Source organism: Homalodisca vitripennis, unplaced genomic scaffold, assembly GCF_021130785.1.
Source record: "Homalodisca vitripennis isolate AUS2020 unplaced genomic scaffold, UT_GWSS_2.1 ScUCBcl_928;HRSCAF=3893, whole genome shotgun sequence".
Taxonomy (NCBI): domain Eukaryota; kingdom Metazoa; phylum Arthropoda; class Insecta; order Hemiptera; family Cicadellidae; genus Homalodisca; species Homalodisca vitripennis.
The window spans coordinates 137,367-198,314 of NW_025777113.1; the positions used below are offsets into that span (position 1 = coordinate 137,367).

Genomic DNA, 60,948 nt, shown 5'->3' on the forward strand with positions numbered 1-60,948 from the left:
ACAGTCACCTCACATGCTACAAGACAGTTTTACTATTCTTTTAAAATCTAAGTTTAAAACAGTTTCCTCTAACTTTCATCATTTTTTCCAAGTACACCAATAATATAATATCTCCTTGCATTGTTGGTTTTTATTTCCTTTTTATTTACCTGAAATTGATTAGTGCACATACTGCAAGTAATTTATGTAACTTTTAATTAAGTTCACTCTGATTTTCACTATACGCAAAGTCCACATTATGTTATGATTTTATTTACATTTCCCATAAAACATTTATTTTCTCACCCATCTTCCTTTTTATAGTATACTTTATTATTGGATTATTTATACTCCCTGGCAATCCACTACTTGTATACTTTCTTTATTATACATGATAAATCATATTCCTCTTTTATTTATTTGGTAAACTTCCGGGTATCTATAATCAATCATAAACTAAACACAACAGTACAACCTTTTGTTACAAACGGTACAGGTACACCAGTGTACCACTCGCTGTAGGACTCTTAGAGCACAAAACTCACCTACTTGGCACTTTTAGGATTGATCGGAAGTACTTACCCCCAGAGGTGTCAACCAAACTGAAGAAAGAAAGGTGATTCTGTTATAAGAGAAACAGCAGAAGGCATTGTATTTTTGAAATGGAAGGACAAACGGGATATACCCCTTATATCTACTGTGCATACCAATGATTATCTAGAAGTTACTTCATAAAGAGGAAAAATTATATAAAAACCAAAAGATGTTATGCTCTACAATGAAGGAAAGTTTTCTATAGACATGAGTGACCAAATGGCTACTTACGGCACTGCATTGCATCGAGGAACAATGTGGTACAGAAAAACTAGCTGTCGAAATTGTGTGGGGAATGGTTGTAATAAATGCACATTTTCTTTATGTAGAAAATTCAGGTACCAAAATGCCGATCAAGAAATTTAGATAAAGTATTATTTTGTCTTTGCTAAAGTACGAGGTGGAGACACCTAGAAGGTCGGTTGGTTGGTCTATTCATCGTTTGATCGATTGCTTGAGAGGGGATCCTCAAAAAAAAAAAAACGAGGGGGAGGTGCCGAAGCAGCTACGAGGTCAAAGGAAGATCAGGTGTACAGGGCCCTGATGGGAAAATATGAAACGCAAAGCAGGTCTTTACGATTTGTGATACCTATGAAGGTAGACCATTTATGTGCCGGACTTGCTGGGGGGGTCGGCCTCAAATTGGGTTAAAAAATTAAATTTTTTTGTATTTTTTTTTATTCAAAATTTTGTTAGCTTTAAGAACATACTTCACTTTTTAATTTCTGTCAATTATTAAACACGTTATGAATATTTTTCAAAACGCATGTCATCGCATTTTTTCGTCCCAGGAGAGCATGAGGCGTTCATTTATTTGTTATAGTACTGTTATGCTGATAATCTTACTGGCTGACCAGTTTATTTTGTTTTGCTCATTGGCAGCACTGCTCCCAGCTGTCTGGTAATAGTTTTCTGCTGATTTAGTGTGATTTTGTTATTGTTTGATGTTATTCTAACCTTATGAAAGTGGTGTAGTGTAGTGATTGTGATTTTGTTTTGGTGTGTTTTGTGTCTTAGATAAAATGCCTAGAGCTCCAACAAAAGTTTTTAAGAAGAGAAAACGTATCTTCAATGGATCCCTATCGAAAATTAACAAAGTGTCTGGTAGTTTTAGTCCATTGGAAACCAACAATGAACCTATCCCAAGCACAAGTTTGGTATCAATTGACCCTCCTGTAAATAGCCCTGAAAATGTTGATACTATAGGTAAACCTAGTGCTTCAAAAAAGAAACTAAGTAACTTAGACTATTATAGTAAGTATGAAACTGATAATGATAACTCCAATGACATTATAAATTTACATAACCTAGAATCACTGTTGTCTGACATCGCAGTGTGCGTACAATGTAATAGCTCTCTTTCAATTCACAGTAAAAACAGATTAGGCTTACTACTAACAGTATGTATAAAGTGTAATAATTGTGGCTATGAAGTTTCCTCAAAGAACTGTCAGCAATTGGCTAATGGTAGGTATGAACTAAATGTTCGAACGGTCTATGCTTTTAGATCCATAGGGAAAGGCGAGCAAGCCGCAAGAACTTGGTGTGCTGTCATGAAACTTACCTAGGCCCGTAACTTTTAAGAGGTACAACAAACTGCTATGTGATGCTACCAAAAAGGTGTCTGAAGACTAAATGAAAGAAGCAGCTAAAGAATGTGTACAGAAAATGATGGTGATAGGGAAGTAACAGCAATTTTTGACGGTACTTAGCAGCGCCGTGGACACTCTTCGCTGAATGGTGCGTTTGACTGTTATAGCAGAAAATACTGGAAAAGTGGTTGATGTTAGAGTTTACAGTAAGTTCTGTAGATGTAAGACAAGGTTGGATGATAACCATGACTTGAATAAATGTGAAGCAAATTACCATGGTGTTAGTGGTGGGATGGAGGTGGCCGGAGTAGTTGACATGTTTTATTCATCTGAATATACAAGATCTGCGGTATAAATATTATTTGGGGGACGGTGATAGCGCAGCTTTTCCGACTATATTGAAAGAAAAGCCCTATGGTGATGAATGTATTCCAGAAAAATTAGAATGTGTTGCTCATGTTAGAAAAAGGATGGGGACTAGATTGAGGAAACTCAAAGACAAAATAGGTAAAAAAGAATTATCGGATGGTAAATCTATTGGTGGCCGAGGGCGACTGACGAATGTTATTATTGATGAAATACAAACCTACTATGAACTGGCTATAATTAGGAATACTGACAGTCTTAAGAAAATGAAAGATGCTGTGTGGGCAACTTATTTCCATTTGTTGTCTTCTAATGAGTCTCCATCACATGGCCTGTGCCCTAAAGGTAGTGAATCTTGGTGTAAATACCAGAAATCTATTGCTGAAGGGAAACCTTATAACCATAAGGCCCATACTCACCTACCAGTGTCTGTTATGGGTGAAATAAAACCCATTTTCAGAAACTTGTCTAATGAAGAACTCGTTAGGAAATGCCTTCATGGTGGGACACAGAATTCTAGCGAATCGCTAAATAGTGTGATATGGTCGAGAGTACCAAAAACAACTTTTGTAATGAAAAGTACCTTGGAACTAGGTGTGCATGAGGCTGTGGGCAACTTTTAACAGGGACAACATAGTGAAGTGTCAAGTGTTGGAAAAAGTTTGGTATTAATCCTGGCTCTAGATGTGTGCAAGAGATGAAACAGCAAGATCTACGCCGAATTCAAAAAGCTGAAAAAGCGCAACAAGAAATAGAGATAAGGTGCAGAAAACAACTTTCTATTGCAAAGAAAAGGATAGAGGATAGATATGAAGAGTTAGAGGACCCAGACAACCCCACTTATGGGGCAGGAATGCACTAGAGGTAGGCCTAATTTTAATTATCATATATTTTTTGCTTTAAAACACGTTTTTCCGAAAATCAAGTTGTTTAACACAAAGGTACATTTATCTAAAAAAACTATTGAAGATATCTGAACAATTTTTTTTGTTTATTAGGTCTTCCTTTACATTTTGTATGAAGCAAATTCTTTATTTTTAAATCCTAAAAATTAAAAAAAAAAAATACACTTTATACAAAAAATTCCTGGAAAAAATTAGTTTGGAAAAAAATTTTTAATATCCAAAATATATATATTTTTTGAAGTTATCCATACAAACTATGCAAAAATGTCCAAAATTACTAGTAACACAAAAATTATGTACCTATCTTTTATACTTTTTGAGAAAAATGTACCTTAAGTAGAGGAATTTAACATGGGCTAGATAGGCCCGGCCGACCCCCCTTAACAATCATGTGTAAGAACTTATATAGAAACCACATAAAAAACGACAATTTAGTTCATTTTATTTTATAGTATTGTTTTGACATATTTAGTAACATTATACAATCTGTATAGCCAGTAAATTTAGATTGTAGTAATAAAGTTTATACATGACAAAATATTCTTCAAGTTTATTTACAGCCTAAAAATGTAGTACTTTTTTAGCTTCTTTTAGCTCAAATTATGCGGCTGGGGCCGAAATTCAAAGATTTTTGTGTTGGTTTTTAAACAGGCCACAACAATGTGTTTTTAATGCACTGGAACATTGCGTACAAACCGCAAGCACTTACCAGACGCAGTGAAAGAAGCCAAACTGGGGAAAGGGGAGACGGTTGAGCGATATGCTGATGGAGTGATGGTAGCAAAGTCGCGGCACAAGCGCACAGTAACTTACATGTCAACTGAGTTTGAGAATGTACTGGTCACCTCCAACAACAGACACAATGTCGCTCGCGTGAACCGCTACCTATTGCCCAATACAATGCCCATATGAAGGGTGTTGATCGGCACGACCAAATGTTCGCCTACTACCCTTGTGAATATAAAAGCCTGAGGCGGTATAAAAAGATATTTGTTCATGTTATACAAATGATGTTGATCGATGCTTTGAAGCTGCATCAGTTGGCCAACCCCAGGTCCAAGAAAACCCCTTTACAACTTCAGACTTGAAGATTTGGACATACTTCTTCCTCCAAAACTGGGTCCATCTCCTAAGCGACCCAGACAAAACAACAATGTCGTTCATGTCTTGTCAAAAACCACAAAACTAGCTCCAGATGGGAAACGTATATCCCGGCGAAGATGCCAACAGCGCTCTAAAAAAAAGAAATAATTTTCTATCTACTTCTGTGATCAATGCCCTGGAAAACCTGCGTTGTGTGCTCTCGGGTGCTTTGTAAATATTGTATATAGTTTTTTTTCAAGATTAGTGCTAGCAAACATGGTTACTTTTAGTGCTAAAACACTACAATAATTGTTGTGCTACATCAGCACTGCAGGTCTTTGGGATTCTTGAGTCCACTACTAAGGTAAAGCCACTTATACATTAAAATAAAATGTATATTAGGACTATTTTTGTTTTTTTTTTACATATGGCTATATAATGTTACAAAATGTTTCCTTCAATTATGAATAATAAAAACACTTTTATAATACCCGTATAATCCGTTCATAGGTTGACTACCCTGATTCTTTACTAAGCCAAACTGTTTAATTCAGCTGTCACTGTAGATGAGTAAAAACCTAACCTCAAAGTGCTTGTTAGTGTTGTTACGTTTTACTAAAGTTCTGTTGTGTGTTTCAAGTTTTATTTTATAAAGAGAGAATGGAGGGTTTGTGTGTTGAAGATGGGACTAATAGTTATCTAAGTGTACAAAAAGTGAAAAAAGACCTAAACATGGCAAAATGTCGGACGCAAACAAGCTTATGAAGCTGCAGCTACATGAAACTGGACAAGACTGTAAGTGTAGGAATAATTGTTTTCAGAAGGTTAGCGATGAAGAACGTAAACAAGTAATGAAACGTATGAAAAGTTTTAAGTCTCATGATTAAATCAACATTTATTTGTCTGGCCTTATCTCGATTTGTCAAGTGGAGCGTAGGAGACCGAGGAAGGATGAAACAGAGGCGGTCTTTAAGGACGTAACAAACAGATTTATAGTTCGTGTTAAGAAAAATGATGAAGTCCTAGACATAACAGTGTGCAAGAAAGGATTTCTCGGTTTAGGGAAACTTAATCACCTACTGCAGAAACTTAAAGCTAACCCAGACCCCCCACGAGATGGCAGGGGCCACCATGACAACCGTCCACATAAGACAGACACAGAAACGCTTAAAATTTACACAACCATATAAATTCATTCAAAAGTCGCAATAGCCACTACAGTTTAAAAAAAAAACAAAGTATACCTTTCTGAAGAATTAAATGTAAACAAAATGCACGAAATGCTTTTACTAAAGCACCCTGAGGAGGATACAAACGTTTCTTATGAAACTTACCGTACAGTTCTAAACAGAGATTTCAACATTAGTTTTGGCTACCCTCGTTCAGACACCTGTAGTTACTGCGACGCATTTGAAGCCAAGCAAAAGTGTCTATCTCAAGAAATAGCTAAATCTAATGACGACGAGGCAAAAAGAAATTTACTTAAGGACTTGGCAAAAACAGAAATGGAACATGCAGTTCATTTGCGTAAGCAAAAAGCCTTCTATGATAGAAAAAGGGAAGAAAAAAAAACTGCACAACAGTCTAACTTTAAAGAAGCAATATGTATGGACTTCAGCAAAAACTTTGCTTGCCCCAACATCCAGACAAATGATGTTTATTATAAACGTCAATTGTCCCCGTATATTTTTAACATTCATGTGTTGTCAGATAGCTCAAGTTACATGTACATGTGCCCTGAAACCGTAGCTAAAAAGGGTAGTGACGAAGTGTGTTCTTGTTCGATTTTGTAAATTAGTGTGAGTTTAAATGTGGTGTATAACTAAGAAATTTCACAATACTGCCAGAGATGAAGGAATTATATATTATTTAACACATTCAGTGCGGGCGGCACGGATCCGTGCCGCGCCCGTTCCACGCCAGGGGCGCTTGGCGCGGAACCGTGCCGCCATGCGGCCCAGAACAAATCACTTCAGTGCAAGCCTAGCTTGCGTCGTAAGTGGTAGGATTGTTTTGCGCTCTGTTGTAGTATCACACATAACCTCACTAGTGCGTTGGTTTGTTCCTGGCGCGTGGCACGGTTTCGGTACGGTACTTATTGCAAGCAGCGTGTTGAATATACGTCGGCGCCTCGCATGCGTGACATTGTGGTGTGTGTTACTGTTGTGTTCTTTTAGTTTATTTAAAAAATGGCTAACGCGAATGATGAGTACAATAGTGACGATCCACTCAGTGATGACGATTCAACTGATAATACCGACATTGACTCTTCTGATGCCGAAGATGACTTTGATTTTGATCCTGCTGCTTGGAGTAATGTATCTGCAGCTGGAATGAGGGATATTCCTTATACAGGGGATAACAAACTATTGATACCTGTTCCAGGCAATAACGAACCGATTGATTGGTTCAATTTTTTTCATTGATCTTGTTTTCTTGGAAAATATCTGCAGATTCACCAATGACTACGCTTTAGAAGTTTTCTTTGGCCCTACAATCATGCCAGGATCTCGCATCCACAGGTGGAAACCGCTGACAGTTCCAGAATTGAGGATTTTCATTGGCATACTAATTCACATGGGAACGATTCGGATAAACAGGATCCAGGACTACTGGAAGACCGACAGAAAATACAATCTCCAATTCTTCCGTGAATACATGAGTAGGGATAGATTTCAATTAATTTTGAGATGTTTGTGTTTCCGTCGCGTACATCCAGATGCTGAGGCTCCTGCTGATCGGCTTTACAAAATTCGGTCCATCATTCAGTTGTTCAATGATAAAATGAGGTCTATTTATTATCCGTCTAAAGAAATGTCCCTTGACGAAGCCATGATTTTGTGGAGGGGACGACTGCAGTTCAGGCAATACGTGAAAGGCAAGAGACATAAGTATGGAGTCAAATTGTACTCCCTTTGTGAACCTGAGGGTTTAATTGTTAGATTTATGGTGTACTCGGGTAAGATGGACGATTTGGGAGGGAAAGGACATGCAGGAAATGTTGTTCTACACTTGATGAGAGACTTTTTGAACAAAGGCCATGCACTTTACATGGACAACTTTTATAACAGCGTGACACTAGCAAGCAAACTCCTTGCCAACAAAACATATTGCACGGGTACCCTTCGAGTTGATCGGAAGTTCAACCCACGAACTGTCGTAGCAGCAAAATTGAAAAAAAGGGCGAAACCACCTGCCAATACGGAAATGGCATTCTTGTGGGGAAATGGAGGGATGAACGAGATGTTCTATACATCTCAACCCAATTTGAAAATGAAATGGTGACCATGGAAAATAGAAGAGGCATCGAAAAACAGAAGCCTAAACCTGTAGTCCACTACAATGCTCATATGAAGGGGGTGGACAGAGCAGACCAACTAATGTCGTACTACCCAATAGAACGGAAGACCATTAGATGGTATAAAAAAATATTTGTTCACTTCCTTCAAATGGCTATGGTAAATTGCATGTTCTTTGTGAACATGAATTCCGGTGCAAGAAAGATGCCATTTTTGGAATTCAGAGATAAATTAGTAGATTCTCTTTTGCCCCCAAAGCCAGCACAACCTCCCCGAACTCTTCCGAGGAACCCTCTGCACCGCCTCGTTCAAAACGAAGAACGTGACCTGAAGGGAGACAGGAAACGAAAAAGGTGCAGAGTATGTGCAAAAGAGGGATTGAATAAGCGCACCTCCTATCTCTGCAGTGGGTGCCCAGGGCAGCCTGCATTTTGCCCAATTCGTTGCTTTGACGAATTTCACAAGAACTAAGAAATCATCAGTTTTTGGGAGGGTTGTAAATATATTATAATTAGTGCTGCATATAAATTTATTATACATTAGAATAAATTATTTAGAGGTTATGTAAACTGTAAACTAACATTAGAATGAGCAAGAGCGTAACTACTGTGACAGTGGTGTGAACTAGTGTTGTGCTCCTGGCGCGCGGCACGGAACCGTGCCGCCAACTGTGACGTCACTATACGGAGCTATTTCTGACCGGAAACCAGTTTTAACATCATTGATGATCCAAAGGAGTCATATGGGTAAGTTATCGCTCACTTTAATTTTTAGCCATTTCTATTGTCAATTATATTTTTTTCAGCAGTGAATGTGTTAAAAATGTTTTACAGTAGAGTCCCGATAGTTCGAGTCTCGATAGTCCGAGGTTCCGTTAAATCCGAGCCAATACATTTAAAAAAATAAAATGTGATATTGGCATATTTGTACAACACACCCGAGCGCATGTCTGTAAACTGAGTGCTAGGCTACTTGGAGAAGCCGGCAGCCTGACTCATCAGTGCCACTTCATTTGTACCGCCCCACCCCCACCATATTGTCAAGGCCACGGAACATCGCGCCCCGTATTGTCTAAAAAAAATCAGTCCGTTGCTCATCACGTTCGACTGCGGTACGGTTGTTCTAGATTACGATCGCGCGATAAAATCGAAAAGTTTGCATCAGAAAAGTGCTCGGAAAAGTGTACTAATGAGCGGAAGTCTATGAAGAAAGCAGAGTATGAAAAAACTAGCGAGGCCATATTTTTATGGTTTTTGTCAACAAAGAAACAAAGGTTGTCCTATTTCCGGACCTATTTTACAGGAAAAGGCATTGTACTTTCGCAATGAAATCAATGAAGGTGAGGAAGATTTTACGGCAAGTGTAGGATGGCTTGACCGTTGGAAAAAACGTTATGGCGTGAGGCAGTTAGAAAATTTGTGGGGAGAAACTCTCGGCGGATTCCGAGGCAGTTGTTCAGTTCTGTGAAAAGTGAAAAACTATTATTAAAAGTGAAAATTTAACACCTGAACAGATTTACAACTGTGATGAAACTGGTTTGAAATTTAAAACTTTGCCATCAAAATCTCTAGCTTCACGGGAGGAAAAAGCTGCTCCGGGTCACAAAAAAAGCAAAGAGAGACTGACTGTGCTAGCCGCTTCAAACGCGTCGGGAAGCCATAAATTAAAACTAACTGTCATTGGCAAGTCTGCTAAGCCTCGTGCGTTTAAAAACATGTCTATTTCAACGCTTCCAGCAACTTATACAAACCAAAAAAAACGCATGGATGGACAAACAAATTTTTAAAAACTGGTTTTTTTAGTTAATTTGTTCCTGAAAACCAAAAAGTTTTTTGAAGAAAAGCAACCTACCTCTAAAGCCATCTTAACACTTGATAACGCAGGATCACACCCAGATGAAGGGGAACTGCAATGCGATGGCATACGCACGATGTTTTTGCCACCGAACGTGACCAGCCTATGGACCAAGGCGTACTTGAAACTTTGAAAAACAAAAGTACAGACGCCGTTTGTTGCAATCAATGCTTCAAACAATTGAAGGAGAGGCAACCATACAAGATTTCCTGAAAAGAGTCACAATCAAGAATGTAATTTATTGGATCGCTGAAGCTTGGAGCGAAATTAAACCAGAAACAATCCAGAAATCATGGAATAAAATCGGAGTGTGTAAAATTGAAAATGATGATGAAGATGACGATCTACCGTTAATAAATTTAATAAACAGACTTCCTGGTTGCAATGGGACAAATAAAACTGATATTGGAGAGTGGATGAGTAGGGACGAACAGTTAGAGACAACAGACGACACCATAGTTGAGATGGTCACAGACATGACAGCTGGCGGGAGTGAGGAAGAAGAAAGTGTGCAGGAGACAGACCCGGCAATGACTCACAGCGACGGCTACGCGGCACTGGATGCGGCCCTGCGCTACGTAGAGCAGCAAGCAGAGGCGACAGCGGCAGAAACCTTATTGCTTCGGCGGTGGAGAGACATGGCTGCCCGCAAACGCTGCAGTTTGGTGAAACAAAAAACTCTAGACAGTTTTTTTTAAGTAAACATTGCATCTTTGGACCTCTGTAAGTAATTTCTTGATGCTGGTATTTGTAATAAAAGCATATTTCTTTTGTATGCCTTTAGTTCTAATTATAACCCAATTTTTCTCAAAGTGTTCCGTATAATTCGAGTTCTTCACAATTCGAGGTACATTCGGTCCCATTCACCTCGGATTACCGAGACTCTACTGTACTTTTCCCCACACGCACTTTTGTGGTGCATTAGGACTGTCAACTATCCTGTCTTATTATGACCGAATAATGTTTTTTTTGTGACTTGTGACTAGTTAAACGCAATCCTCATATCATAGCAAGGTACTGTATAGCCTAGATATCCTGGTTTAGTTCAGAAAGAAGTCAAGTGGCAGCGCTTGACTGGTTTCTGCTCTAAACTGCGGGAAATTCGATGGCGTGTCGTATGAGAGTTGGTAATACTGATAGGTTTTTCCAGCTGCCATTCAGCCTTGCATTGTTCAGTGGCGTGGTTGCTTGTGTATGACAACGTGCTGTTTGTGTTGTGGTGTGTTCGAGTGATTGTTTACACTATTTATTTTGTCTTGTTTCCCTTTAATAATACAATCGTGATTACAATACAGTAGTGAAAATGTCTAGTTCTGACGAAGAACCTGTTCCTAAGAAAGACGTGGAGTTGTCAACAAACGAAATGTTGTTAGAAATGCAAGGATCAAAGGAGAAGCTTACATTTCATACTCGGGTAAGCAAATAGTGGATAAAACCAAACCTAACCTAGACGGTTTTAATCTGTAAGTGTTAAGCTAAATGCTTTAATAATATGAATGAACAAACAGTAGATGAAACCTGGAATTATTTTTATTCCCTTGAAAGTAAAAATTGTCAAGATACATATATTCAAACCTTGATTGAAGTGAATGAGGTCAAACGTAGAAGGAAAAAAAAGATACAGGTGATGGAGTTAACAATGAAAATAATGTTGAAAATAGTTTTAAAAGAAATCATTCATATAAATATCATTTAAAGATTGGTGGAATTATGAAGGTTGTTTGCAAAAACGTTTTTATGCAGATTCATGCCATTACACACAATAGGTGTAATGTGTGAAGGATATGCAAGCTGTTGCTTCAAAATAAGACACCAAAAGACGGAAGAGGTCAAAATAGGAGTGCAAATGCCATACCTGGGAATGTGTGCATCCAAATCCATAATCATATGTCTAAATATGAATTAAAATAAACGCGCTATGGGGGAATACAGAAAAAATATTTGGACGCCCGATTGAATTTGACAAAAATGCATCAAATGTTCATTGGTGATTAATCCAGACCTAAAGGATGTTGTACAATACAATTTTTACTATTCATATTTTAAGGAAAACTTTGGTTACAGCTTTGGCAGACCTCAGGTAGATGTTTGTAGCTATTGTGAAGCTCTAAATGCAAAATTAAAAGATAAAACCCTCAATGAAAATGCTAAACGAGCAGGAGCTGCCGAAATCATCACATATAAGAGATTATATAAAACGTGCTAAAAGTTTTATATTAGTATGGAAGAAGCCTCCAAGGATGAAGACAACGAAACGGCTGCAATTTGCTTTGACTATATGCAAAATTTGCCGTTACCAAACATTCCGGTTCAAGAGATATTTTATATGAGACAGTTATAGGTAAATGTTTTTTGCATTCATAATTTGAAATCAAACACATCTAAAATGTATGTTTATCATGAGGGTCAGGGAAATAAATCCCGAAGAAGTATGCAGTTTTATTCTGAACTACATTGAAACAGAAATACCCGACACAGTGAAAAAGTTACAAGTTTACAGTGATGGTCCATCTGGACAAAATAAAAACCACACTGTGGTTAGATTCCTGTTGAATTTACGTGATAATGGAAGATTTGACAGTGTCACGCACACTTACTCACCATGTGATAGAGATTTTGGATCTATGAAGCGTGTGATGAAAAACATTGATAGGAATTACACTCTAGATGAGTATGTAGAACTTATACTGAAGGCCAGCAAAACAGATCGTTTCACTATTCACAAAGTTACCTCTCGAGACATCAAATCATTCAAAAACTGGTGGCCTAGATCTTACAAGAAGGTAACAAACTCAGATGAAACCTCTGGTAGAGCTTATACAAAGGACAAAAAGGAAAGTTCAAAAATCTCAACATACAAAGAGTTTTCTTACAAGAAGAGTACACCAGGGAAAGTGGTTGCAACGCCTTTTATAAATGGATATGTATCATCAACATTCAGTTTGCTGAAACAACATCTTTCCCCTGCCTTGCCCACAGAGATGGCATACCCCTCTGGGAAAGTAAGTATTATACAACATATTTTTAAATATACAATTTATGATTGTACATATTTCATAAAATTAATAATTTGATATTGTTATAGGTCCCAATAAATGTGAAAAAATATAGGACTTAAAAGCTCTAAAACCTTACTTAGTAGGATATGAGAATTTTTATTACCTTATTCTGCAATGGTCAACAACAGAAGCAGAATGTGCTGTAGAACATGTGTACGAGGATTCATAATATTGCTTCTAAACCAAGAAATGTATTTCCAGTATATATATATATATATATATATATGAAATCTAATAGAAATATAATCATCGTTTTATTTCAAATTTCCTCATGATTTTAGAATATTTTGCACAATATTTACATTTATGAAGGTTTTTTGTTGCAGAAACCAGTCAAATGAAAACATTTCATTATTTTTATATATTTTTCGTACAAGATATATTTCTTCGTTTTTTTCATAAAACAATTAGTAATGTGTATCACTTTAATATAACACAATATCAGCGTTCTTTAAAAAGATTTAATGTTGCCAGGCAGTTTTATTTGATTTTCTCAAAATCAACAATGTTACACTTGACTGGTTTCTGAAATAAACTATTCAACTACGAACATTTTGATATATAATACATGGTATCTATAACAACTTTAAATTAAACTTTAAACAAAAAAATAGATTTTAATTTCTGCGCAGCTGGACAATCACATTTCAAGCCACGCAAAAGTTGCAGCCAGTCCAGTAGGTCAAATCTGTATTCATATAGTGCTAAGTTTAACACTTCTTCATATTATTTAGTTTTCTGTTGTTTGCAGCACTGACAGCTTGTGTCTCTAAAAGAATAACATAAAATATGTAGTGCTGTGTTGTTTTCATTGTCGATAAGGTTATGTTTGACTGTTTGTTTTGAAAAAAGTGATTATCAAAACAAATTGAAATGGCTAGAAGACCTCGCAAAACGAGAACAGTTTTTTACAAAACGAAGAAATGTATGTGTGAGTCGTTCTGTTGATATTAGTGGAAACCAACAACCAGTTTGTGGTGATTTTCACCGTAGGTTATTCTATTGGCGGAGTAACCCAGTGAACAGGGGGCAGCTGATTAGTTGTTGCATGAGACAGAGAGAGCGTGAGAGAGGGGGGAGTCGAGCAAAGGGCAGCTGAATGATAGTCGGCAGGGGAAACGCGGCGGAGTCGGGCAGGGACAGTCGTAGGGAACGCATCACGTGGCGACGACAGGAGGGCGGTGTACGACGTCGACCGTGTCAGCTATCTGTGGGGGGTGTCGACACAGATGAGTATATTTTAACTATATGTTGTTGGTATGGTGTTTTAGTGTTTGTTATAATTATGTTGTGTGTAAGAGTAGGGTAATGATGAGTGAGTAGGTTTTTTAGGATAGGTCAGGGGAGGGTGTTTGACGGGCTGCGCTACGGGGTCAATTTCTAAAAACGTAGTGTTTGGCAATGCTGGGGTCAAGGGGAATAATTTGGTATTTCTTTGGTAGTTGGTTTAAGTGTCAATAATTATTGAAGAGCGTTAAAAATGGCTGGCTGTTCTCTCACCAATATCCACCTCTGGGGATAACACGCTGGGACTGGATTTGCCACATGTTGAAACGTGTCATGTGGATAAAATATCGATGTCGACTAGTGAAATTTGGTCCGGCCCATTACAAGTTGTTGGAACATTATCACTTAGCCATAGGACTACATCACCAGTGTTGAAAACTGAAAGCGCTTCTAAGAAGAAGTTAGGTAACTTGGATGAAAAATACAACGTATATAGTGAGTTTAACAATGTAAATATTATTATAGATTTAGAAATTTCACCAAAGGCTGTACAATGTGCACAATACAGTTCAGCGGAAACAGAAATAAGAAATCCGAGTAACATTGGATTCACCAGTAAACTAGAAATATTTAGCAAGACTTGCAAGTCTTCGCTTCACTTTATGTCATACCCTTAACCCGTTTCTTCCCACTGTCGACATTTGTCGACACGCAAACTTAATATTTTTTTGTGGGAAATTTTGATTGTCTAGGACTCTTACGATAATATCCCGCTGTTATGTTGGTATCTCTGAACTAGCAGTTGATGCGCCGCGGCAGTGGCTAGTTTGGTGCTTTTGTTGTCAACAACTCTACTGATTGACTCTCAGCCTCACTATGTCACTGATAGACAGGTAAGTGTATTACAACCTTGTAAATAATAATATTATTTACCGTACGCTATTTATAGTGATATAAGATATGTGTATGACGTATTACTGTGTTGAACGTGTAAAATATTGTTTTAGGGTATCGATTTTACAATCATAAATATTGATGTCGACAAATGTCGACAGTGGGCACCAGCGGTAGGGGTCGATGTCCATTACAACAAATTGTTTTTTTTAGGTTGACGGTAGCTGACATCGCTAATATATTGGAAGAGAGTGAAAATATTATAGATCCAACATTTTTTATTGAGCCACCAGATAATCCAGCCCTCAGTGACTGTGATTCCGATGACGATGATAGTGGCAACATAAATCATTTATCTGGCAACCAACTCAGAGCTGGTGGTGAGCTGATAGGAAGAAAATTAACTGAAGATGGGTTAGTTACAATAAGAATTGGTGGAATACCTGAAGAAAAAAGTGACCAAGAAGAAGTGGAACAAGTAGAAGATAAGAAATTTGAGGAACCTGTGGACGAAGATGACAGTGTAGTAAGCGTAGATGTTGTTTTTGAAGAAGAAAACCCAAGGAAAAGTTAGTAAAAATACGTTAGAGAGCAGAACTAAAAAAAGAAAACAAATAAAAGATGTTTAGAACAAAAAAGAAGGTGAAAGGAAATAAGTCAAAACGTACATGGGAAGAAAAAGACATTGCAGATGTAAGCTCTATAGAGTTTACTCGTGCGAATTTCTTGTCAAATGATTATTCTCCTGTAGAACTGTTTGAAATGTTCTTTGATGACGAGGTCGTAGAGTACATTGTTTATTGCACTAATCAATATTCCCTAGAAAAAGGAAACATAAACTTTTCTACATCAAAAAATGAAATACGTCTGTTTTTCGCCATTCTTTCTCTATCAGGATACAACACTATGGCTCGTTACAGAATGTACTGGGAAACGGCAGAGGACACACATCATGAAGCAGTTTCACGTGCAATTTCACGTAATCGTTTTCAGGATATCTTGAAAAACATTCACTTCTGTGAAAATGATAAATTAGACAAAGATGACAAGTTTGCCAAAGTTCGCTCTGTTATGTGCATGCTGAACGAGCGATGGCTTCGTTACTTCCCAGGTGACATTTACTTATCCATTGATGAATCCATGGTACCTTATTTTGGAAGGCACGGGTTGAAACAACATATCCATGGGAAGCCTATCCGATTCGGATATAAAGTTTGGATATTAGCTACAAGGTTAGGCTAATGCTATTCAAGCGGAACCGTATCAGGGCAAAGCGACTGGAGCAACTATTCCTGAGCTCGGTGTGGGAGGCTCAGTTGTCATTGATCTTATATCTGAACTCCCACAGGACAGAAAATATAGTTTGTTTTTCGACAACTTCTTTACATCTTTAAAACTGCTTGAAGCGTTAAAAAAACAGGGGATATCATGGTACAGGGACCATAAGGGTAGACAGAGTTGAGGATGCCCCTCTTCGTAAACCTCAAGATCTCAAGAAAGAACCAAGAGGTACTTTCCATCAAATAACTGACACAGACACCAACATAACACTTGTAAGATACATGGACAACAGTGTTTTTACTATAGCGTCGACAGCAACAGGCGTTCATCCTGAGGGGGAAAGCAAAGCGTTGGTCCTCTAGCAATAAAAAAACACATCGTTGTGCCACAGCCAAACTGGTGTCAATTGGTACAATATGAATATGGGTGGGGTGGATAGGCTAGATGAAAAATGTATCTACCTACCGTATTCATATTCGCAACAAAAAGTGGTTATTGGCCAATGGTTGCATACATGCTGAATGTGAGTATGAATAATGCTTGGATTTTATACAGAATGACGCCAAAAGGAGCTGAAGAACAATTAGATCTTCTTGGATTCACCCGCTACATTGTCCGTACGTACATGCGAACATGCACAAGCCATCGATCCTCTGCAGGACGGCCAAGCCAGACAGTATCCAGTAGGGTGTTGCCTGAAATCCGATTCAGTGGAAAAGATCATCATTTAGAAACAGTTCAAAAGCAAATTCGCTGCGCACTGTGTTCCAAAGCAACAAGGAAACGGTGCAAGACTTGTCAAGTTGGATGCCATGTGCTTTGTGCGGAGGCTTTCCATACTTCCTGAGGAAGTAATCTCTTATACAATCCTTTCTGATATGTAATCTATTCATAAATACTGTAATGGAACAATAAAAGCATCATTATTTCATTTTTTAACTTATTTTAAAACCACCCCTTTCATTCCCACTGTCGACAAATGTCTACATTAGCCTCTATTCTCTAACTGCACCCGTTCATGCCCACTGTCGACATATGTCGACATGCTATAATTTATTGTTATTATTAAATTTTACATATTTCATACTAAAACTATAGTAAAATAACTGATAATAAAGCAAATAACCAAAGGCCACCAAAAAATCTGACAAAAAAATAATTTGGGCAGAAAACGGGTTAAAGGGCGGTGGTATAATAGTTTACCACCAGTAAAAAAAGAATATCTATTTGGTAAAATTTTATTTTATGAGGTTGGTATGGCATTGCATAGCCTGCTTATATAAGTTGCTGACATCTGATGGCGTCTGTTTGATCTACTGTTCTCAGTTCTTTTTCAAATGAGACCTGGGTGGTAAATTATTTTACCACTGCTCATTTAGACAAACAGTTTGGACGTGATTGGAAACATCATAAAGATTGAATGATTTCAACTTATACTACAGGTTAGAAATATTTTTTATTCTACATCACCATTGAATTCAGTATGTTTCAGATAATATTACAGTATGATGAACACTGAAATTAGTAGGGAAATAATTCCATAATCAGTATTATTGTCAAAACATAACCTTGAAAATCTTGTAAAATGGAAAAAAAAACGCAACAATGTATTTATATCCACAATTCTATTAGTTTTGCACCTAACAAATTAAGAATGTGATATTCCTATTCAGAATTAAATGCAGATTATTGATATATAAAGCTACGTGTACCAAATATTATGACAAACGTAATATTCAGCTCATTACATCGTAGTTACTGAATTTTCTAGCAAAAAACAAGTAATGCTTCTGTAGCCTAGGTTCACTGTAATGAATGGCAATTTATTCTTACTAAACCTAACAAATCTTTTGTACACAAGTAAATTTATACTTTTCCTTATTAAAATATTTCCCAGATACTATTTGCTCATCCTAACCTACTGAATTAGACGTAATTCAATAGACGTAAGTAAATATGATTATTTATTTGTCTCATTTTAGGATGTCAATAGAAGCAAAGCATACTTCACTGGGGGATAATGAAATAGAGGACCTGTTTGCCATTACCAACGAACAAGCAGCAGAATCGGAGGATGGAGGAGATTCAGATGCTGACGATGCCTTGGACCACCGGTTATCAATTGGATCACTAAACTCGACACCTAAGAACAATGAAATCTATATTGAAAGAAAAGCCCTATGGTGATGAATGTATTCCAGAAAAATTAGAAATGTGTTTCTCATGTTAGAAAAAGGATGGGGACTAGATTGAGGAAACTCAAAGACAAAATGGGTAAAAAAGAATTATCGGATGGTAAATCTATTGGTGGCCGAGAGCGACTGACGAATGTTATTATTGATGAAATACAAACCTACTATAGACTGGCTATAATTAGGAATACTGACAGTCTTAAGAAAATGAAAGATGCTGTGTGGGCAACTTATTTCCATTTGTTGTCTTCTAATGAGTCTCCATCACATGGCCTGTGCCCTAAAGGTAGCGAATCTTGGTGTAAATACCAGAAATCTATTGCTGAAGGGAAACCTTATGACCATAAGGCCCATACTATATATAATATCTTTGTACAAAAATTCTGATCATATATAAATTCAAGGGAATTCAGCACCCAAAAACAGAATTATTTTACAACATTTTTTTCTTTTATGTTATAGAAAATTTAATTCTAAACAAGAAAAACACCCTAATCATGCCAAATAAATACAATATTTGGGTGTGTAATCTGTATTTTTTCTCAAGCGCTGCAAGCGTTTGAATTCACATTATTGTGTGAGGCTAGCGCGTCGCGTCTGTCTTGTCTGCAATAAAGCCTGTAGGCTTTGTATTTTTCATTTGTACGTTATATAGTGCTACATTAATTCTAAAAACATTCTGTCTTTAGTTTTAGAGGTCTATGACAGACCAATAGCAACAATGTTCTTTGTTTTCTCCATCTGTCAAAAATATAAACATTAGTCTGCTGTCTGCTTTGTAATTGTTTCATTTTGTTGTTCAACGGTGCTTCTATAAGTAAAAATAATAGTTTTTATTTGCTTTTACTTAGTGAAATGGGTAGAAAAAGTAAGAAGAGGCTTTCTCTCAGTCAAAGAAATGCAAAGAACATTTTAGAGACATGGAAGAGTGTGAATTCTGGTGATACCTTAGACCTAGGCCTAGGCCTAGGGTGTAGTGTGAGTGAACCTGTTCCCAATACAGAAACAAATGAAGGTACTAGTGATGAAGATGGACCAGTTACTAAAAAAACTGACTTTGCTTTATTTAGTAGTTACAATAGTGTAGTAGAAGTAGATAATAATGCTACAACTTACATCTTAGTTGATCCCAAACAACTAAAGCAGTTTCTTGGTAGGTTAGCCTGCCCTCAATGCAAATCTGTTGGCTAAGTGGCAATTGAAACTAAATGTATCAATGGGTATGCCATTTCATACTCAGTGACTTGTTCCGAGTGCGAGTTTAGTGATCAATTTGACACTTCAACCCGAAATACAACAGACGGCTGAAACTGAGAAACCAAAGGGACCGATCGTTCCACATAAACCGAAGGATGGTTCATGCTTTTTCTTCCATGGGTAAAGGCCTGAGGCCTTTGGAGATATTTTCAATGCATATGAACATGAAACCCATGGAAAGTAAGGCGTATAGCTCTCACAAGAAAGCTTTGTTATCCGCAGTGACACGTAATGTTCAGCGAAATCTAGAACTCGCTCGGTGTGAAGTGCGCAACGCAAATTCTTTGCTAACGGATGATGTCGCTGACCCAGATAAACCAATCGAACTCACTGTAAGCTTTGATGGCAGCTGGCACAAAAGGGGGTTTACCAGCAAATATGGAGGTAGGATGTTGCATCGAGATGAACACCGGTATTATTATTGACCTTGAAGTACTGTCAAAATATTGTCGAAGCTGTGATGTAATGAGTAACAAACTAAAGGACAGGCCTATCACTCTAGAAGAGTGGATGAAAAAGCACAAGCCGTAATGTGAAAAAAAAACTATGATGGTTCTTCACTTGCAATGGACGTCGTCGCAGCCGAAAGAAATATGGTCTCGGTCACTTGATTACGGCTTTAAGTACAAAACCCTCATATCGGACGGAGACGCAAAATCACTTGTCCACCTTGAACTCAGTGAAACCGTACGGTAATGATGTGGAAATCGAAAAAATTGACTGCGTAAATCATGTGGCCAAAAGATTAGGCACAGCAACTGCGAAAAGTCGTTCAGTCCTACAAAACTCTGAAAGCAAATTGGGCGGGAAGTCGCATGGAAGCCTAAAAGACACGCCGATAACAAAGCTTACTGCTTATTATCGTAACGCTATCCAGAAACAACATTGGAAGTGTAGAAAAACGTGAAAGAAGCAGTTTTAGCAACTCTAGGTCACTGCATGTCAACCGACAAAAAAACCACGGCACAGTCAATGTCCAAAAGGCGATTGCAAGAAAAGAAACCCCACCACCACACACGCTCAAGAAATCAAAACTCCTCTTAAAGAAGATGTAGTAGCCAAAATTATGCCGATATACCAAAGACTTGGCTCGATAACTTTGCTGTCTTGATGCGGTTGATGGCAAAACACGAAACGCAAATGAGGCCCTTCACGGCGTGTTATGGTCAAAATGCCCAAAAAACTACGTTTGTTTTCAAAAGTACTCCTGCTCCTTACAATCAGCGAAGGAATTTGCACCTACAATACTGAGTATTTGAAAACCGTAAATGACACCCTAAGGACTAGTGGACTTGGAACCAGCCCAGGTGCAAACAGCGCTAAAATCGCCAAAACGTTTTGACGCTGTCAGACTGCACATCGCAGAAAAAAGGGAAATGTGAAAAGTACCAAGACTACAAAAGGAAGAGAAGGCTAGCAGTGATGAGAGAAGAAGAAAGGAGACTTGAAAGAGAAGGCACATCATATGGAGCAGGAGAGTTTTAAAAGTAAGTATAATTTATATTTTGTCGTTGCGATAGGCTATGTAAATATTTGTCTAAAAAACACTTAAAAATTTAAAATGCATAAAATATACAAACATTGATATAGGGAAGTGCCTAATAGGTTACTAAATCACTGTTCATTATCATTGTGCTTCATAAGTTTATTGTTAAAAGCCAGAATCATGAAGTAAACATGTTATTATACTTTGACTTGTGATTATCCGTGAATTGAATTTTCCGTTGTTTTTAGGGAGGAGAAAACTGGATATTACAAGAGAACGGTTGGAGATAAATGGATGAAATTTTTCTACACCAACTACAGTAGCATTAGGCACAATTTTCATGTATTTTTAAACATATTGGGTAGATACTTAACTGTAAAAAGAATTGTAAATATAGTTTTAGTATAATTTGTTTTTGGAAAAGAAATTTTCCTAATTTATACATATTTCTCAATCTAAATAAAGTTATAAAAATACATGAATATTTTGTATTTGCTATTACCTATATATGAAACCAAAATCATTAAAAATGGTTTGAATGTTTCTGAAGTTATATCAATTTTAAAAGTTACCATTTTTACTAAAAAACTGGTTTTTAGGTAATGTATAAGAGAACAAAAATCCCAAAAGATAACCCGGGGTAATTCCCGCCACCATGCAAGGGTGCATAAAAATATTTTTTTACAGTTTTAGGTTACAGATAAAATAACAATTACATATAAATTAAAATATAACATCAAGGGAGTACACTTTCGTATTTTTAGTAATGCAAAATACAATAAAAATTAGATGTAGAAAAATCAAAACCCGTTAAACGTGGCGGCATTCCCCCGGTCTACCCTAAATTGTTTCTTCTTAATCATAAATATTTTTAAAATATAAAATTCAAATATTTCATAGTGAATTTTAAAATGTTTTTGTTTGTTTTAATGTTAATTTTTATCACATTTGATGTATATCACACAGGTTTATATTTGTACTGTTTTTTAAACATTAATTGCATTTAAGTTTAGTTTGTTTTTTAATTTTTAGTTTTGATTTGTATTAGAAAAATACACAAAATTAATAGTTTTACGTGAGACCCACTTTCCGGTGTTTTCTCACTTTTGTAGAGTGTTCTGCAATGTTATTTTATTCAGTTTTCTTTAGTTCCTACATTAAAAGTTGGGTTAGTTTAAAGCTCTATGGGGTCCCAGTAGGCAAATAATGGATAAAAATACACATTTTTGATTTTCATCCTATTTTGTGGTAGTGGTAGTGAACCGAGTGAATGCAGTGATGTGTTACTAAATACGAAGGCAAGAAAACGCAAAAATACTGGTCGCGCGTTTGTGATGTACTAAAATGCGCAGAGATAGATCATTATCATGACAATGTTTAACACGTTGGACCAAATCATATTAGGCCAACTTCGCCGTTTAACATCAGATTCTGAATTAACTTCCCGCTCCAAAAAAATACAGACTGAAAGAAAAAATGCTCTCACCAATTATCTTCTAAAGGGTAGAGCAGTTTGTAAAAATACATACATGTTTGGTCATCAGATCAAAATTAAAAGGCTGAAACGTCTCACCAAAATGTACAATAATACTGGATTAATCTCTAAAAAACCATGGAAACACAGGAAAAATAAACCACAAGGTTACATTTTTTTCTGACACAGAGTTTGTTGTCAAGTTTTTGCAGAATTATGCTGAGCAGCATGCAATCATGTTGCCAGGCAGAAGCAGCACAGTGTATAACAACCACACTAAACTTGCCTGTTGTTTAGAACCATTTCTGTACATATTTATAATATAATAATAAGGTTTCTTAATACTTGTAATGATTTAGCACAAGTTGTACGTCTTTTTAATTATTTATTTAAATCAATTGCATGGTCTGTTAATTAATTTGTGTTTTGTCTATAAGAGTGTATCTTATGTATTTAATAGTAATAAGGGCGGAGGTAACCTGATATAAACATGAATATTAGTGCCTGTTGTAATGTTTGCAGCTACGGATATTATAACTGCAGGTTGTCCTGATGTATTATATATTAGAACTATACATTTAATTAGATGCCTGTATTGTTAGCCATCTAAATCAAAACTGTAAATTTATCATGTAATGTAAAAATGGTGTTAACCGTATACAATAAATAAAATGATAAAATTACTCCCTTCTAGTGACTCGAAAGTTAAAATCTATGAAACTTATAAAGCTTCATTTTACCAATGAGATAACCCAGAAACCTGTCCATTCTAGAGTTTTTTAGTAATATATGGAGGGACATATGCCCTGATATTGTAGTCATGAAACCAAGGATTGATTCTATGTGCCATATGCCAAAAACATTATTCTTCTGGACCAAAAATGGCCTTGGTGCCGGAAGAAAAAAAATAGAAAAGATTGAGATGATGAGAACCCACCTTGCAGGCTGTTTCCAAAGAACGAAAGTTTTATAATGAAACTATCCCAAGAAAACAAGAAATAAAGTTTCAAAACCAAGACAAGTCTGCTGAGCACTACAGTTTTGATATGGCTCAGCAGATTCACATACCAAGTAACCCTCTGCAGCCTGGGCCTATTTATTTTCTAGTCCCATTTAAAGTAGGCATATGTGGCGTGATGTGCGAGACCACAAATAAGCAAAATAATTACTTTATTCAGAAAGTGTCAGCACTACAAAAGGATCAAACCGGATTGTAAGTCTTTTTCACCACCACCTCGAAAACAACAGTTTCGGAGAAGACACTATGTTCATTCACGCTGACAATTGTGTTGGCCAAAACAAGAACAGCGTCCTAATGGGATATTTGGCATTACTTTATTCAGAAAGTGTCAGCACTAACAAAAGGATCAAACCGGATTGTAAGTCTTTTTCACCACCACCTCGAAAGCAACAGTTTCGGAAGAAGGACACTATGTTCATTTCACGCTGACAATTGTGTTGGCCAAAACAAGAACAACATCCTAATGGGATATTTGGCATGGAGGATATGTCAACACAAAAACAAAAAAATTTGTTTATCGTTCATGCCAGTAGGCCATACCAAGAAGTTGCCTGCGATTGGGCCTTTGGACTTTTTAAAAAAACATTCAGAAAACACTTTTGTTTCTTCAATGTCTGATTTAGTGGATTGCGTCAAAAAATCAACTCCCACAACACATGTCAATTCTGGTGTGGTGGTGGGGAATGAAAAAAGTGAAGTTGCAGTTCCAGTTTATGATTGGCCAAGTTTCCTACAAAATAGTGGTGCAAAGTGCCCCATGTAACACAGTACAACCATTTTGAATTTAATTTCAATATACAAGGGAAAAGATAATTTGGAACCCAACGGACAAAACAGAAAGGTGGCCGACCCTCTGTGGGTGATAATCCAATGCGTCTAACACAGCGTCCATTTTCCATCTCTTGTACCATCCACGGAAAAAAAAGAAAAATGCACAACGTATTTGTCACGTTTTGTAAAAACACAAAACAAGGAGAACAGAAACGCCGCGAATCGCGCTACCAGTGCGCTGGAATGCGATGTTGGGCTGTGTGTGGTGCCGTGTTTTGCACTATTCCACGAACTCAAAAATTATTGAATAATAACTCAAAGAGCTTTACAAAGTGTAAATACAAACAAATGTTCTAAATAAATACGTTTCCTTTTCATTGTGAGTATTATTTTTCACTTGCTAAAGAATTATAAACAGATAATTTCCTACCCATCTTTAGTTCCTTCAACCCCCCTCCCCCCCACCATCCCATTATATAAAAAATACGGGTTTTCCCCCTAATTACTCCTTATTGTATTCTGGAACTGGCCCTCTAAATAAATGAGTACTCAGAGTGCTGTATAATATTGTTTTTGCCAATAAAATGATTAACATTAATTTTGGTTGCAAGTGGCAAAAAAAACCCCGCAGTGAGGTGTCAGTACTGCAAGAGTATCACAGCATTCAAGGGGTTAACAACTGAATAGGCCCACATTATACATCCTTAACTGTACTTAATTGTTAATGTAAAACACGTGATTAAATTAGAAATTTCAGATTTTTTTGTAATGAGTTCATGCAGTTTTGCACGAAAGCAGTCTTTAAAAACCAAATTCTATGATTGATTTGTCAACTATTTCATGCGAGCAAGAAATTGTGACTATTTTTTTAATTAAAAGATACTTTGTTAGGCTACTAAAATTATCTTATTTTTTTACTCATGGAGCAAATAGCCGCAGTAACTGGGACATGACATCGTTTACTTCCAGGACGTGACCAGTTATATATGAGCACTTGGTTTGCCTACAAGCTATTTGCATTTCTGAAGGAGAAGGATACACCAACCAATACTTTGGACACAGAAAGTGTAAGTATATGTTTATTAATCTAAATGTATACATGTTTTACAATGCAGTAATATTATCATTTGTAGAATGATGTTTCCACTGTTATAGCCTATCGGTGGTGGTGATTTAATCTAAGAATAAAAGTAAACAAATATTGATATGTAATTTTAACTTCATCAATTACGAGTAATATCTACACAATTATCTCTGTATAAACCTTTAACAAAATGAAACAGTTTTAAATGAGACAAAAAGGAAAGGTATTAAAAATAGCCTATTGGCAATCTCTTTAAGTAGAAACTTAATTATAAAAATAACTTCAATTCTAGATTTAACAATGTTATTTTTTTATTTTTCACGATCAAAACACATATATAAATGTCTGCAAATTCAAAAAATAGTATTTCAAAGGGTATCCGAGCACAATTTACTTGAAATCGCTTAAACTAACATGGGCTGTTATGGCAGTTCGGCTACATACTGTTAACACACGTCACATGATGCACAATTACAAAACATTAACACATATTTCTTGTAGTCTCTAAAAATAACCGGCTTCAAATGCCAATATGATTCATAGTGTAGAGCAACCATTGGCTGAAAGGTTTTGGTTTAGGTTTATGCGTAACTTTCTTGCCACGAGACTTGTCCTGTTATAACAAAGTACTCCGCAAATTCATTGCGAACTGCCTTTGCAACTTCAGAACTTTTACGGGCTTTCTTTATCATACCACGAAGTGCTGTACCGAGGATTTCTTTTCTCCAGTTCCCCTCAATGACAGTGCCATTCGGTAGCTCGATGTCAAAAGTACCGGGAGGAGAGTAGATGTCCCGGGATGTTTCGCTCCTCCTGAGGAAATTGTGCAAAAAGAGAGTTGTAAGCACCACATCTCTAACCTTTTCTGCCTCCAACAGCATCGGTTTTCTTAAAACTCTGAATACAGCTGAAAGAATCCCAAAACTATTTTCTGTGACTCGCCGAGCTCGTGATAAACGATAGTTGAAAATCCTTTCTTTGGATCCATTTTCTGAGACCCCAGAGTTGGGTTTCAAAACGTTTTCATGCAGAGCAAACGCTTCATCTCCTAAAAAAACGTAAGGAACACGTTTTTCACGCCCTGGAAGTGTCTTTGGTTGCGGTGCGTTCAAAGTTTTCCCCTCAATCTTTTTCCACAATGCACAGTTTTTAAATATACCACCATCAGATATACGTCCCCGAGCACCGACGTCAGCAAACATAAAATTGTAGTTTGCATCCACCAGCGCAAACAGAACGATACTGAAGGAAGACTTGTAATTGTAGTATTCGCTTCCGGTATCCCAAGGTGCTTGGATTTTGATGTGTTTGCCATCTACTGCTGCCAAACAGTGTGGGAAATTCCACGTTTCTTCAAACTCCTTTTCATACTGTAGCCATTCTTGTTGTGAGCTCGGCAGCTGTAACAAATGACATTAAGGTGCTATATAACAGCCGGTGTTATAGTCAGTTATAAGTAAAAAAAATTGTTATAGCGAAATTGGTTTTAGATCAATTTTCTTTTTCCCCCAGGTTTTTTGTCGAACAGCCTGAAAATGATCCTGATGAAGATGAGGAGGAAGAATCTAATCAATCTGAACCTGTTGTACCATCTGGGAATCAAAGCACGGCAACAGCATCGCCTGCTTTAAACATCAAGTCAAAACAGATTTGTACCACCGCAACAGAAAAAGCGAAGGAGAACGGCCATTGACGACCCCCGGCTTGCTCAGGCGTACAAAATCATGGACAATGCGACAAAAACAACTCGTGATGAATGTTCAACATTTGGAGAGCATATTGCGACAAAAGCTCCGAAAGTTTGATGACCGTAACCGTAATTATTTGATGCACAAGATTAGTACATTGATATACGAGACAGAAATCGAGGTTGACACTGTTTACACACGTTCTCCTATGCAACAGAGCGGTGAATCCAGCGCAAGCCGAATGTCTACTCCTAGTCCTTCACCTCAACTTCCATTGCAACAAGTATACAGTCCACCTGCCAAAAACCCTATACAAACATTTATAAATGGCTTTTGTGGATAGCAATTCAGAAGTTTTAACTACTCTGTAATGGCTAGTATTTAAAATGACAATGAACAATAGTTTATAAAATAGGGCTTGTTACAAGTTATCTTTTTGGGGGAATCATTATGTAGATTATTTTTAGTTTGTTTAATTCACTTTCGTTAGTTTGTTTTTAAACCATTTTTGAAAATGTTACAAGCATATTAATATTGTTCATTCTAAAACAATCATGTTCCCAAAGTACAGTTTTTTTATAAAAGTGTTGTAAATTTAAATTTACTGCTTAATAAACTGTATTACTTACTTGTATGTAGTCTCTCAGTGCATTATTCAGAGCCCTGCGAAACTTCCATCACAATGTATGAAATACTCTGTTTAGACACTTTAAAAAGGTACATCAAGCTTGTGAAAGAGTCTCCAGTTGCTAAAAAGCGAACAGTTATCGCCAGTCTGTCCTTAGCACTTATAGCTTTTCTATAATTAGTATCCCGTCGAGTGATTTCTGGCACAATCAAATTTAGAAGATACTCAAAATCTTCAGACGACATGCGGCAAAAATTTTTGAACTGCCCACCAATACGGAGATCATTAAGCATGGATTCCCCTCCATACGATTCCCGACGTCTCAGTATGGGCGTCACCCAATGACGACGTGGTTTTCTCCTTCTTTTTAACAGATCATTATAAATAACAATAAAAACTGAAGCAGCTGTTGCCGGGTCCATTTTCTACATCGGTGTGATTGTGTAGCCCGCGCAACACGGATCACAGCAGCGCAACTACGAACATGGCGCTCTGTTCCGCGCAGTTTCGCGCAGCGCAATATGCTTTGCGCAGCGCGGCGCAGCTCTGCGCGTTCGGTGTGGACGTACCTTAAGATCTACTCTTCGTGACAGATTGAAAAGTAGCAAAACCTCAACATCGGAAATGGGACCACCTGCAGTTTCTAACAAAGATCACGAAAAAAGATTTGACCACCAGAGTTATCAATCTTGCAAATCTTTTTTTCGGCATTACTATAACGGATTTGAGACGACTGGCTTTTGAAGTAACCGAAGAATTGAATATTAAGCATATCTTTAATCAAGCCACACGAATGGCCGGTGAAGATTGGGTTTCGGGATTTCGCAGAGGAATCCTCAAGTTTCTCTAAGAAAACCATCGGCAATAAGTATTGGTAGAGTGATTGGATTCACTGATGGAAAGACACAATTTTGAGCCTACTCGTAGTTTCAATATGGATGAGACTGGAATTTCTAGTGTGCAAAAACCAGGTCATATCATCGCCCCTGAAGGTAAACATCAAGTTGGAGGTATATAACCAGTTGGGAAAGAGGGAGAAATATTACTGTTGTGTGTGGAATAAGTGCATCTGGATCTTATGTCCCACCAATGTTTATTTATCCAAGACGAAGGATGTCTCCACTGCTTGAGAGAGGTGGTCCAGCTGGATCAGTTCTCGTATACTTGTTTCACACAATGGCTGGTCAAATGAAAAGATTTTCCTCGACTGGCTGAATCATGTCAGGATGACTGTAGATGGGCCACTCTTACAATAGTTAAAAACTAAATAACAAAACATCAGGAATGAAAACATTACTATCGGCATGACTGAAAATGGACCATACTGGTAATACTTGTAAATGTAACAAACAGAAGAGCAAACATAATTAACTAAATAACTAGGGTAAATCCAAGATAAATTAGCGTAACAAATAACAAAATATACATTCATAAATTAATAACATGCACTATATGCGAGCTAAAAGAGAGGATTCGTTTAGGAAAGCGAAAAGCCTCTCAATTATAGCGCCTCGTTGTCACCCAGGAGATCAGTTAACGAAACCTGCAGATTAAGAACGTGAACAGAGCGTAGGTTAAAACACTTCCTTGCGAGATACCATTTTCTTGAATGAGAGGATCGGAAAGTTTTCCCAAGTTTTACTTGGATAGTTCTGTCTGACAAAAGACCATTTATGAATTGTAACAGGTCAAATTACGACATTTGAAATATTCGCGGGGAATTGGCAGACTGTGACGTCAGTGAATCGGCAGACTGTGACGTCAGTGAATCACATGTTGTCGGAATTGAGATTTATTTAATTAATAACGAAGAAATATATTAAACTTTATACGGGAAAAGATTTGATTAATTAAAATGAAGTAAACATAACCAAAATTCGTGTTTAACACAAAAGTACTAAATAGAATTACGCAGAAAAGCCAATTGTGGGATAAATGACTTGTATATTGATGACGTCATAAAGCACATGTTGCTAAAATTTTAAATAAAAAGCTTTGAAAAAATAATAAAAAGAAAATAGAAAGACTTAAATTGATTAATTATAGTAAACGTGATAAATTTCGACAATTATAAGAAAAGAATCAAATTATATTTATTCGTGAAGACGCTGATTTGAACGGGAGAGGGGATGAGTATTGTTTTGAATCGGTATGTGTAGTTTTATACGGAGATTCCGTCTTCTCTTTCCAGACTTGAAGCAAGGAGGTTGTGTGGATTCTCCTGAGATAGTAGTGGTGAAATTAATAGGAAACTGTAATATGGTGTATTGAAATTGTAATGAAGGATGGGATATTATGTTACACTCTTAAATTATCAAAGCAAGGTGAGTGGAATTATATATGTATGGACAGTGTAATATGGAATAAATTAACGTCAAGGTCACTTGGTTTGACTTTTCTTTGAGTATCCCATTTTATAAAAAAGTGTGATAGAAACTTTAATGGAGTGATATTAAATTTTTTAACCACTACTCAACCTATTTAAAAACCTGAGATAGACATAGACTTGTTGTTGGTGACAACACCCCAGACATTCAAATTTAATAGTAATTTGGTATTAAGTTGGAATAGTATGAGTTAGCTAACACGAAGTAATTTACATCACCAATGAGAGGGAGCACATTTTGAGTAGTGATTGGGAGAGGATTGGGACAGCAATTTGTTTATCTGGAAGGTGGCAGAGTTTCAAGCAGTACCAAGGGAACGCAGCTAGCTTTGGGCAGATTTTGAGCAAGATGGCGACCAACACCATCCGGAGCAAAATGGTACAGCAACGTGGGACTGGTAACAAAAAGGCGCACTACATGGGGCGTCAACAACACTAAAAAAACCGACACAGCAAATTGACACAACTACGACGGGCAGATCTCGCGACAAATTGACGCAGTCAACGTAGGGCGATCTACAGCAGAATGCTGCCATGTGACCACCAACACTCCAGGATATTAATTTATTTATAATACCTCTTCTCCATGCAGTGCCATAGGCTTTGGACGAGTCAAAGAAAACAGCAGCTAAGTGTTTTTTTGAAGAAAAGTGTTTTAGAATGGACGTCTCCAAACACAACAGATGGTCAGCAGTAGACCTGCCCTGCCGAAATCCACACTGAGCAAACGACAGAAGATTGATTTGTTCAAATACCACACAAGCCTTCTATTGACCATTCTTTCAAAGACTTTGCAGAGGCAACTAGTAAGGGATATAGGCCGATAGCTAGTTGGAGACGCTCTATCCTGACCCGATTTATGTAGAGCGATAATATGTGAACGACGTCACAATGTAGGAAATACATTTTCAAAGTAAATTCTGTTGTATAAAGTTAATAGGTCTTCCTTAATTTCCTCCGTCAGGTTCCACAACATGGCATAATGTATGTTGTCAGGACCTGGAGCGGAGTTTGCTGTAGCCTTAATGGACAAATCGAGTTCATTTATGGTGAAGGTAAGGTTTAAAGGAGAGTTGTTATTTCGATTTAAATTAATAGGTAACCATCCTGAGCAGCTTCAAAATGTTGAAAGTCGAGGCAATACGATGACGTCTTTGAAACTTGCTCAAAGTGAGTCGCAAACAAGTTGGTAACTGTTTGAGGATCTGTCACTATATTCACTATAACACCACGACGTTCTAGACCAATTATGGAAGGTGGAGAGGGCCTGCTGCAAACTGAGCGTAGTTTTCTCCAAAGTTCGGACGTAGTAGTGGTTCTATTTATTTTGTCAATGTAGTCTAACCAGGATTGTCGCCGACTCAAGCTGAAAACTTGCCTTGCCTTTGCTCACGATCTTATGTTATTTTCAAGATTTTGTGCCGTAGGACATCTCTTGAGAAGAGGATGAACTTTAAATGTTAAAGAAGATCTATATCCATCTCGCTTCATTGCATGTACATATGACAACCTCTGGTACTATTGAATAATGACAAAATGTTGCCAAAGAAGATGGAGATGTAATAATAAAGTTTCTTCACCCAGAAGGGACCATCCCATTCTTTTCACTGGCCCAGACGAAATGATGTATGTGACGTACCAATTCCACACAACCTTGCAGTGGTTTGAGCCTCCACACACCTCAACGAAAGGACTTACCAATTTTCCACCAGAGTGTACCAGATTAGTTGAAAATATATTCAAACAAACAAAACAGATCATTAGCTTGCAAATCTTTTCAGTGAAATAGGTCTAATGATATTTTGTCATTTTGTTTTTATAACTACAGTTTTCGGTATACTTAATTCGTACGTAAATATTAAAGTTTGTATTTTAATACTGAACCTATAAATCATATCTGAAATCAAATATTTAAAATTCACATTGCGTACTATTAAATATACTTTTCCAAATTAACAATTGGACCTATATATGCATAATGGAACCAACCAACAATTTTTGGGAAATTGAGATATCACCGCCATCTTGAAGAGCTTGAAAGAATTTATACCCTGATTTTTTTACTTTAACTGGCTTTGAAACTACAAATGCAAAAAAAAATCATGAAAAAAACATCAAATGCTGTATGTCGGATTCAATATTATGAATAAGGGAACCAAGTGGCTTGGTTTCTTTGTTTCAAAATTCAGAGACTGGTTTTGTAATATGCATAACAGAACCAACCAACTTGATTCTCTTTGTTGTGTAGTCTTCATCTTGATCAGCTGTTTTGCATACAGGAACCAAGTTTGAAGTTAGATAAACCTGCTTGCAATACAATAATAATAGAGTAACATAAATGATTGTTTTATGTCTGTATTGTGTCTAAGTGTTACAAAATGGATATAAAGAGAAGAACTTTGTTAATTATGGAAATGGCAAAAGTTCAAACCCCTGATTCTTCTGAACCAGATCATGAGCCTACGTTATTGGAAACTGATCAGGTAAGCACATAATTTTTTAGGTTAAATAATAGGTTTTTGAGCCTTGACTAATAATTACTTATATTTATAATGAAATATTGTAATAATAATAAATATACATTAAAATAAGATGAAATTAATATTTTCCAGTAAAATAAATAATTAATTGCCTTTGTTTCAGGAGTCGACAAATATACAACAAGAGCATAGCTATGTCTGCAATGATAGTCCTATATCACATAAACCTACACAGAATGAAGGAGAAAACGGTGTAGATCTCAATGAAATGTTGGAAAATAACATGCCTGATTTGGTAAGTTTAGATTTGGTATAAACTTATCTGAAGGACAGATACAAATTTATTTCGAACATAACCTAGCCTATAACAATAGCTAACAAACTGGCAAAAGTTTAGGGTAGTGGTGTTAATGGCAGAAAGATTTTTTCTACACATTACTTGCAGTATTACGTACCAAAAACTGGCCTAGCCTTTATTTATGAACTTTTGGTATATATGCAGCAGTTGGTACTTGTGGAAAAATCAATATTTTTTACTAATTTCCCATGTAAAATTACTTGCTGAACATGAATATGACGGTCTTTTTTTGTCGGAAAAGTCGTTAAATGTTCCAAGGCAGCAGATTACAATCATTGAAATCTGTACTTTAAGTAGCATTTAAGTGAATTTAACAGCGTTTCCGACAAAAAAGACCATTATAATCGTGTTCAGCAAGTAATTTTACATGGAAAAATGTTTAAAAATATATATTTTTTCCACAAGTACCAACTGCTGCATAGTTACCAAACTTTTTGTTTGGTATTGGATTTTTTAGTTCAATACTAGGCCTAAATTAAATACTAAATAAAAGGTTTCAAAATATCGCCTATTTGCTAATTTTTTCGATTGTCAGCGTGCAAAGCTGTTAGGTTATATTATTATAATTAGGATTGGTAAGCTACTATTCATGTTCATGACTATCTTATTTAGAAATTATGCCAAAAATGACAAAATACTTCTTTTAATCTGAACTACTTCAATTTACAACTTTATGTTCTGTTCTAGGATACAAGCTACCTGGATATTTCAAAAATGGAAATTGTGTACGACTTTCCAAATATTTCATTTGATACCAGCAAATCACAAGAACCTAGTCTAACAGATTCAATATTAGATGATGGTGATAGTGTTTCAATTATCTGGTGCTATTGAAATTACAGATAATATTGGAAGAATGATGGTTAGAAAATGGAACTAACCATGCACCAGATGAGCTTAACTCTTTTCATATTGTTCCTCATCTGGAAATGGAAGAGCATGAGGTAAGAAAAAGGAATACAAATTTTAACATACATAAATTCTTTTCAGGTCCGTAAAAAATCTTCCAGTTATCTGGTAGAGATCTCTTAATGTCTTAAAATTATTGATCGTTTGTAACATATCTTTGCTCCGGCTCTTAGGCTATGGTACTGTCAATGTTGTATTTTATGAATAGATCATAACCAGAAAATCAGTCGGCTGTACTACTAACTCAACTAAAGATTTTTATTTTAAAGATGTTATGTCTAAAATAAATGGTTGAAAATGAATATTTATTAAAGTATACTTTATACCCAAGTAATATTTTTACTCAAGTTTTACTGAAATGTGTTTAAAGAAAACTCATTCATTCTCCCAGCATGTGATTGAGCATCCAAGTAATTAAATCCATGATCTCTTAAACTTAAGTCCAAGACACTAACCATTAGACTAGCAAACTGCCTATTATGACCCTGAAGCTAATAATCTGTTTTTTTTTTTCAGAGTATGCAAGATGATGACCCACTAATTACTGGAAATCAAAATAATTTAATTAATGTTGGTGAACTAAATACTGAAGAACCGAACATTGAGGATCAAGTAGTCGAAGTAATTGCTGAACCCCAGATTGATAACAACAGAGCAGAAGTAGTAGACGAAACGCCTAGCATAAACAGATGATAGCTCTTCTAGTGGTTCTGATTTTGAAGAAATTGACAGTTCAGGAAGACCAAAGAAAGGTAGGAAGAGAAAGTATGCACATCAATCTAGAGATATCAGAAAAAAAAGGAAAAATAGTAATAAAAAATACATTTCTCAAACAGGAAAAGTTGTGTACCCTAAAAACTTCAGGGATTTTCATTGTGCTTGCAAGTGTAATGAGAAAGTGTCACTTGAAGTAAGAAAAAGCACTTTTAAGAAATTTTATGATTTGGGGGACTATAATGCCCAAAACATGTTTATTTGTGCATCAGTACAGGAAGAAAAAAACAAAAAGACCAACAGTACAAACTATCTAAAAGACAGTTTACAAGGAAATATACAATTAACAATACTGTTATTTGCAGGAATATGTACGTACAAACCTTAAGAGTGTCCACAAAAAGAATTAATACAGCTCTTAAAAAGCTTAAAAACGATAATGTGAAAGATGAAAGGGGGAAATGTGGTGGCAGTAACAAGATTGAAGACAAACGGATTGAAGAAGTCCGAAACCACATTAAAAGAATTCCAGCATACAAGTCCCACTACTGTAGAACGACAACAGAATCATGCTGGTTACCCCCTGATATGACATTGCCACGTATGTACAGTTTGTACAAGGCTGAAGTAGAGCATCCTGTGTCCCAATCAAAATATAATCAAATATTTTATGCAGATTTTAACCTAAAACGGAAACCACTTCAGAAAGACACCTGCAGTACCTGTGACACACTACATGCCCTGGAAAATTCAACTACCAGTGATATAGAGAGAGATGAAATTAAAATAAAAACATGAGGCTCATCTGAAATTAGTCGAAGAAGTAAGAGCTCAGTTCAAGGACGACTTACTAACGGCAAAAAACTGTTGAATTCAAAACAAACGCTGTCTTTTGATCTTCAAAAACCCCTACCATTACCTCGTCTGCCGACAAATGTCATTTACTATAAAACGACAAATCATGCTTTATAATCTGGGTATTCATTCGGGGAAAACTGGTAAAGGTCATTTTAATGTTTGGCTGGAGAATACTGCTGGCCGAGGTACTCAAGAGGTTGGCTCTTGTTTGAAGAGGCATATTTTGGAAAATTGTCCTGGGATTAAGGAATTGACCTTGTGGTCCGATTCATGTGGGGGGCAGAACAGGAGCATAAAAATAGTTCTCCTCCTCAAACATGTCCTTAGCTTACACCCGACCTTGGAAAACATTGTCTTAAGGTACATGATTCCAGGGCATTCTTACCTTCCCAATGACGCAGAGTTTGGGGATGTCGAGTGCCACTTGAAGACACAACAGAGAATGTACACAGATTCAGATTACATAAGTGTGATGGAGAATTGTAGGAGAAAGAACAAGTTTATTGTAACAAGAATGGAAAAAGAGGACTTCTTTAGCACATCAGATTTAGAAAAGAAAATAACAAACAGGAAAGAAGATGTAGATGGAATAAAAGTTGGATGGCTTAAGTTCAGAGAAATTGAAATCTTTAAAGATAAACCTTTCTCAATATTTGTAAGGACAAGTCTAGGTGGACTGCAACAAGAAATTGATATAAAGAAAAAGAAGAAGGTAGGAGCTAATACGTGCTACTTGCGATTAGCAGAAAATTTACCACTCCTATGGCCCAATGGAAAAGGGATTTCATTGCCTAAGTTAAAAGATCTCAAGTCAATCATGAGTTTAATCCCATCACATGCGAAGGAATTTTACAAACAATTTTCCTCTGACACCAACGTACAAGATGATATTGATGGTTTCAATGCGAATCTGGATTTTGAACTAGAGGCTGAGGAAAATATCAATTAAGTGAATATAGCATTATGTTCTAGTTTTTTTTAATTTGTTCTACTATAAAAATAAATACTAGTGATGACGTATGAGAGATGAAAAGATCCAACTTTCATCAACGATGTAACTGATTGTTATAACGTTTTCCACACACTAAAAAATAATACAAATAGATATTATGTAATTTTATTAGTAATAGATTTTTTAATAAAGTTATTTTTAAAATGAGGTGTATTTTTAAACCTTTAATTATTTAGATTAAACAAGATTGCAGGATAATAACAGACATTTGTATCAATTGGTTCCCTTGTGTTATAAAGCTCAAATCATATTATTTGAATTTAAGCATAAGGGAACCAACCAACAATTTCCTTAATATATCAACCAATATTATATTTCTTGCTGTGGTATTTTATTTAACAACTTAATAAAGCCTTTAATATGTTTATTAAACACATCTGGAATATATTTCTTTGTTACTGGGAATGGGGACCCACGCTAAACTTTTAACCTCTTTTTCTCAGTTAGACATCATTGTGGGTTGGTTCCATTATGCATACATACGTCCAATTACTGTCTTGGCTTCTACGTTAAAAAGGGTGCTAAAAGTGCATAAGATAATGCAGCACAAAAGGAGAAGGGGTAGGCATTTTCGGTAGTCCAGAGGCTTCTTTAGTCAGATAACTAGATCAATAAGGCCATCATATGTATGTCGACAACTTTGTTTCTTCAGTGCCATTGGCAAAACACCTATAAGAAACCTATAAAGAACCTATAAGAACGAATAGGAAGTTTTTACCCGCAACCGTAAATAACAAATGTAATTTTAGTAAAACTTGTTGTACCATGAAATAAGAATCTTCTGAGCTGTGGTTATAGGGAAAGGAAAGCCAGAGAAAAACAGGTTCTACTTCTCTTCTCCAAGTCCCAATCAACTGAACAGAGGTGAGGAAAAACGCAGAAAGAACGCAATAGGAAAAGGTCGTAAAGAAACCAGGCATTATTTTAGACTATAATAAGTATATGGGGTTATTGGTGAGACAGACATGATGATGTAAACGTACCAGGACAAGCGGAGCACTGAACATTTTAGAAGAAGCTGTACTTTTGTATATTAGTAGAATATACATACAGTAGGACCTTGATATATCGAACCTCAATATATCGAATTCCTCGATAAATCGAAGTTTTGTCATTCCCCTTGAATGTCCCATTTACTTCAATTCTAATTTTACCTCTACATATCGAAGATTTCAAGTAAATAACCTCATTATATCGAGGTAAATATTTTCGCCAATAATTTTGCCTATTTTTTACCTCTATATTATCGAAAGTTTTCTTATAATTACCCCAACATATCGAAGTTTCAGTTCATCAACGAAACGAACTTTAAGGGCCGGTCCACACGCTCCGTTTTGCACAACGTTTTGTCTGCGCAGTTCAAAACGTTGCAGATAAAACGTTGCGTGTGGACTGGAAAACCGTGCAGTTTTGAATCCATTTGGAAGACGGTACAGTCTTAGTAAAACTGAGCCAGAGAGCTCAGATTTCCTTGAACTGCGCAGGCAAGTCGGCGCATGTGGACGGTAGCACCGTTTTCCGATCCGTTTTGCTACTCAGTTTTCAATTCGTCGGGCGACAATGGCTGACCTTCGGCAATGTTCTAGGGAGTTTTTAACTGATTTTATTGCTCTGTATGAAAGTTTCCCGTGCATTTGGCGTGTAAAATCAAAAGAATACAGTGACAGGGATAAGAAGGCGGAGGCGTATGCAATTTTAGCTAATAAATTTAGAGAAATTGATGTAACGGCAAACCGGGAGAGAGTTGTGAAATAAATAAATTCATTGAGAAGCGTGTACCGAAAAGAATTGGCTAAAATAAATAAATCGATTCGATCTGGGGCTGGAGGAAGACGAAATATACAAGCCATCTCTCTGGTATTTTGATTTGTTACATTTTCTGAATGATCAGGAGACACCAAGGCAGTCTAGGAATACCATGGAGGAAAATGAAGACTCGCAAATTGACGATCCACCAGAACAGGTAAGAAAAAAAAGTCCTTTATGTAATCACGTTATTAAATTATTTAAATACACCATTAATTGTTTAAAGTTACAAAAAATTTCCTTTATGAACACTTTTTAAATTTACTTAAATAAACCATTAATTATTTGAAGTTATAAATTTATCTTGCCAAGGGACAGACCCCTCATTGTTAAAATACTCTTTAAATTGATCTCTGACCACGATAGCATTGTTCAAAAACTGGCCTCTTGTTCCACGCTGCAGGTCGTGTAATAATTCTGGGTCACATCTTTCACCTAATTCAAAAGTACATTCAGAAATATTTTTCCCGATCCATACTTTCAGGAGGGGTATAGTTTTGGGGGGGACCTTCTGCGCAAAAAGTTGTGTAAAACGCAGCACGCAAGAACTACAATATCAACGTTGTTCATATTCAAATTAATATTTGTGTGGAAAATTCGAAATCTTGAAGCCAAAATTCCAAACGTGTTTTCAACAACACGCCTCGCCCTAGATAGGCGGTAATTGAAAATTCTTCGCTCCCTTGTCAATGTTTCTCGTCGATATGGTTTAATAAGTTCTGGACGCATAGCAAATGCTTCATCACCAACAAAAACATATCCTAACACTCTGTCTGAACTTCCAATGCACCAGGGTTTTGGAATTCTCAAATCTTTGTTAACGAGCTTTTCATAGAATTTAGTGTTATTCAATACTCCTCCATCGGAGATCCTACCGTTTGTGCCTACATCACAATACAAAAATTCGCAATTGGCATTGGCTATTGCCATAAGAACAACACTGTGGGTTTTTTTTATAATTGATATCCACTTCCAATAATAGGATCCACTTCCTTTAGGTGGCACAATCCTAATATGTTTTCCGTCAGTTGACCCCAAACAATGAGGGAACTGCCACATTCTTTCGAACTCAGCTGCAACTTCCAGCCACTCCTCTTCAGTCTTGGGAAACTGAAAAAAAGGAATAAAATATCTTGAAAGCAAATAAAATAATTAAATTTATTGTAACTTAAAAAAAATAATAATAATTAAAATTACAGAGATCGATAATTGTTTATTATTTCCAGGTGGAAGAAGATGGGCATGAAACTGCTGCTGACGGTGGACGCAGTGAAGCGGTTGCTACTCCTCTTTCCGGAGCATCAACTTCAACTACTTCAAGATCGCACTCTTCAACTCGTAAGAGAAAGGCAGCTACAAATGATGATGGCACAACTGACGTTATGGAGTTGGTAGGAAAGAAACTCGAGTCGCTACAGGCAGAGGATGCTTTTCAGGTATTTGGAAAACGTGTGGCTAATAAACTCAGAGACGTCTCTACTTCACAAAACAATATCGCTCAGAAACTAATTTCCGACGTTTTATTCGAAGCGGAGTTGGGTACGCTTACAAGAAATTTTCAAATTGTTAATATGGCTAGCCAGCGACAAGATGATTGTAATTTAACGAATTGGCATCAACAGAATATGCCCCAACATTTGAGAATGCCAAATACTCATTCTTCACATGTTGGACAATACCACTCCTTCTCGCAGCCTATGCTACGTAACTAAGTCCCAGAACAACTTACACACCCTCAGGAGTATGAAACAATTGGGCAAACTCCGACAGTTTCACGCATCATCCCACAGGAAGGTAAACAAGATCAACAGACACACGCCAGTCAAGGCCTTGCCCACTCTTCCGCTGCAAACTACATGTCAACATTTCAACCAAACTGAAGTACTAGCGTGCATTTTCGTTCAGCTTAGCCTAACTTTTGTGAAACACTAATGTTACTTTTAAGGTTCATTTAAATCTTTTATAGACAATAGCATTATGATATTATCAATATTGTTATATGATTGTAATTAGCAAGGCTTAATAATAAAATAAACAATTAAATAAATAATTAAATAAATTTTTACTTACCTTCAAGTATTCATTCTTCAGCACCTTGTAGATAGCTTCACATGTTTCGGGAATGATTTCACTTAACGCTTGTTTCGATATAATTGCTGTGAATTCCAGGTCTTTGTAACTTCTACCAGTTGCCAAAAATCTTAAAGTTGCTGTTAGCCTTTCATGTGCTGATATTGCTGTTCTCATACAAGTATTTTCTTTGTTGATATGCGGTGTCACCAATTCCAATAAATAAGTATATGTGTCAATGTCCATTCGCAAGTAGTTCCGCCAATCATTAGGTTCATCACGTAATAATTTGATATGGTAAAAGTGCTGCCTTTTTAGAAGCCACTTCCGCAACCACTTTGAACGCCGGGTACTTCTGAGATGTTCCAATCTTTTTTTTAACAATACACATCGCGAAAATCGACCAGAGTAGTACCTCCTCCATGGCGATCTCACACAAAACTGAGCAAAATATACGGATATGTCTGTGCCGTGTGGACGCTCTGCATATTGCAACGTTTTCATTCCGTCTTAAGACTGCGCAGACAAAACGTTGTGCAAAACGGAGCGTGTGGACCGGCCTTTAGTACTCTTTTGTCGTGTTGTGCAAACGAACGACCATCAAAGTAGAGTAGGTACCGTATTTTTCATGTCAAGACTTGAAACCCCCACCACCGACACTCCTTTGTTTTCTGTAGACGCCAGTGGTGGATCACCACTCCACCCTCAGTTTAATTTGGACGTTACCCGCGATTAGTGCGAGTTGAGGTTATCTTAGTGAATTATTGTGCGTCGCAGATTTTCAACTGTGACACTGTTTTGTTTAAAAGTGCGATGGTAAAACGGAAAACTTTATCTTATCAAGATAAAGTTAAACTTATAGAGACTGTGGACGCCGGGAATAAGAAAAAAGTGACATTGCAAAGGAGTTTGGTATACCAGCGAATACTCTCTCGACCATATTGAAAAATAGAGAAAAATATGAACGCCAAGGAACTTCGTGCAAGAGAATAAAAGGACCCGAATTCAAGGACGTAGATGAAAGTGTTTACCAGTGGTTAAAACAGTGCCGTGATAAAAACCTTCCTGTAAGTAGCCCAATTTTAAAAGTAAAAGCAGCACAGTTTGCTGCGCAATTAAATAAACCTGACTTTCGAGCAAGCAACGGTTGGCTCCAAAACTTTAAAAAAAGAAATGAAGTGATTTTCAAAAAGGTGACTGGCGAAAGTGCGAGTGTCGATGACAATGTTTGCACAGAATGGTCGCAAAAACTGCCTGATCTTGTCAAGGGATACAAACCTGACGATATTTTTAATGCCGACGAAACAGGTCTTTTTTACCAGTGTCTTCCTGACAAAACTTTAACTTTTAAAGGTGACACTTGCCACGGAGGTAAGAATAGTAAACAAAGAGTTACATTGCTGCTTGGAACAAACAAATTGGCACCGTGAAGCTTAAACCATTGATGATAGGAAAATCTAAAAATACAAGGTGTTTCAAAGGGGTGTTAAAAGCTTTCCAATGGACTACACATCAAACAAAAAGTCATGGATGAACTCAGGGGTTTTTGAGAAATGGCTAACGGACTTGGACAGACAAATGAAGAAAAAGAAGAAAAAATACTCTTGTTTATTGACAACGCTACTGCTCACGGTGACATCCCAAAAATGAAAAACGTAAAAATTGAGTTCTTACCTCCAAACACCACATCCAAGCTACAGCCATTGGATCAAGGAATAATTAAGAACTTTAAAGTTCATTACCGGAAGGAAGTTGTACGCCTCTTCCTTCGTGACCTCGAGGACAAGAACCCTACAAAAATAAGCATACTTGATGCAATGTGGATGGCTTCTAAGGCGTGGAACAATGTTACCGAAAATACTATAAAGAACTGCTTCAAGGAAAGTGACTTTAAACAGCACGTTGACGAAGAAGAGGAAAGTGTTGTAGAAGACTGTTCAATTGTTGAAACGGATAACGGTGAACTTGCTAGTCCTGTACTGTGGAGACAAGTGACTCAGGCCCTTACTTTGGAAGGGCTGTCTTTCGAAGACTTTGTGGCCGTCGATGACGAGCTTGCTACTTGCGGCCAATTAAGCGATGCAGACATTATTGCATCCGTTTCCAAGGACACGAGTGTAGAAGACAGTGTAGTCGAGGACGGCGAGGATGATGACGACAACGAAGTCGAAACGCCTGACCCCACCCTTCGCGATGCCCGGTGTGCCATCAACACGTTGCGAAGTTTCCTCCAAAAGAAGACGTCTATGGATGACAAAATAATCCAGTCTTTACCCATTTTAGACGACGCGTTGGACAAAGTGACTTTCACAGGTAGACAAACTACAATTTCAGATTTTTTTTAACAACAGTAAATAAGTTTTGCAAACTCTTTATAACATGTACGTAAGCCTACATTACAGTAGCATTTTAAACATTTAAAATACAGTAGAGTAGAACCGTATTTCAGACTTGTGTATTTATACTGTACAACATAACTTTTTAAGATGTTACAGTATTTCATATTCATATTTATGTAATAATATTACTCTATACGTTTAGTTAAAAATTAAATAAATTTAAATTGATGTATGGTGTACTTGTTATAATTTCTTATTCACATTTCCCGATAAAGTAATGTACGATACTTAATTGTACTGTATTATTGTAGTGGGTGTGGACCTCTATATATCGAAGTCTGTCAGAGTTAACCTTGATATAATGAATAATACAACAACAGTTGTAAACCTCTATATATCGAAGTCTGCCCCAAACAGCCTTGATATATCGAACCTCATTATATCGAAATTCTTGATATATCGAAGTTTTGTAAATTCTCTTGAGGTTCGATATATCAAGGTCCTACTGTATAAGGGGGTTTTTGCGTCGTCTAGAGAACAATGGTGGAAGGAGGAAGAGGTCAATGGTCAAAGGAAGAGGTCAAGGGTCAGTCACGTGACCGCCGCCATCTTGAATCGCATGACTGGTGGGAAGGTCAAAGATCAGGCACGTGACATCTGCCATCTTGGATCACGTGACTGGTGGGAGAGGTCGAATGTTAGGAACGTGATTGCCGTCCCCTCCCTGATGGGAGAGCGGACCGCCGTCGCCCCACCCTACGAGAGCTCCGCTTTCTTAAATTTACTGACGTCCCAGAGACGAGGGCGAGCGGAAATGTTCCCCACACCAGTCACGTTACAGAGCGGCGAGAGGTGCCTATATAAGGCCTCACAGTCGAGTTACACACCACTGTGCGCAGCAAGTGGTGACTGTTGTTCTGTTAGAGTGCATTGTGCGACCCTCACTTTGTGATTATACTGTACAGTGATTGTGGCAGTGCCGGTTACTAGGTAGACGATAATGGCTAGTTCCAATTGTGATGTGTGCGGTGTATTGGTGTCCAAGGTGAATATGGCGCTGCACCGCAACACCATAAAGTGTAAGATAGCGAGTCACATGCAAGTACCATGTCCTGTCACGGATGTTAAAAAGGAATGTGAAAACTGCAACACAATAACGGCTTCCCACATGGCTCGCACTCTCAAAGTGTGTGGATCGGATAAAACGACTGTGGAACCTAAGAAGCCGTGTCTGCATTTTTAAAAGATGATAACAATGTCTAACTTAAATCGTCCCATTGCCAATGTTCATGCCAAGCGTACTCTAAAGCGAAAGAGTGAAAACACCACTCCTTTCGTCACCATCGAAAGTACCACGCCAAGAGCCGAGCGCCAGCACGTCTACCATCAATGTCAAGATTAAAGAGGTGGACAAAGCATTCAAGGGTCGCATGAAAAACCTATGTCATTGAAAACCAAAATGATATCAAGGACACTAAAACGTTTCTGGAAAGACTTAGGGATACAATAGCTCGCAAGATCGCACAAGACGTTGGAGAACAACAACGTCAAATCAAACCTCATGTTTGAGGCCGAGTACACGAGGATCCTAAACCTCTAAATCAGAATTAATCGTTAGGATCCAGCTACATACAACTGCCTAAAAAGATTGTAGCAAAACATGCAATCGTAAATATAAAGAACACCGATCAAAAATGTTTCGTGTGGTCAGTCCTTGTCGCATTGCATCCCGTGAAACGGCAAGCGAACCCTGAGCGGACCCATCACTATCAACAACTTGAACACGAACTAGACACATACCTGGATGGAATAACCTTTCCCGTCAGTCTTGACAACGTAAACGTGTACTCTTACGACAGTAAACTTGTCGTCTATCCATTGTACGTGATACGAGAAGAGAGACACACATATGGACATGCTGTACATAAAGGACGGAAACAACTCTCACAACTGCCTCATCAGAGATATAAGTAGACTTGTTCGATCGCAAATAACAAATCACAAGACAATTACCTGGTTGTGCAAGCGCTGCTTACTACACTTTGGCACGGAAGACCTACTGAACAAACACAAAGAAGACTGCAGCGAACACGAGGCGATGAAGATCCTAAAACCGAAAAAAGGTTCCATCTTACAGTTTAAGGATTTTAAGCACTCGATGAGAGTTCCGTTCGCGGCGTAAGCTGATTTCAAGTGTATGCTGACTCCCATTGCTCGAGACCCTGATGCAACGCGGAACGACAGAGAGGATTCTTAAGGGCCCCATACACCTGCGAGTCTGGCTCGCGAGCCTGGCTCGACTCGCCTAGAAATGGACCAAATCCGTCAGTGTATGGACAATAAAGAGCCGAGCCGAGTCAAATTCAGGCGAGCCGAGCCGGATCCGCCACTGCTTGCCGTGCGGCTCGGCTCGGCTCGGCTCGAGTATCAGTTCGCCAGTGTATGGCGCATTAAGCCCCGTTTACACTGCCCGAGCATTCGTCGCAAACAGGAGTGACGAACGATCATTCGTTCGAGGCTCAGGCAGTGTAAACAGTTTCGGCGAGCCGAGCAAGGTCGAATCGAATGCTCGTTCGTGCTCGAGCCTGATCCGCCCGATGTCGGTTTTCCGGCGAATCATCAAAGGGATGCTCGTTCGCCGCTCGCTCAGTGTAAACACCTCGGGTTTCTTCGAACAGCGTTCACCGAATTCTGTTCTTGCCTACTGGCTGTCGAGTTGACACGTCTCCCATTTCGAGTGTGGAATTCCTTCTTTAGTTTATTCTGTGTAGTAATTTTTCGTGAAAGCAGCATGGAGTGGGAGAATGAAAAGTGCCTCCTTTTAGTTTCTCTTTATGAGGGGCACCCAGAGCTGTGGCAGCCGAACCACAAGCTGTACTTCAACAAAATTAAAAAAAATTACGCTTGGGAAGCTATAGCGACGCAGTTGGAGACGACATCCGACACCGTCAAAAGCAAAATAACCTCCTTGTTGGCTTCCTTCAGGAGGGAGAAGAACAAGGAAGAAACTTCAAAAGGGACTGGAAAAGGTAAGTCAGCCTTCTTCTAGCAAATTTATAGCTTTTTCCGGTGAAATTCATAATTTTTTCAACCAAATTCATAAATTTTTCAACTAATTTCATACACTTGACAATATTATTTTCAAGAAATCATAAATAATAATAAAAATAGAAGGTGATCATCTCTTAATATATAAAAAGTTAAGTATCTTTATTATCGTTATTATAATATAGAAAATAAAAGGTGGAATGGAAATAAGATGTTGTGATTTGCAGCCAGACGGTGCATTGTTCTCTGAATAGTACACCTATGTTTTCGGTTCAACGAATTGATAATTAAATGTACCTATTTTTTATCAGGTGCAGACGAGATCTACAGGAGCAAATGGTTTGCTTACGAAGCTTTTGGGTTTTTGAAGGATAAGAACAAGTGCAAGGAAACCATCAACTCATGTACTTCACAAAACGCTTCAAAGGAGAATGATTCACAGGTAAGCTCACGAATTACACTTTTTTACCTGCATGGCTTATTAGAGATTCATTTTTATGTACTTAAGCTTGAAATGCCTCCTAATAGATTCAGGTATAATATGCCTCCTAGGTAGTACAATAAATAGGTAATGAATCAGAATCAGAAAATTTACTGTGGTAAACATTTTCACAAATGCGACACAACGTCATGCTTAGGCTTAATGATTATTTGACTAATTACTAAGTCTATCTACCTGACTTATCAAACTAACAAACTCTTCAATATTGTAACAGCAGAAATCCAACAACAAACATTAAATTTTCAATTTAAAAGGTCTTAAGCTAAGTTGTTAGGCGCAATCAGAATGCTATCATGCGTAATCGTTTTGCCATGATACGGCTCCATTTGTCATGAAGTATGTTGCAAAGGCCTCGCGGATATCTTTAGCAGTAGAATTTGATCTCCTGGGTACTTTTTTCAAACCAAGAAGGGATGCCGGAGCCACCTCATTTCTCCAGGTACCAGGTGTAACCTCTCCATTTTCCTCGGTATCCAAAGCACCCACTGGGCAATATAGACGTGACGAACTTGCACTTCTACGTAGAAAATTGTGGAGGTAAACGCAGGCCATTACAACCCACTTGGCGTTCTCAGTTTCCAAAAGCAAAGGTTTCCTTAGCACACGAAACACAGAAGCTAAAATGCCAAAAGCATTCTCTACCACCCTTCTGGCCCGGCTCAATCGGTAATTGTAAATTCTTTCTGGGGACCCTTGTGGATGATAACCAGAGTACGGTTTCATCAAACTGTCACTCAATGCAAAAGCATCGTCCCCCAAAATGACGTACGGGCTGGGGATACTCGAATTCGGCAGTGGAGATGGTGGGGGAAGTTTCAAGTTGCCCTTTTCAATATTGTCGTACAACTGAGAATTTTTGAAAACTCCACCATCTGAAATCCTGCCTTGACATCCAACGTCCACAAACATGAAGTTATAATCAGCGTCGACAAGCGCAAATAATACAAAACTGAAAAAGGACTTGTAGTTGAAGTATTCGCTCCCGCTTTTGGGCGGACATTGTATTGCTACATGCTTTCCGTCGATGGCTCCAACAGCATGGGGGAAGTCCCACTTCTCTTCAAATTTCTTGGATTCGCATAGCCACTGTTCTTCATTTTCGGGCATCTGAAATGAACAATATTTCTTATTACGTACACCCATAGCGTCAAAATTAAATTATATACCTACACACTATTAAATAACTACAATTAAATTTTTATAGCGGAACCAATAGTTTGTAATAAAACCCTCAAGTATTTTAGTTAATTTGCTAATTCATTTCTTCATTTTTAAGGTTGAGCTCATTCAGGAAGAGGACGAAAATACAAGTGAATCTGCTTCCCAAATTACTCAAACCCTCCCTCATCAGCAATCTCAAGAGATACGATCGGCTTCCAGTCAAACGGCACTGGGTTTTGCAAAGCCTACTCCAATGAAGCGCAAAAGAACGCCAGCCTCTCCACGGTCTCAAGTTGACGAGGTGGTCGGCATACTGCATAATGCTGTGAGGCGTGATGCTTGTGATGTGTATGGTGAGCATGTTGCGATGAAATTAAAATCTTACTCCAAGAGGACACAAGCGTTTGTCCAGCACCACGTCAACAACATTCTTTTCGAAGCCGACATGGGCCGCTATGACGAACTTCCTCATCAAAATCGCCGGTTTATCTCATCAGTTTCGCCGAATTATTCAGCCTCTCCGTCCCCTGCTACTACGTTTTCGTCAGCGAAATCTGGCCCACCTTCTCCGGCTATTTTACTACATCCACAACAGACTACACCAGAGTACAGTGGGGACTCTACTTCACCTCTGTCCTCTCTTCCTACATACCACCATCTAGAACCTTAACCCCCCACCACAGACCATTCACATCAATCAAGCAGTGATGATGCAGATCCGCTCGCCTCCGTATTTGCCTCGGATCCTGGAACTGGGGTACCCTCAGAAGCAGGAACATTCTTTTCCTCGTTCTGTTAAAATATTCACACGTTTGCACTTTATTCAATAGTTCCGTTCAACGTTTTTCATGTACTTATTCCAAATATATATATTTCCAAAAATAAAATTATATTATACATTTTTGTTCTTACCTTGACATACTCCTGTAGTGCTTCTACGATGGCCCGACAGACTTCAGGAACAAGTAAAAAAATTGTAGGCTTTGAAACCCTGAAGAGATACATGAGGCTACCGTACGAGTCACCACTTGCTAAAAATCGAAGAGTTATCGCCAACCGGACTGATGCAGGAACGCACTCTCGGAAGTTGGTGTCGGTTTTTGGCAATTTTCCCTTCTATCCTTCCCAATATGATGGCGAAATCGTCTAACGACATTCGGCTGAAGTTTTCGAAGAGCCCTCCGTGGTCTTCTTTCAAATCTCTCAGCAAAATAGTGTGGTTCCTCTTTTTCAAAAATGAAGACTCCCACACGCGTCGCCTTTTCCTTCCTCGCGTTTCCTCCTGTAACAGGATGAGGACGGCCGCAGCGGAAACCGCAAGTTTTGACAGTCCGGGTGCCATCATCAATATTCACTGCAAACGCTCACGAGAAACTGATCGACACAAATGCTCGAGCAGTGTAAACAGAGGGCTCGTTTGCGTTCGTGCTCGTTGAAAACCGGCGAGCTACGATCACGAATGCTCGATGCTCGATGCTCGGGGATGTTTGGGCAGTGTAAATGGGGCTTTACGGATCGGACTCGTGCCCCCACCACCGAAAAATCTGTTCATTCCTTTTTCACTACTGTACGCCAAACGTTACGCACCACTCGTTCCGCCAAGGGTAAGGTGTTTTGTTTGTTTTGAGTTAACATGGCTGACTCCAAGTTATTTATGAGCCCTGATTTTTTTAACAACATTTATTGAAGAGTATCGAAATTTGACGATAGCATTTATTATGTAGACCGTCCGGTAGCCAGAAAACGGAGAGTAGCAGTGAGGCGTTCCTCTGGTGATATAGCGTTTCGCAGTATAGTATCTTTTTTGTTATAAGCGGTTTAACCTCGTCCAATAACATGTTAAAACTTTCAGCTGACATCCTTAAATAGTTTGATAGTCTTGGTGACTATCATTCCTAACACAAATCAATAAATTCTGTGACTAATTCTCTTTCTATTTAGTAACTAATTCTTTGACCACATTGCCCTTTTCTTCCGTTTCTTCTTAAATACACCTAGCTCATCTAACACTATGACCGCAGCTGCAACCTTCTTCGAAAAAACTCATGTTTGCAACTGGGCGAGCAAGATATGTAGGTGTATGGAGAATAATCAGCGGGTCCGGCTCGCGAGCTAGGCTCGGCGAGCCACGCTCGCGAGCCAGACTCGCAGGTGTATGGGGCCCTTTACACCGAAAAGTACCAGAAGCACGACTCCGTGAGTTTCTCGTACTACATTGTATATTCCGACGGTGAGTACAAACCACCAATGAACCATTTTGGAACTGACTCTGCGCAGGTCTTTTTAGAAAGCATTATGAACGACGCCAAGGAAACACTCCAACTGTATTCTAGAGAGTCTGCCATACCGATGAAACTTACACAAGACGGTTTACAAACAATATACAACGTTAACACGTGGCACATCTGTGGGAAAATGTTTACCGACCGTGATGACGACCATCTGACGGAAAAATTCAAAGGTATGGCACACAACTCGTGTAACCTCAACTTTACAAAAACCACACTTCCTGCCAATGTTTATTCATAACCTGAACGGGTACGATAGCCACATGTTTATAAAGATATTTGGGCTCAATAACGAAACCATCAAGTTATCCCCAACAAGAGGAACGCTACATCTCATACACCATCAAGGTTGAAGGCGGAGTAAAAAATACAGTTCCTGGACTCGTTGAGATTCATGGCTAGTAGTTTCGACAAACTGGCTAAAAAAATATCACCAAATCGGTTCAGACAAACTTCCAAATTCTACCAAGGTGATAAACTAGAACTTCTTTGTTTGAAGTTTATTTTTATTTTATCTCATTTAGGACCGTTGTTCCAAAAATGGAACATTAAAATAATAATTTCCCAAAAACGGGATTTCCCTCAGAGAAGGGAATTTTTCTCCCTAAAGTGTTGTATTGGCTATACTGTAGCAGGTTTTGAAACAGTGGAAGCATACATGACTGATTTCTGTTGTCTGTCTTCTTCCACATGTGATCACTTATTTCCACCATGGCATCAAGTGAAACGTAAGTATATAACTTAACTACATAATTGTTTTGTGTAATTATATGAGATTGGTTTTATTTATGTTTTATAGAGGTTTTGAAACATTATATGTACTAATTTTAGTCAAATGTTTACTAGTGCCAGTTTTAGGTTATCGTAACCTCTAGCGTTCCAATAATGGAACAGCGGTCACGAGAGGGCACGTGTACATAAAATGTAAAGTTTCGGTTCTCTTTGTGTTTTTTATAAACATTACAATTTTTTATCTTATCAATATCATGCCTATTTATTTATCACTAGGTGATATATAAACAAGTAGGCCTAGGCTTCTACTAGTTTTTCTTTGCATTGTTATTTTTACCAACTAATTTAATTTTTTTTTTTATAAGGGGCAAAAAACGCTGAGGTTATCACTGCCCTCAAGAAAGAATTGACACCTACTCGTATTTGGTAGTGTCAATTAGGTACATAAAGATTACATTGTATATAACAAAAATAGGAATTACGACAAGTACGTAAGTAAATAATTTATACTTAAAACTAGATAACAATAAATATAACAAGGGAAAGACTGTAGAGAGGTCATAACCCATATGAAGGCTAAAAAGATAAATAGAACATAAATAAGGACAAGGTACATAACATTAATTAAATAAACTATAAAAACTTAACACATTTTACTGCCACCAAGGTAGCTGTAAAGGGGCTAATTTGGCAGCTGTAATAATAGATAAAAATTAAATAATAAAATGTATAAATATTAACAATGGATAATCAGAATAAATAAACTTAACACAATACTATATTTTATTAATCAGCGACGTTGTATTTAGAAAACATAGTAGTCTTTGAGTTGCCGTGTCGTCATCACAGAGAATATCGTTCAACGAAGCCGGCAGATTCGAGTTGCGCCTATGTACCGAGTAGCGAGGGCAGTCAACAAGCACATGTTTGACAGTAATGACAGTGTCACATGTGTCGCAGACCGGAGGATCATCTCTACTCATGAGGAAGCCATGTGTGAGAAGCGTGTGGCCTAGCCGCAGGCGACACAACACAACCTCACGACGACTCGGGCGGTTCGCTGTCTCCCAGAGTCCAACGCAGTCTTTAATACGTCGCAACTTGTTGTTAACGACTGCCTGCCACTCGGTATTCCATTTGGCTTTCAGTTTGCTCTTCACCACCGGGATAATGTCGGAAGAAATAATCCTTGCGGTATAAGGCTGGAGTTCCAATGCTTCTTTGGCTCCTCTATCTGCCAGCTCGTTTCCGGATACTCCAATGTGTCCAGGTACCCAGACAAGAAAGACAGCAACACCCTCGGACTGAAGGGAAAACAAAGAGTTCCATATTTCGCAGATGATAATGTGTTTTGAAAACATGTCGCTGATGGCTTGTATACCACTAAGGGAGTCGCTGCAGATAACCAATTTTTTTGTCAGAGGAAACGTTATATTTAGGTCCTTTTGGATGGCTGTTAATTCGGCCGTGAAAATGGAAGAGTCGTTGGGGAGACGAAAACCGTATCGTCTAACCCCAGTGACGAAAGCACATCCAGTTCTACAACGTTCCTTTGACCCGTCAGTATAGACAACATCGCAAGGTGCGAGGCTGCCTAGTAGTTGACGGAATTCTTGTTGGTAGAATGTTTCTGGAGTGGAGACTTTTTTAAACTTAGAGAGATTTAAAATAATTTTTGGCATTGAGACGCTCCAGGGTGGGATATCACATTGATGGACGACTTTAAACTCGTAATCGTTTAGGCCTATTTCATAAGCGTAGGATTTGGCCCTAACGCCTAAGGGTAAAGGATGATTTGGTTTCGCTAGGAAAGAATTTTGGAGTGGATTTCGCAGGACCGGTTCAAATGCAGGGTTGTCTGGCTTCCCTGAAAGAGCGTGAACATAGTTCAGGGACAGTTGTTGCCGTCTATGCGAAAGAGGAGGTTCTCCCGTTTCTGCAAGAAGACTGTTAATAGGAGAAGATCGAAAAGCTCCAGTGGCCAGTCTTAAGGCAGAATTATGGACAGGGTCAAGCATTTTTAGAGCACTGGGTCTTGCGGACCCATATGCTTGACATCCATAGTCTAAACAGGAACGGATGGTGGCTTTGTAAAATCTGAGAATGCACGTCCTGTCAGCTCCTCATTTTGTTCCGCTAAGAGCTCTAAGTATGTTCAAGCGTTTCATGCATCGATCTTTTAGGTCTCTCAGGTGAGGCACCCAAGTTAGCCGGGTATCAAACGTGAGACCCAGGAATTTTATTTCCTCGACGTTTGGTATTCTCTGTCCCATCAAAGTTAGTGTTGGCCTCTCCATGGTTTGGAGCCTAGAAAAGACCATGCACTTAGTTTTCGATGGGGAAAAAGAAAAACCCGTTACTCTAGACCACTGTTCAAACCGGTTTATAGTCAACTGCAAAGCTCTTTCTGATGTAGATGGTTTCTTTGCCGATATAAAAATAGCAAAATCGTCTACAAACAAAGAACAGCATACAGGAGGTATAACGTACGATGCAATTTCATTTATTGCAATGGTAAACAAAGTGCAGCTTAACACACTTCCTTGCGGGATTCCATTTTCTTGAACAAGAGGATCAGAAAGAGTTTTCCTGAGTCTTACTTGGATGGTTCTGTCAGACAAAAAGCCATTTATGAATGCTACCATGTGACTACCAACACCCCAAGATATTAATTTATTTACAATACCCCTTCTCCATGCAGTGTCATAGGCTTTCGACAGGTCAAAGAAAACAGCAGCTAAGTGTTTTCCTTGAATAAAAGAGTTTAGGATGAACGTCTCCAAACACAACAGATGGTCAGCAGTAGACCTACCCTGCCGAAATCCACACTGAGCAGTCGCCAGAAGATTGTTTTTTTCCAAATACCACACAAGCCTTCTATTGACCATTCTTTCAAGGACTTTGCAGAGGCAACTAGTAAGGGAACTAATTTAATTTATTTCCTTACAAGAAATTTATACGTACTGAACTTTTTAGGTATTCCTTGGATAAAACTGTGAACCTTATTGAGTCTGACAGCCACGTGTTGAGCGCCAGAGTGTATATCAACCCACCAACAAACGTAAACGACTCAGATGAGGACAGCGGCGAAGAAGATGAGGTGGACCTAAATCGGCTAACAAGACACCAGCTTCTAGCCGATGCTGAAGCAAGAGTAACTTTGGTGAACGAGAAATGAGGTAACCTCTGAAGTAATTTCCATTAGTGAAGAAGTTACAAATCAGGCCATAGCACCCCCTGACAATGCAGCTCGTTCGCCTGTCAACAGTCCTCATTGTACACCGTCTGCAAATAGTTCTGTTACTTCAGTAAACCAAGCACTTGAATCTGAAAAGCCTCCTACAAAAAAGAAAAAGCCAAATGAACGCAGATGGGAAAAAAAGGATATTCCTCCATTTTCTGAGAAGGAATGGGAAGTTCCTTTCTGGCTTCACAACAATGAAAAAACACCCGTTGAGTTATTTGAAATGTTCTATGATGACGATGTCATCAAACTTATCTGTGACTATACTAACCAGTATGCTGCTTCCAAGGGGCTACCATCTGGACATACAATCGAAGATATTCGTTGTTTCATAGGAATTTTATTAGTGTCCGGGTACTGTCAAGCCCCTCGGGTAAAAATGTATTAGGAGATGAAGGATGATATTTGGAACAAGGGTATTGCGGAAGCAATGCCAAGAAACAAATTCCTAAACATAATGAGATGTTTACATGTATGCAACAATAATGATCTGGACCCAAATACAAAATTTGCTAAGGTCTCCCCACTTTGGAAGATGCTAAATAAGCGTTGGTTAAAGTATTTTGCGGGTGATGTAAATCTTAGTGTCGACGAATCCATGATACCTTATTATGGCCGTCACAGTACAAAACAACACATACACGGAAAACCTATTCGGTTTGGGTACAAGGCATGGTGCCTTTGTACAAGATTTGGTTACCTAGTCCAAGGCAATATATATGAAGGAGCAAATACAGGGAATAAATACCCAGAAGTAGGTGTGGGAGGTTCCGTTGTCCTTAACCTTTGTGAAAAACTTCCTCAGAGACCAGACGGGTACAATTTGTATTTTGACCATTTTTTTACGTCCGTGGTTCTTTTAGAACAAGAGAAATCTCACTGACATACCTCAAATCACATTCAACTCGTTTGACATTAGGAAGACCACTTCAAAATGTGTCTGCAGTGGACAAACGAGTCACCGAGGCAGTTCGGTATAAAAAAACAATCCATCTTATTTCAAAAGGAGAAAAACAAACAAGCTGTGGACAATGCAAAAAAATACCACAATGAAATGTGTTAAGTGTAATGTTGCACTGCATTCTAAGGGTTTCGTTCTTTTCCATCAAAAATGAAAGAATTAGTCTTTTGAGAGAAAAATTAAACACAGTATTCGTAATCTGTAAATAATTTGTACTGATAATGTAAACTTTACACATGTTTTAATACAAAAACTTTATTATACATGCTTCTGGTTTATTTTAATTATTGTTTCCACATTTCCTTTCAGTAACCAAAGCTCCAAGATAGAAGTAAGCACTTGCTTACTTAACGTACCCATTCAGGACCGCTGTTCCATTTTTGGAACACACAATATTTCAGTAATAACCTGAGTAATAAAACAAATATTGATGAAAAACACCTTTATAACATCAAAACAATAAAATAAACCTAATATATTTGAAAAAAATTACTAAAAATTAATTTGATACCAAATGGGTTATTTAAACTAGAACTGTTGTTGAAGAAAGGCGTATATCCCTACGACTACATGGACAGCATGGAGAAGTTTGAACGTTCGTCCTTGCCCGCTCAGAAAGACTTTTACAATGAGCTGAACGATGCTCACGTAAAGCCTGAGGACTACAACATGCATACAACGTGTGGAACACCTTCAATATAGAGTATGAAAGACTACACACTCCTGTACAATCAAACAGACATTCTACTGCTGACAGACGTCATGGAGAACTTTCGCGGCGTTTGCATGCAGACGTACCAGCTCGACTCTGCTTGGTACTACATGGTTCCCGGACTCGCGTGGAGCGTGATGCTCAATACCACCGGCATAAACTCGATCTTTTCAGTGACTACAACATGATTCTGATGATCGGAAAGGGAATTCGAGGCGGAGTGTCACAGTGCTCTAACCGGTACACTGCAGCCAACTACGCGTACATGGAAGATTTCGATCAGGAGCAACCAACTTCCTATCTGACGTACCTGTCCGGTTGGGCCATGAGCCAGTACATGCGCAAACTTCAAGTGATGCAAAACCGACAATGACGTTACACAAGTCCCATACGATTCACCGACCGGATACATCCTGGAAGTCGACTTAAAATATCCCAAAAAACTTCATGACCTCCACTCTGACTTGCCTCTGGCACCGGAACGTCGAGTACCGCCGGGATCGAAAAAAGAAAAGTTTGTCACTTCATGGTCCAACTTGAAAACGGTATAGTTGTTTGGCGTATTGAAATTTAAGTCGAAGACCGGCATCACAGTCTGGTAATCCGCCGCTCGCTCGATTCCAGTCACTTGATCATCGTACAACTTGTCCATTCTTGATCTAACACTACTTTACGACATTACTTGTCTTCATTCAATATGATATACCGGTATACACACGGAAAAGAATAAAAATTACATATAAGCTTTATTTATGTACAAAGTACACGTAGGAAATGTTTGGACAGAGTATTTTATTTGTCAGATCTGAGGTGTAAACAATTAACTTTGACACCATAGCATTAATTGTTTCAGGATGCTATCTTCCATGCAACTGATTTGTAACACGTCGAACAGACTAGGTACCGTACGAGTCACACGTTTCGAAAATTCATTGTCCTCATATATAAGCAATTCGGTCATAAAATACAGCCTCCTGTTAGTGTATCTAAATACGCTTGTGATTTGTCTGGGAACACGTTAGTAAAAGCCCCGAGCAATTTTGCTTTCAGTTTACACTCATCTACCTCGAACACGAGCTCGTTGTTGGTCAGAATAAACGTTAAGCCTTTATGGGTGTTTACGGCAGACTTCACTTCGATGTCAGAAAAATCGATGAGCTTGTGTATCTATTACCTAGTAATTTCAAACTTGGGTATTGAATTAAGTACCCTTTTTTCTGGAAAACATGAACATTGACATGTTTTAATATCAAAGGTATCAGGGTTTTCGCGTGTCCCCTGTTGTCAGGACAGATTTCTAGTCTGTACCGATGCCATCTTCTATTCACTTCAGGTACAGTTTCTATTGATCCTAACACCCAAATTCCTTCAACTTATCTCCCACGGTTGTACATTATTTTGCCTATTTTACATTCATCAACTTCTAGCCTACTACAACCCCATAGCCACCCAACTTTTCCTCCCTGTCAAACTTATCATCTAGCCAAATGAAACATACTTTTCTACAGAGAGAGCAAGTCACAAATAATTTTGCTCGAAACATTATACTTTTCATCACTGCATTATAACATCAAAAAGTCATAATTTGTCTGGTTCATAGCGAAATAGTACATGAGTGTAACTATATTACTCATGCCAAACTTAGAACCTTCAAATTACATGTCGGCAAAAGCGTTTTTCGTGACAGTATGAGCATTTTCGCCTCTTTTTTTGGCATCTAAACACTAAGATGTTTGCACCGATTGGGGAAGTCTGAGAAAGTTCTTAATATTTGTATAACTTGGTTATTCTTTTCTTAACATTTCTTCACTCATTTATTATCTTTTCTTGTGATTTTTCTCTTAACTTTGGACAACCAGACTCTTAATTTTCTCTTCATATCTTCTTTTCTCTCTTTCTCTAGACGTAGCTTCCACTTCTCATGATCTAATTTCATTTCCTCATGGCAGTGCCCTCGTGTATTCTTTTTCACTGGAGCCATTTCTGTAAAAAAAAAACAACAATTTTTATGAAAACTGACTTTAAAACAAATAATCGGAAAAGAATAATTGAATTGATTGACACCACTTTTTGTTCTTTGAAACTTACGATTATAAAACTTAAAAATTAGTGAGCCATAACAATTTTTACTGTTACTGGCTCACTATTTAATAAACAGTAAACAAACAATTTAGGATTAGGAGTAAACAATTATGTCAAATTTAATTAATTGCAGTATCGAATTATTCTGAATAAAAGATTGAAACGTTTGATCAAAACAATCGAATTACGAGTGTAAGCCATTTGTTAAAGTCTAGCCCATAGAAATGACAGTTTACACTTATTTCTCCAAAATATCAACCCTGAGGGGAAATTCATATAGGATTGGAAAGGTCCTTCAACAAAAGAGACTTATATAAGGCTCTGAGGAAGAACTTTTTTTAAATCTATTTAATGCTTTTCCAGAGGACTACTTGCATTTATAGCTTCCAAATTGGGTAGTTTGAGAAGTTCCTAATGTTTGTAGAGCTTGCTTCTTCTTTTCTTAACATTTCTTCTTTTATTCTTTTTGTAGGTGTAGCTTTACTTCTCAGGATCTAATTTCATTTTCTCATGCAGTGCCTCTTGTATTCTTTTTCACTGGAGTCGTTTCTGTAAAAAAACAAACATTTTTATGAAGACTGACAACATCAGAATAAAACAATAATTTAATAGACTTTTGTAAAAAATAATTGCTTATAACAGGTCTAGTACGTTTATGTAAACTGAGATAAAAGAATCTTTTGATTAACACCACTTTTTGTTCTTGTAAAATATTCTTAAATAATACGTGGTTTTTAACTTAAATTTACAAATTTAAATGAAAAATTCCAAATGTATATAAAGTACATGCACATAACCTCATTTTTATAGAAATAAAAGTATATATAAATTTAATTTACTTTTGTAATATTAACTTTTGTGCTAAAAGTGTAACCGGTGTACACAATGTTTACAAAAATGTGTATGTGTATATTGATATATTTACTTTCAATTAATTGTAGTTGTAGTTTTGGGCAGTGCATATTTCAAACTGTCTGTTATAGCACCTCTAATAACTAAATCAGCTGTTTTTGGAGGGCTACAATATTACATAAAAATACATCCCTTAGGGTTGCTTTGGTTACTAAAAGGAAAGTTTGATCAAATGTTTTATTATTTAACTTCAACCTTTTAACTAACTTTTAGTATACTAATTACTTTTTTAATATTTATTTATTCAGACTTATTTTAGGATGGTATCCCTGATTATTTATGTATATTATATATATATATTTTGTAACCCTGTTACTAATCACTGGTTATTATTTTTATTCTTCTAATGTTCTTGGAACTAAATTCTTAATGGAATGATAACTTAATTGGCAAGTGCAGTAATCTTTTCTCTATTGAACATTGTAGCCAATAACCTGCTTACTGGGAAGGAGCTACCGAACTTTGTCCGCAAGTAAAATTAATATTTATCATATCATAAATTAGCTCTTTCATTCGAGACATCTTTTTAAATGTATGATATAGGGTTAATAGGATTATGTTTATTGTAAAGGATGAAAATTAGACAAATAATTAGTATATATTTTACTTAATTAAACTAGTTTTTATTAAATATCTATTTACCAGGAAATATTATATTTTATATGAAAAAACAATACAAATTCGAATGAAACTCCTTTACCTATTGTTTGATTATATTTACCAGTGTTTGATAGTCTCCAAATTAAATTTGTAAAGGAACTTTTTTTCCTGAAAACAATAAAAAAGTTGGTAATTATTATTTTGCTGCAGCATGATAGCGTCTATATCTCAAGTTTAAATAATCATGAATATCGATGATTTGATTGTGGTGGTGGCCACTTATTATACTGAAGCCATAAGGGCTTGTTGTGAGATGTTTTTAACATCTGTTACTAGAAGGTCAGCAGATAGTATTACTTATTTATTGAAACAAATCCCTGTTGGTTTCAAAAGAATATATTAACATTTTTGGCAACAGTAACATTATATAGTTTAATCACTACATTTAAAACAGGCTAGACTTTAATTAGCGGCCTACACTCATCATTTGATTGTTTTGATCGAACGCTTCGATTCTTGGCGGCCTACACTCGTCATTCAATTGTTTTGATCGAACTAACATATGTTTTTTAACGATCGATTCTATAATGCAATAAATTAAATTTAACAATGTTTTAAACTTATTAATTAATAACGTTTAATGAAAACTATAAACAACTATAAAAGAAAGGGAAAGAGAAAAAAAATTGAGAGAAGAGAAAATTAAGACTCTGGCAGTTCAAAGTTAAGAGAAAAATCACAAGAAAAGATAAAAAATTAGTGAAGAAATGTTGAGAAAAGAAGAAACAAGCTCAACAAACATTAAGAACTTCTCAAACTTCCCCAATTGGAAGCTATAAATGCAAGCAGTCCTTTGGAAAAGCAGTAAAATATATTTTAAAAAAGTACTGTTATTTCTAGGGGCTAGACTTTAACAAGTGGCCTACACTCGTCATTCAATTGTTTTGATCAAACGTTTCAATCTTTTATTTAGAATAATTCGATACTGCAATTAATTCAATTTAACATAATTGTTTACTGTAATCCTAAATTGTTTGTTTACTGTTTATTAAATAGTGAGGCCAGTAGTAAACAGTAAAAATTGTTATTGTTACACTATTATTGTTATTGTTTGTGGACAGACTATCCTGTTATATGGAATACTTTATTCTTGACAAGTCTGTTAATGAGAGTTATAAAAGATTTTTATCTATAATCAAGCTGTCTCTTGATGAAATTTTTCCTGCCAATGCTATCTCTTCCAAGCAAAGGAGAAAACCAAAGAAATGGATTACTCAGGGAATCATAAAATCCTCTGAAAATAAAAGAAGGCTTCATATTCAATCAAAGTACTGTACAGATCCTTTATTTCTAAGTTATGTCAAAAAATATAAAAAAGTGTTCAATAAGGTTGTTGTGGAAGCGAAGAAATCGTGTAATAGTTCTTATATAATAGATTCTAAAAACAAAACTAAGACAATGTGGAATGTAATTAAAGATGAACTAGGTCTTAATAAAATCAGTAAAAATGACATTAAATTAAAGATTAATGATAAGGAGATAGATGACCCGATATCTGTAGCTAAACTTTTCAACAATCAATATACAAATATAGTAGAGATATTAAAAGTTCCAAAAGTTCCTGTCACATTACCCCCTTCACATTATCTTACATGTGAACAAAATGACATTGAGTTGCAAGGTTTTTCACCCACTAACAAAACTGAGGTCAAAAATATAAATTTTAAATCTGAGCAACAGTACAGTTCAAGTGGATGGGATGAGATCCCTAATAAGATACTTAAATGGTCTGTTGATACAATCTCTGATGTACTAAGTGGACTTATAAATAAGTCCTTATGTGAAGGAATTTTTTCCTGAACTATTGAAGTTATCAGAAATTCACCCAATACATAACAAGGGTTCACGTAGTAAAATAAACAATTATAGACCAATTTCTCTTCTAAGTTCGATTTCAAAAAATTTATGAAAAAATTATTCATAGCAGACTTTTTAGAATCTAATAACAAATTATGTAAAGAGCAGTATGACTTTAGAAAA

At 37.3% G+C, this 60,948-nt stretch overlaps 3 protein-coding genes across 3 annotated transcripts; 2 read left to right on the plus strand and 1 right to left on the minus strand.

Annotated features, from left to right (window-relative positions):
• Positions 1-32,297: 32,297 nt before the first annotated feature.
• Positions 32,298-33,792, plus strand: LOC124371151. The gene is made up of 3 exons (XM_046829464.1): positions 32,298-32,603; positions 32,764-32,895; positions 33,646-33,792. Exons 1-3 carry the CDS (start codon positions 32,499-32,501, stop codon positions 33,790-33,792), a joined length of 384 nt encoding a protein of 127 aa, XP_046685420.1. The 5' UTR covers positions 32,298-32,498.
• An 11,658-nt stretch (positions 33,793-45,450) lies between these two features.
• On the plus strand, positions 45,451-48,276 carry LOC124371145. The gene is made up of 3 exons (XM_046829458.1): positions 45,451-45,695; positions 46,026-46,156; positions 47,493-48,276. The coding sequence occupies exons 1-3, from the start codon at positions 45,458-45,460 to the stop codon at positions 48,045-48,047; spliced, it is 924 nt and encodes a 307-aa protein (XP_046685414.1). The 5' UTR covers positions 45,451-45,457; the 3' UTR covers positions 48,048-48,276.
• On the minus strand, positions 46,467-47,499 carry LOC124371146. The gene has a single exon (XM_046829459.1). It carries the CDS (start codon positions 47,357-47,359, stop codon positions 46,508-46,510), a length of 852 nt encoding a protein of 283 aa, XP_046685415.1. The 5' UTR covers positions 47,360-47,499; the 3' UTR covers positions 46,467-46,507.
• Positions 48,277-60,948: the final 12,672 nt, after the last annotated feature.

Bases quoted from the DNA above. Each gene is read 5' to 3' on its own strand.
- LOC124371151 (XM_046829464.1), top strand. From the start codon at position 32,499: ATGGATATAAAGAGAAGAACTTTGTTAATTATGGAAATGGCAAAAGTT. The intron at 32,604-32,763 runs GTAAGCACATAA...CCTTTGTTTCAG, and splicing joins CGTTATTGGAAACTGATCAG to GAGTCGACAAATATACAACA. The intron at 32,896-33,645 runs GTAAGTTTAGAT...GTTCTGTTCTAG, and splicing joins AAAATAACATGCCTGATTTG to GATACAAGCTACCTGGATAT.
- LOC124371145 (XM_046829458.1), top strand. From the start codon at position 45,458: ATGGAGTGGGAGAATGAAAAGTGCCTCCTTTTAGTTTCTCTTTATGAG. The intron at 45,696-46,025 runs GTAAGTCAGCCT...ATTTTTTATCAG, and splicing joins TTCAAAAGGGACTGGAAAAG to GTGCAGACGAGATCTACAGG. The intron at 46,157-47,492 runs GTAAGCTCACGA...TTCATTTTTAAG, and splicing joins CAAAGGAGAATGATTCACAG to GTTGAGCTCATTCAGGAAGA.
- LOC124371146 (XM_046829459.1), bottom strand. From the start codon at position 47,359: ATGGGTGTACGTAATAAGAAATATTGTTCATTTCAGATGCCCGAAAAT.